At 40.5% G+C, this 72,089-nt stretch overlaps 2 protein-coding genes, 1 long non-coding RNA gene and 1 pseudogene across 11 annotated transcripts; 1 reads left to right on the forward strand and 3 right to left on the reverse strand.

Annotated features, from left to right (window-relative positions):
* Positions 1 to 1,634: 1,634 nt before the first annotated feature.
* On the forward strand, positions 1,635 to 6,712 carry LOC131223582 (trihelix transcription factor GT-3b). Of its 5 annotated transcripts, none has more exons than XR_009160566.1 (4): positions 1,635 to 2,129; positions 2,311 to 2,979; positions 5,118 to 5,208; positions 6,353 to 6,712. XR_009160566.1 is itself a non-coding variant. In XM_058219018.1 (2 exons), exons 1-2 carry the CDS (start codon positions 1,878 to 1,880, stop codon positions 2,857 to 2,859), a joined length of 801 nt encoding a protein of 266 aa, XP_058075001.1. In that variant the 5' UTR covers positions 1,635 to 1,877; the 3' UTR covers positions 2,860 to 3,294. The 5 variants fall into 5 exon arrangements, 1 of the variants encoding a protein (XP_058075001.1); XR_009160567.1 differs by having other exon boundaries at positions 6,408 to 6,712; XR_009160565.1 differs by lacking the exon at positions 5,118 to 5,208.
* Positions 6,713 to 25,095: 18,383 nt separating this feature from the next.
* Positions 25,096 to 26,761, reverse strand: LOC131224098 (uncharacterized). Of its 2 annotated transcripts, XR_009160827.1 has the most exons (4): positions 26,680 to 26,761; positions 26,489 to 26,564; positions 25,784 to 25,981; positions 25,096 to 25,586 (listed from the first exon to the last, which is right to left on the reverse strand). It is a non-coding gene; the product is annotated as an uncharacterized LOC131224098 (long non-coding RNA). The 2 variants fall into 2 exon arrangements; XR_009160828.1 differs by lacking the exons at positions 26,489 to 26,564; positions 26,680 to 26,761 and adding an exon at positions 26,133 to 26,200 and having other exon boundaries at positions 25,784 to 25,855.
* A 1,039-nt stretch (positions 26,762 to 27,800) lies between these two features.
* LOC131223585 (pre-mRNA-splicing factor SLU7-A-like) lies at positions 27,801 to 31,061 on the reverse strand. Of its 4 annotated transcripts, none has more exons than XM_058219020.1 (4): positions 29,681 to 30,491; positions 29,342 to 29,375; positions 28,752 to 28,853; positions 27,801 to 28,113 (listed from the first exon to the last, which is right to left on the reverse strand). In XM_058219020.1, the coding sequence occupies exons 1-4, from the start codon at positions 29,740 to 29,742 to the stop codon at positions 28,015 to 28,017; spliced, it is 297 nt and encodes a 98-aa protein (XP_058075003.1). In that variant the 5' UTR covers positions 29,743 to 30,491; the 3' UTR covers positions 27,801 to 28,014. The 4 variants fall into 4 exon arrangements, 2 of the variants coding, with proteins under 2 accessions (XP_058075003.1, XP_058075002.1); XR_009160570.1 differs by lacking the exon at positions 29,342 to 29,375 and adding an exon at positions 30,766 to 31,061 and having other exon boundaries at positions 27,817 to 28,113; positions 29,593 to 29,813; XR_009160569.1 differs by lacking the exon at positions 29,342 to 29,375 and having other exon boundaries at positions 29,593 to 30,472.
* Positions 31,062 to 36,731: 5,670 nt separating this feature from the next.
* On the reverse strand, positions 36,732 to 37,734 carry LOC131223584 (17.4 kDa class I heat shock protein-like; annotated as a pseudogene).
* Between the last annotated feature and the right edge of the window lie 34,355 nt (positions 37,735 to 72,089).

Below are 72,089 nucleotides of genomic sequence, written 5' to 3' on the forward strand. Positions count from 1 at the left end.
GGCGAGGATGGACAAGATTCTCCAACAGTGGGATTATTGTATAGTGGGCCACCGTTCAAAGGGCCCACCAGATGGACGGTCCGGATTCAGTGACGGTACATCCACGTGCACTTCGACGTGACCGACACCGATCCTCCAATGTGAAACCTATTAACATTCCACAAAGAACCATCCCTTGGCAACCAAGTTTCAAGAACGGTAGCGGATTACGTTCAACCCCGGCCTCACCCTACACAGTGCGGCCCTGATCATGGGGCTAACCTTGATATATATATTGTATATCCACACCGTCCATCCGTTTTTAGATCATTTTAGGGTATAAAATAAAAAATGAAGAAATAAAAATCTCATGTGCATCACTATAGGTCACATTGGTGACTGAACGTCTTCCATTAAAAACATACTAGATAAAATATTAATGTATAATGTAATTTTTATTTTAGATCCAACCTGTTTAAAAGTTCAGGAAGAAATGGATGAAGCGAAGAAAACAAATTTCATCTTGATCCAAAACTTTGTAGGCCATAATAATTTTTAAAATTCATCCATCACTTTACAAGTGGTATGATCCACCTGAGATTTATATCTAATTCATTTTTTTTATTATGATATAAAATGATCTGAAAAAACGGATGGACGGTTTAGATATACAATAAATACAAAAATGTGGGCCTCACGATCAGGGCTGCACTGTGCTCAGTGCGGTAGGTGCCGCAACTAATCCGCTCCCAGAAAGAACGTCGTAAGCATGACTTCACTGAAACGCAATGGTCATTTACTAGAAAAGAAAATATTATTAAAAAAAAAAGAAGAAGAAAAAAGCAAACACTAGATTATGGTGGTAGTCCACTATTTTGAAGTTGTGGTGACTCACCCACTAGACACATGGAATAAAATCATTTAGGTAAATCTAGTCCATCTAAATCATGTTTCCCACTTTTGATTAATTACATTAAAAAAATAAGATTGATTGAGAAATCTTAACCGTCTATTTTCTACTTTTGATTATGGACCAGTGACAATTCAAATTTTAACCGTCCACTTAAAGATCCTTCAATCGGATGTTAGGATCATTCAACCAATGCGATTTTTGTTTATTATTATTCATTATCAGTGAGGCCCACCAGTTAGGAAGTCTGGATTGACGTGCATGCATGCTACATGCAGGAAAGATGATCAGAAGCAACTTAAAATGGTGGTGAATTATCATCTAAGACTTGTCTTGAAAGGAAATGTTTCCGCGTTGACAGATAGATAACACGGCTGAGACCCAAAGGCCGATTCTGGATTCCCAGCAACGGTTTCATTGACACACGCTATCACCTGTTTGACCTATTGCCCTAGCTTTCCCACCGTTCTTTTCACACCCACTCGCCTACCACCGTGTGGTGACTGTTTCACACCTTTTCTTATGTTGTGGTGTTTCATCCACCTTACATTTGGTATTTTGTTATTCGATCTAAGCCGTCCTTGTCATTGTCCCACCTTGGATTAAGATAGAGAACAAAAATCTCACCGACTAATATTCCTAAATATCCAATCGAAGGCTATGAAAATGGGTGGTTTTAAGAAAATGTAGTATAAATTCAATGGGAGGAATCAGATGCTAAGGATTGTGAGTTTTAGATTATGGCCGCCCACAGTGGGACACGCCATTTGGACGGTCTTGATTGTTGTAAATGCATGCGCGTGCATGGTGGATGAGATACCACAGATTGAAAAAGGTGGTGAGCGTGCCTCCTCTATCTCTCTCTCTCTCTGTCCTGAAGCCCTTATCGTCTTCTCCTCCTCCTCCTCCTCATTCTTCTTCTCTCTCTGTCTTTCTTCATTTAAGCCCTTTTCTTCTTCTTCCTTTCTCCCTCTAGCTAACCTGCACCATGGAGGTGCACCACTTCAACATGAGTAACCCAGCAAGCAACCCAGATGGCGGCGATCGCTTCCCACAGTGGAGCTTGAATGAAACCAGAGAATTCCTTGCCATCCGATCGGAGCTTGATCGCACCTTCATGGAGACGAAGCGAAACAAGCTCCTTTGGGATGTAATCTCTTCCAAGATGAAGGAGAAGGGCTACAACCGCAGCGCTGATCAGTGCAAGTGCAAGTGGAAGAACCTCGTTACTCGCTATAAGGTCATCTTACACCCCCACACGTGTAGATATAGATCTTTTCTCCATATATCTGATGAGAAAACACGTTTTTAAAAACACCTACTACGATTTTAACCCTAGATATTGTAGCTGTGCAGTTTTATTATTTATCGATGTCGTTCTTTTGTGTTTAATATCTACTATAATTTCTAATCTTGTTTAGGGAAGCGAAACGATGGAGGCAGAGAACATGCGTCAATTTCCATTCTACGATGAGCTGCGGGCCATCTTTACGGCAAGGATGCAACGGTTGTTGTGGCTTGAAGCCGAGGGGGGAGGGAGCAGCAGTGCGAAGAAGAAAGGGTTGCGATCATCGTCGGAGGATGAAGAAGAATCCAACGATGATAGCGATAAGGCCAAGGGGAGTAAGAAGAAGAAAAGGTTGAAATCGAAGGTCGGGACAGAAAAGAGCCGCGGAAATAATAGTAATAGTAGAAGTAATGTTATCGAGGCGTTGGAGGAATTCATGAGGCAACAAATGCAAATGGAAGTGCAATGGAGGGAGGCAATGGAGGCGAGGGAAGAGGAAAGAAGCATGAAGGAGATGGAGTGGCGACGGAAAATGGAGGCGATTGAGAGAGAGAGAATTGCTATGGATAACCGGTGGAGGGAAAGAGAGGAGCAGCGGCGGATGCGGGAGGAGGCGAGGGCTGAGAAAAGAGATGTGCTTCTTACAACTCTGTTAACCAAGCTCATAAATGATGACATGTAGCCATCCTGTGGAGCGGCGGAGGTTCAGATATCGTCTGGTTTGGATTAGGGTTTTGAAGATAAATGCTAGGTTTTCTTGTTCTCTTCATTGCGGATCCACACACATTTTTGTTGAATTTAGGTGACTCTAGTCTTACCTTGATCTCCTTAATCATTTGTTCTAAAATTAACTAATAGAAAGGAGACGATCCGAGGTTGCAGCTTAGATGGTGAGAAAAACAATTTGCAAATTTTGGGAATTCTATTCTTAATAGAATTTCCAAATTTATGAAACAATATTCATGATGGAAAAAGAGTTCTTTCTCATTTGCAAATTTTGAAAATTCTACTAAGAACAGATATTTAAACATTGTAAGTTATTTTTCTCCGCTCTTGACATGGTCATGATCTAGATGCGCCTAATAAAAAAGCCGAAGGATAAATCCATCTTAACTCACAGGAACTGGCATGGTGATTGTTGCTAAGTAGCATCATCTTTATTAACTTCCTCTAGAGTTCTTGCTTGTCCCTTGGGAGCTGTTCTATTAAATTGGGATTGTTGATAAGTTTGATAAGTAGCATTTATCTCTATTAAGTTCATGTAGAGTTGTGCTTGTCGCCGAGCAGCTTTTCTGTCTAAACCTCCCTTGAAAATCTAATTAATGTCATTCTTTTCTTGAGTGTTTGTTTGTTTCAATAATTATAACTTACTGTGATTATGTAAAGGAAATGTGCAATGATTATAAATTATTTTACTTCTCTCCTAGTCAAATCTGATTTTGATTATCGATTCTCATGTTTGGTTGATTTAATGTAAAATCATCACCAAAATGTATTGATATCAATTTTCACAATACTGTAATGAAAAAGTGTAATGATTACAAATTCATTTGTTTGCATTCTTTCACATCTGTATTTGACCAACGATTCTCATATTCGACATGGCAATGAAAATATCATAATAATGATACTTTTCCTTCGCATTATCCAAGTAATTGCCTAAACAAATATGCCCTAATTATATTAACCGATTCTCCCCGTAGTTCCTCATCCACCAATATTTAGTGCACATGTTCCTGGGATGAAGGATTGGAATTTGGGTTATTCGTGCCAGTTCAATCCAAATCCAATGATAGTGATTAACCTTAATCAATCTCAATTTTTAAATGACTTTCTTTGCCCTAAACATTCCTACTCAAATTTATATGGACCGCATGCATATTAACATTGTAGTGGGAAAGGGAGAAATGCAACTTAAATTGAAGTAGGGTCCTAAGATTTTGTACTCGAATATCTTTGCTTTGGATTGGAAACTTCAAAAGCCCAAACAAACCTTTAGAAGAACCGGTTGTACGGCACAGCTCTTAAAATTTTTTTTTTTTTAAATAAAAATAAAAAACTTACTATTTTTTTTTACCCATTTTGCCTTGGAAAATATTGGATATTTTGACCCGTTATTTGTAAAATTGGGTTGTAGTTTAAGTTAGCTATGACCCATTGTACCTATTTAGTTCTCCGAAGATATAGGGAAAAATACATTTGAATATTGCTCAATGTTCCTTGCTTGATTTATTAGACATTGGAGTCTTTGGTCATGCATTCCTAATTTATTCCAACACAAGATACTTAAGGGTGCGTTTGGTCACACCTAATGTCATGAAATTTCAAGATATTTCGGGATTAACCATTCTAGTTCGGTGCAAAATATCATGATATTAGGTCCAACCAAATGCACCCTAACATATTTGATTTATCTATTTAAAATCAAATGCTTCAGCAGTGCTTGTTACACTATGATTATATATGTGTTTATCAGTAATTTCTCTGCCCATCTCTCTCAACATTTCCAAAACTTGGTTTCCACTCCTATTCCGAGTTGTATCTTAATTGTCACTATACAACATTGGCTTCTTTGGTGCAATGATTTCACTTCAGATTTCTCCGTTGTTTGTAACTCCTTGTGCTCTCTAAAGGATGCTAGGAAACCAAACATGACTGAAAAATGTTAGGTTTGCACCACATGGCTCAATCTCAATCATTCAATTATGGACCTGGCCCCTTTTGGCTAGAACATTTTGTATATGAGTTGTAGCACTTCCTCAAATCTGCTCATTAATCATGAAACGATCTCCGCATTACTTGTATATCATCAAGATAAAGTAGAGAAATGATCAAATTACTTGCAAGACATGCACACAAAAGGTGTATTTGATATTTTTTAGACATGTTCTAACATAGAGGGAGATAATGCTCTTGAATTTTGCATTTGATCTTTGTCAGATGTATATAGGATATTTTTCCCCTTGGAATCACAACATAAGAATGGACCTTGACATCTAGCTGTTTTAAATTCATACTGGTCATACATCAGGTATATCTTGACTAACTTGGAGAATATATCATAATGTCTATTATTTTGCTCAAGGCCCTTTTGACTAGTATTATTTTTCATGATTGTGGGTCCTTAGAGCTCACAAAAAGAACTCATTCCGGATTTTCTTTTCTTATCTTTTCTTTTTAGTAATTTAGAGTTCCTGCTCATAAGAAAAAGGTATTGTCTGGTGGCCCCACAATTCTCTCCATTTGGGGACATGTACAGATCGTTTATATGATGGATTTCCCTGTTGGAAAATCTCCCACATTGGAACTTTTCAATTTTTAATCATTGAAAGATTTTCTTTGGATATGAGACTGCCTCCTCAACTGTCTTTTTGTGGGCTTTCAATTGGATGGCTAGGATTTTCTAATCTTGAAGGCCCTCAGAATCTGTATATCTCCTCAGAGATTAACTGTTGGTGGCCCACATCTATGGAATCATATGCATCAGCAACCAAAATCTACTTTTTCTGAGTAGGACAACATAAATCCTCTTCATTATATTCCGTTCATGACTTTATGACTATGATTTTGAAGTTGAAATCTTCTAACTTTTTCTTATTTACGAGATTCTTTATTTGGTCATGTGATGTTGTGGGCCTTCAATCAATTTCTTTCTGCATTTTAGAATTACCAAAGATTGAAAGAACCTGCTTCCCATTTGTTTATATCCTTAAATTGCGGCCATCTAAGGATCTATGGATCGAAAATATAAAAATCCTTCTTACTCATTATTTAGAAATATAAAGAAAATCTCATAAAAGAAGAAAGTAGATTTGTTGTTGGGAGAACATGCAGAGATAGAAATTGCACTCTTCCATTGACATTTTGTTAGCATATCTTTAGTACGGTCGCCCATGCACATGCGCACACTTACACGTGGGCACATACCACTGTTTTGATCTTGAAGGTTTTTTTTTTTTTTTTTTTAAATTTTTTTTTTAATTATTATTATTATTTTTAAAAAAAATTAAATGTGGGGTCTAAGTTTCAACTCAATCATAAATGAAAGTTACGCATTAAACCATTCTAACATGTTCAAGGAATGAGAATCTATATAGGACTTGGTTTTTATAATGGTATAAGAGAGATTATCCTCTCCATCCAAGCTAAAGTATACGGCACCGTCCATCTCTAAGCATGTACTTGTGGGTGAATTGGGGAGAAGATGAGCCAGATGCGTCTATTGTGCAGGAAGACATGAAGCAACAATCAGAGTCGTTCATCATCAAGTCCGACCGCATAAAGGAGTGCCTCGTATCATTTATTTGGCATGGCTTAAGGTACGAGGTCAATAGCATCATTAGTTTGTGATTTTCTAATTGATATTACTGAGTATATATGCATTTCAGGTCCTAGTTATGGAATTATGACTATCCATTTAATTCCATGAAAAATAACATATGATATTAAAACTTAGGTGATTCGAAGCCTTATACACACAAATTTGTGATTAATGAAAATAAAAAAACGACTTCTATGAAGTTTTAACCGTTCAATACAAGATGAAATCACATCGCTGGAAAGCCTAAATACCATTTTGGTTTGTTCATGTAACGGGACAAGTATGAAATTGATTGATGGCATGTTGGGTGCCGATTGGGTGGGAAGCGGATTGGCTGGTGTCCCACACACCCGCTATATAACTGGTGTATTGATGTCAGCAAGTTCTATAGGTCTCATCATGAGGTATCTATTATATCCAGATGGTTCATCCATTTGGTGAGCCCGTCATAAGGCTAGAATCGAAAAATGAGACAGATCTAAAGATAAAGTGGACCACACTGCAAAAAGCAGTGGGGGATTGAACGTCTACAATCGAAACCCTTTTGGGGGTCACAGAAGTTTCGGATCAATATGAAATTTGTTTTCCCTCTTAATTCAGGTATTTGTGACCTTATGAATAGAGTAGATGGAAAATAAATGTTATGTTAGGCCCTATGAATTTTTTAACGGTGAAAATCATCATCCCGCTGCTATTTTTTGTGTGGTCCATTTGAATTTTGGATATGATTTATTTTTTGAGTAATACTCTAAAATGATCTCAAAAATTTGATGCACGGTGTGGATATAATAAATACATCATTGTGGGGGCCATGTAACTTTGATCTCCTTTGAACTGTTCGTACAACATAGAGCTCGACTAGTGTCAGCGCTCGTCCTCGTACGACACGTATCTACACCAGCTGTATAGCTAGTGGGTGGTACGCCGGCCAATCTGCTTCCGATTGGTTGCAGTTTATCTATTTTGAAAGACCATTTTAGAGCATGACCCTGAAAGAAGGCATATTGAAGGCTTAAGTGGAACACACCACATGAAGCAGTACGGATTAAACTCTTGCTATCCAAAACTTCTCGGAGGCACAAAAGTTTTGGATCAAACTAAAATTTATGTTTATCCTTCATTTGAGTTTTCACGACCTTAAAAACAGGTTAGATGGAAAATAAACATCTCAGTGGCCCACGGAAAGTTTTCAATGGTAGAAGTTCAATCCTCACTACTTCCTATGGTGTAGTCCAATTAAGCCTTTAACCAGACTCCTTTTTGGGATCATGCCCTAAAATGATCTGTCAAAATAGATGGACGGCATAGATAAATTATATACATAACTATGGGCCCACAGTTATGTAATCATGGCCCAGCCAATCAATCCTCAACTGTATCCCTGTGTTAAAAAGTTCCATGTTATGCCATGACTGTCGTCTGATGTCTCAAAACCATCGTCAATGAGATGTTGCTTACATTATTCGGCCTAAGGTGCTCAAAGACATTCATCTTTCCGTACTGTCCAGCTATTATGATCCTAAAACCGTTCATTCATTGGGTCCATAATAGCATGCAGATGATCAACGAGTCTTTTGCACTGTGGGGTATAAGTACGGTCAGATTGGAATCTTCCATCTAACAATGGACTAATGGACGTTTTTGAGCTGTCCATATGATGGGCATTCCAACAAACAAATCTGATTCATTGATTCTATGTATTAAGGTGGTAAACATGATCTGAACGGTTCAGGACCGTATTGTCATATCTTGACCGTCCACTTTATGGATAATATTTGTCAAATCTGTGTCATCAGATCTGGACCATCGACCTGTGGACTTTAACCATATAAGTCAAAGACTGTTCCTTATGGACAATAGACATGTTGGATCTGAACGGTCCATCATGGACATCCATTTATGGGGTCCATAAGTAGGCCTTGAACAAACCAGATCTGGACCGTCCATCATGGATGATGATCAGACAGATCTGGATCATTCATATCAGCCTCTTGGACATATTTGGACCATCCATTTTGGCCACTAGCTGGATAGATTGGGCCACCCATCTATGGTTGCTGATTGCCAGATTTGGGCTGTCCATCTATGGACAATGGGCATTTACATGGGTCGTGGATCTATAAACACGAACCGGATGGTTTGGATCATATGACTTTATAAGTTGATAATTATAGCCTATTTGTGGAAATGATCCACATCGAATCTAAACCGACAACACTGTGAAATGTCAGTGGTCGTGAAGTATAAGTTATGCACACCCACGGTATGTCGGTATATGTGACATTTCATGTCCTATTATTGGGTTCTATTATTGAGATGAGCTAAATGGATGTACCCTAAAAATCTATTTTGAAGGGAAAATTACATAAATGCCTTTATTTATTTTGATATTTAAAGTGCTGATAGAAAACTATGGCCCTCAAGTGTTATTTGTTTCACATCCTAGCCGTTCAGGTGGTGCACCGTGGTTTGATTATCCGAAGGACAAAATATTTGACTGATCCAAGTATTGCTCATATGATGAATGGATCGATTTCGATTAAATGTGTGTGAATATGTTTAGTGTCGGGTGTGCCAGAGTTTTATTGGACTTGAATCAAATTAAACGTCTTGTGATCCCAAGCGTTGAGATAGCCAGATTAGGAAAGGATTTGTGAAGATCAGCTTGAGTACTTAGCCACCAATTGGTAAGGTGAAGGAGAGGGTTAGTCCTTCCGATGATTTATTTATTTATTATTATTATTATTATTACTTTGGAAACAATGATTTTTCTTACAATGATAATGGTTTAGTCACGTTTTTTGACAAAAGCAATAAAGATAAACTAAAAAAATGCTTGATGTCAATTTTATTAATCTAGAAGTAAACAAAGTATAATCGGAAAAAGAAAAATAAACTGAAGTGATTATTGACGGCGGCTAGACTAGCAAAATGGTCATGGTTTAATGATCTTCCAACTTGTATGGTCAGCAGGTCATGACTAGGAAATTACTAAGTAAGAATTCAACAATTTGGGGATCCAACGACGGGGTGGTGGATATAATTTATACTATACTAACCGGCTTAATGTAGCGGTACATTGGACAAAAGTAGAAAATAAACTAAAAAACTTTGCTAAAGGCTCCAAGCTTGCTACAGCATGGTGTGCTCAACAGAAGTGGATGAATTGAAATTAAAATTAATTGGAATACGTGTTAATAAGGGACAAAATATAAGATAGGCAGCATAGAGTTGAAAAGGTTTTGTGATTATATTGGCACAAGACTTTGAACTCTTCTTTTTATTATGCTTTTATATTTTTGGAGAGGCTGTGGCCATGCGTAAGACTCCTTAACTTCTGCAAATAGTCTTTTGATTAGGTAGTGACCTTATCTTGACGTGATCTAATTGGATTTGGAGTCTTTTAGGTATTATGCTACTGTGAGCAATAATATCTCTGTCTTCGGGCTTCTAACTCTTTGAGTCCGATTTTATAGTTCTTAGGAAGGTTTCATATGCACTTCGGTCATAATTCTCTTTAAGAATAGGTCTTGGAACAATGATCCTCTAGCAAAGGTTTTGTAGACGGTAACTAATTAAGCAAGAGTCTAAGAATGACAATTCTTCAACAAGGCTTCCTCTACATTTTGTTAATTAATCGAGTATGCCTTGAACCTACTGGTCATGTGTAAGGTAGACCATTGCTATTAATGTTTTGGATGTGTGTCATCGGTAGATAGGTATCTGGGTGTTTGACCTTCCTACCAGGATATGTGTCATCAGTAGATAGGTATCTGCAGTTTTCTCCAATTGCAAGTATGATTGTTCATTTGCTTTCATACAAGTGTGGCGACCTGTGGTGGCATCTTGTTTATTGGTTTGGCTATATTAGACTAGATATAAACACCAAGAATAAGCTAAGCCGAATCATAAAATTAATATATTCCACTAATTAAAACAATCCAAATCCATGTGTAACCCATTTCGGATCAACCCGAATTCTACTTTCGAATGATCTCCTTGGTGGGTTTATATTTAGGCAAGTTGGATGTTAAACACAAGCCATGGGCCCACAATTCTCGGCTTTCTTACTTTTTAAAGAAAATAATAAAAGAGGGCATCTTGATAAATCTCTTGGACTTTTAAACGAGGCATTATTTGGTAAAATGCTATTTCTAAAGGATTTTTAAGTAAAATCCCTGGTAGTTTAAGGGTTTTTTTTTTTAATTTTAATTTTAATTTTTATGTAAAAAAATTTTTTTTAAGGAGTTTTGCTGCAAAATCATGCAAAAATGATAATTTCATCAAATAATGCCTCCAAACGAATTGCCAACCAGGTACCTTTTCAGGGATAAAATTAGCGAATACCCTTGTTTTTTTTTTACCCAAGTAATTGCCGAAGGCAAACACCAACATGGTTAGTTTTTTCCTCAAAAAGGAATGCAGTTGAGAATTGTTGGGACCACGTGGCCTATGCATGTTATCTAATCCGTCCAACATATGCACCCGAACAGGTTAATCACCTGTACGAAAACTTGGCCCTAACAAATCATTGGATTTGGTTACATGTGAATTTGAATGATTTTGGGTGGTATAAGTTATTTTTGCAGTGTGGACCAACCAATGATTGGATCCACTATATTTTTTGTTGGCCTCATTATCATGGTGGGGGGTGCAAAGATGCCTTGGATGTTATGCACATGCCAATTAGGCACCTCAAGCTTGGGCTTAGACACTTTCTAAAGGAAAATTAATGAGGCATTTGGGTAATTTAACACTCCAAAAATGTTGTAATTGCCTATGGTGGAAGCATTAATTATTTGGTAAAATCCAAATTGACAAGGATTTTTTCTTAGAATTTCTATTTTTGCATAATTAAAAAAGAAGCTACCTAATTAATATGGAATTTACATTCTCATACCTTATTCGTTAATTGATATAATTATCATTCCACCATTTTCTCCATTATAATTAGTTGCAAGTAAATGGGTCGTAGCTCGAGTAGGCCTCACCTTAATGTTTATATAAAATTCAACCCAACCAGCAGGTCCGACTCAATTCAGCTGGATCACATGATTGGAAACAACTTACAGGGCAATGTTCGCCTTCCAAAGAGTTCGCATTGGTGTGGCTCACATGAATCACGGATGTGTATGAGTATTGGGTTACGGGCATAATTTTTTGTGTGGAATCTAATGGTTGGAGTGAATTTTCTATAATTATCATGATGGGCCTCGTAAAAATTAAGGGCGGATGTCTCTCTTCCAACTGTTTCCTTTGGTGTCACGTGACCCAATGATCTTTTATATATTTCTTCAGTAGTCATTCTACGTATTATGCAATAGTATCTTAGGCCTAGCGATTCTTGAACCGTAAATGATTGGTGAACTAGTGGATCCTTTTGTAACTCTTTTGGAAACATTACTCGTATGGTACTTCTTTCCCATATTTCAAATCCTCTGTATGGTACCCAATAAGTTTTTGAGTATTCTTTTAATGGTTTTAGTACCAACTAGATTATTAACAATACATTTTTTAAGAGAACGTTAATAAATTCCAAATTCCATTTCGTTGTCCAATAACAGTCTTTTTAATTGGTATTGTTATAGCTTTTTGGTTAGATATTGGAACAAAATTACTTATCAATAAATCTCTAACTTTAGGTCCTTTTTTAAAAATTGATTTGACCATGAAATACCATGATCATGTGTCCAGGGAATAGTTGCTTCAAAGTTGACGTAGAGCGGGCAACTTCATGGTCAAGATGGATCAGAAAAGGCCCGGTCGACGATAGAAGTGATCCGGACCATCAGACCTTATATTGGACGTATCTTGCAATCTGGAATGAGTTACTAGACGTAAAATATATGATTTTGTGGTAGAACGAGCTACTTTAGCCACCCAACTGGCTATGCCAAGTTGCGCAAGCCGGATTTGTGAAATACCCTCGAATCGATGGTCGTTTCCCCGTTTTAATTCCGTTTTTACTATAAATAATAAATTTCAGTTTCATTATAACTCTTCATCCATTGGGTTTTAGGAGTTGCGCCCAACGTGAAAAGAGCTTAGAATAATTAGGAGAACAGTTTGGTGAGGTCAAATAGGATACTTACTATTTTTGGCCAAAAACCTTGCACACTAGTAGACATCACGACCGTCTATAAATAGTAAGTTCATTATTTATAGTAAGTTGTGAATTCTAGGAGTTTTTGTTGTAGTTTGCTTCTTATTTCTCTTCCATTACTTGGTATTCCTATTTAAAGGGCCGTGAACTCGTTTATTTCGATCATCAATCAATTTTGAATTTTATAGAATTTATTTTATATTTTTCTTGCTTTCTTTCTCTAGGATTCGAGAAGTCTCTGTGAGGAGTCCAGAGAAGTTCCATAGATTCGAAACAGTTATTCCCTTGAGGAAGACGGTGCTCGACCTCACGTCCTTCCTTGCGTCAATTGGTATCAGAGCGAGGTTTTTTCCTCGGATCTATGGCTTCTAACGATGGGTTGGGCAACAATCTCATGGACGATGCTCCATGGAATCAACTTTTAACGGATTTTAAAGTAGCGCAACGAGAGAATCGGCAAGCCATGAAAGGGTTGTAGGCTTCCATCGATCGCATGACAGATCGCTTGGTAGATCGCATAGTGAAGGCCCTAGGGCAACTCCGTGTTCCTGATGGTAATCCTCCACCACCAATTGTTGAGACTTGTAATCACCTTGATCGTAGGATAGTACCGTCAGTGCATCCAAGGGTCATTCCTGAAGAAGAGGGATCCAGTGAGGAGGAGATCGATGACATAATCTTCCAACACCCCAGACAAGGCGGTAATCGAGTAAATCAAGCAGATCGGGAATTCAAGATGCAGGTTTATATTCATATCTTTAATGACCAACTACACATTGAGGATTTTCTCGATTAACTTTCTGAAGTTGAGCGATTCTTCAAGTATATAGATATCCCTGAAGCAAAAAAAGGTCAAGATTGTGGCTTACAAGTTGAAAGGCGAAGCTTCAGCTTGGTGGGAACAATTGCAACTTGCACGGACTAAGTAGACGAAAGCACCAATCCGTGCATGGCAGCTGATGAAGCAACTACTATATGGGAACAACAGATCAATTTCCTCGATTGACTTTCTGAAGTTAAGCGATTCTTCGACTATATAGACATCCCTAAAGCAAAGGTCAAGCTTGTGGCCTACAAGTTGAAGAGCGGAGCTTTAGCTGGTTGGAAACAACTACAACTCACACGGACTAGGCATATGAAAGCATCAATCCGCACATGGCAGCAGATGAAGCAACTTGTAACAACCCATTTTTTCGTAAGAACCAACCCCACCGTCCGCTTGCATGTGGCCCACCTGAGTTTTGGATCAGCCTCATTTTTTGCCTTATATCCTCTCATGGCCAGGCCAAGATGATGGATGAAGTAGATTTATATCGTCGTTAGTGGGACCCACCATATTTTTTTTAAAAAAATAAAATTTCTTCCACACGTCACTGCCGACTATTCCACTCTCTCCCTCCTTCCTTCTTTTTCGTATGGTAATGGGCACTGAACCCCCCTCCAAATCAAAATTGTCCATAATCCTCACTCTTTCATTCAGTTACTCACCTCCTTTATAAAAAAAAAAAGAAACAAAGAAACAATCGAATAAAAAAAGAGAGAGATGGATAGAGAAAACTCTATAGATCAAGAGAGAGAGGTTGGAGCAGGGCTGGATAATCAGATTTTTTTAAAGTAGGTGATCTTAACTTGAATTTTAACATTTTCAGTTAATTATTATATTATTTTTTTTTCAAAATTTTAATAGTTATATTACTTAAATTAATTATTATGTGATTGATCTTTTTATATAAAATTTATTTAATTATTTAGTTTAATTGTTAAAATTTTGAAATATACCTTGAAACAATTGTTGAATTAAATCAATTTGTTTCATAGTTAAATTTTAATTTAATATTCAATATATATATATATATATAATTTTAATTCTAAACTTTTAAAAAGTAATAATTTAAATAAATTTTGTTATTAAAACAATCAAATTCATCAGCTTTGGAATTTATTTAATTAGATTGATTGATTTAAATCTTAAGTTAAATTTAAATATAAACTAATTCTTAAATTGTAAAAATATTTTATTTATATAAATTTATTAAAATTTAATCTAATATTAGAATAATATAAGAAAAAAATATTTGTTAAGTTTATGTGATAATTAAAGTAAAATTTAAAATTTAAAATTTAGTGAATAAAAATAATAAATAAATATAAATCAATTCTTAAATTGTAAAAATACTTTATTTGTATAATTTATTAAATTTTAATTTAATATCATAACAATATAAAAAAAAATTGTTAACTTTATGTGATAATTAAAATAAAATTTAAAATTTAGAATTTAGTGAATAAAAATAATAAATAAATACAAATAAATTCTTAAATTGTAAAAAATACTTTATTAAATTTTAATTTAATATCAGAACAATAAAAAAAAATTGTTAAGTTTATGTGATAATTAAAATAAAATTTAAATTTTACAATTTAGTGAATAAAAATAATAAATAAATATAAATAAATCCTTAAATTATAAAAATACTTTATTTATATAAATTTATTAAATTTTAATTTAATATCAGAACAAAGTAAAAAATATACATATATTTGTTATGTTTATGTGATAATTAAAATAAAATTTAAATTTTAGAATTTAGTGAATAACAATAATAATTATTTTTATGCTAATATTTAATATTATTTAAGCAAAAATTTTGATTTAATTAAAGTTAAAATTTAAAATAAAATTTCTTATACATTATTAAATCAGTAATTTCTAAATTTAATAATACTAAAAATAATATTTTATTTAAAATTTTTAATTATTAAAGTTTCAACAAAATTATATTTATAATTATTAATTAGAAATAAAAAATTATATTGTTGATATTTTCGATTGCGAAACAATGATTTATCTTACATGCATGTCTAGCATTCATTGAGTATCGATTTTAATATGTTGGATGTAACGTAAGTAAATAGGGTGATCGTGTCCCTTGGGTGTAAGACCCTAAAGCTAACAAGTAGGGCGATTGTGTCCCTTGGGTGAATGACCTTATAACCCACTAGATCCTTTGGAGTATCATTTATGTACGACGTATGAGTACAATTATGTGTGTAGATATACGTCAGAGGTACAACTACAACAGTAGTCTGACCAGCTAATGTATAAATGGATCCATCACCATAAGGTACCGATGCATGGATGTTATTACAATGTGGCCATCCACTTGGGTACGGTGTTATATGAAATGATATATATTGTTTATGAAAATTCATGGAAAGTATCACATGAATCATAATTTTACAATTCTATTGCTTAAATTCATGTTCTTTTATTATATGTATTCAATTTTCCTCCATTATTTTTAAAATTTTGATATAATCTGAATATGTTAAATTTTCGATAAGAAATGACCCTACTAGGTTGTTATGCTCATCCTACTATAAAAAGGCACAGGTGCAAAGCTGGAATACTACGAGCAGACGGGTCTTTACTATTAGTTTTATTTTTCTAAAAAATTAGGTTTAATTTAAATGTCAATTCAGTTTTTGTTATTTAGGTTTAATTTAAATTCCAAATTTCAATGTAGAAAAAAAAACTATCAAGAGAGTTAAATTTAATAAACCTTTCCGCAGTATTTTCTTTTTAGATGACTTTGAATATTTATTAAATTTGATTGAATTATGTGGATTGTAATAAATATCAATATATTAAAACTCGTGAACTTAAGATTCGGGTATCCGAATGTCGGGGCGTGACACAACTACTACATGCCTGATTCCTCCCTAGCGACTACGATCAAGTATTATTCTAACAATATCAAATTTTTCGATAGGGTAGTCAGTCGGTGAGAGAATACGTAGAAGAATTTTATCGTTTGGTGGCGCGTAACGATTTGGTCGAGAATAAATTGCAACAAGTTGCCCGATTCAATGGTGGATTGCGTATGACGATCCAGGATCAGGCCCAGACGTAGTCCGTCTGGATGATGAACGATGCAATCAAGTTGGCTACCCGGGCAAAAGCACAACTTGAACGTCCTAACACACAGATCTATCCTACTGCAATGGTCGTCGCGGCAGGTCTGCCCAGGGAGCTCCATACCCTAAGGGGAATGAGCCCGTAGGAGCAGGCACTCAACCTCCTACACCCGTGAACCGGGATCAAGGAAGGAGGCAAAGTAGGCCTCAAAGGGGTGTATCGACTGCTGCTGACCCAACCAGGATCCCGAACCCTTATGCTCGGCTAAGGGGAGACCATTACTTTCATTGTGGCCAGCCAGGTCACATGTCAAGTACTTATCCCTAGCGACAAGTGGCGAACCTCACTATTAATGATTGTAGTGTTGAAAACGCCGACAAGGATCTAGGTATTGAGGAACCAGAGCACGACATAGAAGACGATGCGGATGAGTCAGGTTGAGTTCAGTAGGAGCATGGTGAATTAGTCATTGTGAGGCGACAATTATACACACTAAGGAAAGAAGTACACCCATAATGGCATAACATCTTCTGAACTAAGTGTACTGTGAATCGAAAAGTCTGTGATGTGATCATCGACAGCGAGAGCAACGAGAATATCGTCTCCAAGGTAATGGTAGAAAAATTGTAATTGAAAATGGGGCATCATCCCTCCCCATATACGATCAGTTGAATCAAGAAGGTCAGCGAAACAAAGGTTGTTGAACAATGCACCATATCCTTTTCAATTGGCAAACATTATAAGGATGAAGTAGTATGCGATATGGTTGAGATGGAAGCATGTCACAAACTACTCGGTCGACCCTGACAATCTGACCATGGCACCACTTATAAAGGGCAAGATAACATATATATCTTCGTCAAGGACGGACAGAAGACCATATTGGCCCCCTATGGATCCAGAGAGACCACCTGAAATTTCTAAAGTGGAGGGTCGTTTTCTCTTAACCATACGGGACTTCGTAAAGGAATCCAAAAAAACAAGACAGGCCTATGCACTAATCATGAAAGGGAGAGAACTCATTCTCACCAATATCCCCGATGAACTAAAACCCTTATTACATGAGTTTAAAGAAATTTGGCCTAATGACTTTCCCGATGGATTACCTCCCATGTGAGATATCCAACACCATATTAACCTTATCCCTGAGTCTAGATTATCAAATCGTCCTCACTATCGGATAAGTCCGAAGGAGTGTGAAATTTTGTAAGGGCAAGTAGAGGAATTGATTCGTAAGGGTCTCATCTGAGAAAGCATGACCCCATGTGCCGTACTTGCTCTATTAACTCCTAAGAAAGATGGGAGTTAGCGCATGTGTGTGGACAGCCGAGCCATCAACAAAATCACCATCAAATACAAGTTTCCCATACCACGGCTATAAGATATGTTGGACATGCTTGAGGGCGCAAAATTATTCTTGAAATTAGATCTGAGGAGAGGATACCATCAGATTCGAATACGGCTGGGTGATGAGTGGAAGATGGCCTTGAAAACCAAGGAAGGATTGTACGAATGGATGGTCATACCCTTCGGTCTTTTGAATGCGCCTAGCACATTCATGAGGTTGATGACCAAGTTCCAAAACCCTTCATTGGGTGGTTCGTTGTAGTATATTTTGATAATATTTTGATATACAGTCAAGACGAAACCATTCATATGGAATACCTCAAGAAGGCCCTTCAAGTGCTCACTGAAAATAAACTGTATCTCAATTTTAAAAAGTGCAGCTTTATGACCGATAGTCTGTTATTTCTGGGCTTTGTTATAACATCCATGGGCATTCGGGTGGATGAGAAAAATGTGAAGGCAATCAAAGAATAGTCGGTTCCCACAAATATTCACGAAGTGCAAAGCTTTTATGGTCTGACAACATTCTATCGTCGGTTTGTGAAAAATTCCAGTACCATTGTATCACTAATCATAAATTGTATGAAGAATGGGTAGTTTCAGTAGACTGACAAACTCGATAGGAGCTTTGCTGAAATTAAGTGCAGGTTGTCCACGACCCCAGTTCTTGTACTTCCCAACTTCGACAAACTATTTGAAGTCGAATGTGATGCCTCATATGTCTGAATCGGGAGAGTTTTGTCTCAAGAAGGTGTACTGATAACCTTCTACAGTGAGAAACATAGCGATGCACGTAAGAGGTGGTCTACATATGAAATTAAATTATACGCAGTGGTCTAAGCACTGCGACACTGGTGACAGTATTTGATTCAAATGGAATTTATACTATACACAGACCATCAAGCTCTCAAATTCATTTATATCCAAGTCTGGGCAACAGAACAAGGTAGCTGATGCATGCTACGTGGATTTCGTTTTTGCAAGAATTCATGTTCGTGCTGAACATAAGTCTGGGCAACAGAACAAGGTAGTCGATGCACTGAGTCATCGTGCAACTTTGTTAGTCACTATGAGTAATGAGGTTGTCGGGTTCAAGCGCCTCAAGGACATATATGCCGACGACGACGACTTCAAGGACGCATGAGATTGATGCCAAGAAGGTCATCCCAGTGACCTACATATGCAAGACGGGTTCCTTTTCAATTGGAATCGATTGTGCATCACCAAAAGTTCGTTAAGGGAACAGATCAAGCCTTAGTGGACACCTTGGGCGAGACAAGATATGAGCTCTTTTAGAATAGCGGTATTACTGGCCGCAATTGGTACATAATGTGGGAAAAACAGTTCAATGTTGCTATGTTTGTTAGACTTTCAATAGGCAATCTCAACATACGGGCCTCTATACCTCGTTACTTGTGCCGACGACCCTTGGGAGGACTTATTTATGGACTTCGTGCTTGGCCCCCTACAGACACAGCGTGGCATGGATTTGGTGTTCGTGGTGGTAGATTGTTTCTCCAAGATGACACACTTTATCTCATGTAAGAAGACTCTTGATGCAACACATGTGGCAAATCTATTCTTCAGAGAGATTGTGCAGTTACATGGGGTTCCTAAGTCTATTACTTATGACCATGACACAAAGTTTATTAGCCGCTTTTGGCGGACTTTATGGACTCGATTCGATACATGACTTCAATTCAGTAGCGCCTACTACCTACAGACTGACGGACAAACAGAGGTTGTGAATCACACGTTGGAAAACCTTCTTCAATGTATTTCAAGAAAAAAACCAAAACATGGTGAACCGCTCGACAAGGAAATTTTCATTCCAGATTATTTACGGATGAGTGCCTCTCCACATACTTGACTTGATCTCTTTGCCCAAACTCCCAAGCATAAGCATTGTAGTAGAACACATGGCATACAAAATCATGGGCATTCATGTAGACGTGCAAGCCAAGCTACATACCTCAAACGAGAAGTATAAGGAGCAAGTGGACAAGCATTGACGAAAAAAAGTGTTCGAGGTGGGCGACCTTGTTATAGTTTATCTGCCTAAAGAAAGATTTCCAACCAGGACGTACAACAAGTTGAAGAATAAGAAGATTGGACTAGTACCAATCATCCGAAAATCAATGACAATGCTTACGTTGTTGATCTTCCAGATGACATGGCTATCTCATAGACTTTCAATGTCGCGGACCTAATTGAGTATCATGAACCAGAGCAGGACGAGTTCTTTTAAAGTGGAGGGGACTGACGTAGATTGGGTCACAGACAACTTCATGGCCAAGATGGATCAGAAAAGGCCCTGTCGACGACAGAAGTGATCTGCACTGTCCGACCTTAGATCGGGCGTATCTTGCAATCTGGAATGAGTTACCGGAAATAAAATATATGATTTTGGGGTAGAACGAGCTACTTTAGCCACCCAACATGATTCGCGAAATACTCCCGGATTGAGGGTCGTTTCCCCATTTTAATTCCGTTTTTACTATAAATAGTAAGTTTTAGTTTCATTATAACTCTTCATCCGTTGGGCTTTAGGAGTTGCGCCCAACGTAAAAGGAGCTTAGAATAATTAGGAGAACAGCTTGGTGAGGCCAAATAGGTTACTTACTATTTTTGGCCAAAAACTTTGCGCACTAGTAGACATCACGACGGTCTATAAATAATAAGTTTACTATTTATAGTAAGTTGCGAATTCTAGGAGTTTTAGTTGTAGTTTGCTTCTGATTTCTCTTCCATTCCTTGGTATACCTATTTAAAGGGTTGTGAATTCGTTTATTTCAATCATCAATCAATTTCAAATTTTATAGAATTTATTTTCTATTTTGCTTGCTTTCTTTCTCGAGGATTCGAGAAGTCTCTGTGAGGTGTCCAGAGAAGCTTTGTGGATTTGAAATAGTTATCCCTTGAGGAAGATGGTGCTCGACCTTACGTCCTTCCCTGCGTCAAAAGAGAATCCTCCCTAGATACATCTTTTCATTATGGATCCATTCCGAATATATGGATCATGCTAAAGATTCACATTTCTTCTTTTCTTTCTTTTTATATTTTATAAAAAGATAAAATAAATACAATGGATTTAAAATTTATTCCTAGGTAAATCGATTGTGAAATGCTTCCATAAAATGTCCAATATTTGTTTTACGTCTTCTATGCGAAATTGTTCAATTCTCATTAGATCTTCTTGACTATTACTCAAAAGGCCCAATAATGTAAAATGTGTTAAGCATGTCAGGTAGGTTCTTAGGTGTTACTCACATGTTCGCCATTGGAAACACCACTCCCCGTCTGAATTGCATCGGCATTCATCTTGAGCTAGGATTGAACTCTTCATGAGATTCACAGTTGCATTGCTTATAACTTCCTTGTTCATAAACAAAGAGGATTGTGAATTGTCTTTCATTCCAAGGCATAACTTGTATCCATGCGCTTCATATTAGCCCAATGTTCGCTCTCAGCAATATACCATCCATACCTTCTCACATCAATCCCCCGAGCCTCTTATCCATTCATATTCTATCATGACGGGGGAGCAAATCAAAATAGAAAAACTTACATTGGGTTTAGGGATAATGAAGCTCAAATTGATGACTTTCACCACATCAATGTGATACTCTACTGTCGAGTTATATCCCTTCCCTGCCCCTATCGAGAAATAAAATAGTCTAATCCTATAGCAAAGGGTCGAGAAACTCAACACCACTATTCCTGAACAACTTGGAGCCGACCCTTCTTTTCGCACTATTATGGATACAAAAATAATAGAAAAATTAGATTCAATTGTCAACTGCTCCTATCGAAAATAGAATTGACTATGGATTCGAGCTATAGTACATGTTTCATAAAATCTGTATGATTTTCTCGATCTAAATCGAGCATACAGGAAGAAGATTTTGTTCAGCATGTTCTATTCGATACTGGTAAGAGAATAACCTGACTCAATATCATTCAAAAAAAAAAGAAAAAGAGAGGAAGCAGAACCAAGTCAAGATGATATGGATCAACCCCTTCTTCTTACACTAAAGATCTTACCATTTCCGAAGGAACTGGAGCTACATCTCTTTTCAATTTCCATTCAATAGTTCTCATGTGTTTTCACATCCTTTTGAGACCTCGAAAAATGAAAAAAAAAATCATTTTCTTAGGAACACATACAAGATTTGTCACTACAAAAAGGATAATGGTAACGTCCACCATTAACTACATTTATTAATTTAATAGTATAGAAATACGTTTCCTACCGAGACAAAATTTGTAACCAGCTATCATCTTGCCTAGCAGGCAAAGATTTACTTCCGTGGAAAGATTGATTCATTTGTAGCCCACCAAAATTACAAGTTAGCTTGAGTTTTTATCTAAGGGATTCATACAAGATTAGATATCTAATAGTCCGAGTGGATCTTACATAACCACGATGGTGGGTCCATCAAAATAAGAGTTGTCTCTGGTACAGTTCCCTCTTCTTTTTTTTCCCTAAAATAAGCTCTTTGTGCACTTGTAGAGGGACGCTCAGACTTGATTTTTAGTGGGGCCTAGTGGGATTTGTATATGAAATCCAATCGAACCATTAGATATGTAATCCTAGTTTAGGCCTAAATCTAAAAAATCAGGTTGACTTGTAATTCAGGTGATCCACACCAAAGAAAACAGTTAGGAGAGAAACGTGAACCATTGGTTTTTATAGTGCTTAGATGCCACACCAAAATTTAGGCTTGGAGCATAAAAATTAGGCCCATCCAAGTTCAGGTGGGCCATACTAAGGGAAACTATTTGGAGGGCGAACATTGTCCTATACACTGTTTCCAGATATGTGGTCCACCTGAATCACAGATGTGAGTGATTTTTGGTCCTTTGTCCTAACCTGAAGTGATGCACCTAGTGATCGGACGTATTTTCTCGTAAGGACACCCAACCAGCAATTTAAAAAATGTAACATAAAATAGTGGAATTGTAATTTATTGATTAAAGAGCCAACTCTTTTAAAACCTTTTTTTAAAAAGTACTGGAATGTAAAATCTATATATATATATATATACATATATATTGGTGGGCCCCCGTTAGGTCATGGGATATCCCAAAAATCATTCGTACGTATTGGGAACTCAAGTGGGCTACACTATCTGAAATTGTATGAAATAATGTCCAAAACATTTAAAAGAACTTGTTGGGGTCACTTGAGTTTTGGATAGGTCTCAAACTCGATGTGAGCCCTCATTCAAATGGAAACACACAATGGATGGGCTGGATTTCTAAACCATATCTCTGTAGGCCCTATAAATGATCATGAATGTTTCAATGGTTGGATATTCATTCTCAACTGTTGTCTATGGTGTGACCCACTTAAGTTATAGATTGGCCTGACTTTAGGCTTGTGGCCCACCATGGAAGGGTGCATCTGATTTATGGGAGTGGATGTCCATCCCACATCATTGTGGGGCCCACAAAGCTTGACCTCGTGGGGAAGCTTCTCATAAGGTTCGACCTCATGGTATCTTTTCCACATAGAGAGAGAGAGAGAGAGAGAGAGAGAGAGAGAGAGAGCACGCTCAAAACCGCAAGGATATCTGGAGAAATTCTCGAGCCAAAAAATTCCCAACAATGAGATATGTCACCATGGTGTATACATGTATGTCACATATCCTTTGTGTGCACTCACATGGATAGCTGCAAGCACATATCACGTCACATGTATATCCTTCGTTTGCACTTGCATGTATAGCCATATGGTGTAAGTGTATCATATCAAACGTGCTAATTTGAAATAAGTGTGGATCATTTAATTAATGTATCAAGTGAGCACACTACAAGAAAATTTGGCTTTACCGGTGGCCAGAAGTGCCCCTAAAAGGTCAAAAAACCACTGGTAAAATAATTACCGGCGGTCGTAGTCGAGCTGCTAAAGGGAGCGTCGCTAAATCTTTACCGGCGGTTTGATCTCTTTAGCGGCGTTTTGTGGCCGCCGCTAAAGTATAGATTTTACCGGCGAATGTTATCCTTTAGCGGCACTTCTGTCGACTGTCTGTAAAAGCGCCGCTAGTGGCTATACCAACGCCGCTAAAGCACAAACGCCAGCAATAACAAACGCCAGTGAAAGCTGAAAAGCGTCAACAAATGAATAAAAGAGCGCCGAAAAGGTTGCCACAGCACCACGAAAAGATACGAAGAAACGCCGGTAAAGGCCTGAGGAAAAGTCGGTTAGACACATCAAAGCAGTAGTAAACACTACAAGAAAAGAGGGATTAAAGGTTAAAAACTAAGGTTAAAGCCTCAGTTTTGCCTTAGTTATCCAAACCAAGGTTGTAACACCAATGGCTAAAGGCTTTAGCCTCAATTTTAGCAACCGAGGCTAAAATGACTTTTATAGCCTCAGTTCTTCAAGTGATGCTAAAAGAACCTTTTTAGCTTTGGTTTTCTCGAAATGAGGCTAAATCAAAATTTTAGCCTCCATTGTTTCCAACTAAGACTAAATCCAAATTTTAGCCTCAGTTGCCTCCAATTGAAGCTAAATCTATTTTTAACCACGGTTCTCACTAACCGATGTTAAAGCCTTTAGCCATGGGAGTTGTAGTCTCAGTTTAGGTAACCAAGGCAAAACTGAGACTAAAGATGGATTTAGCCTTTGTTGGCATCAACTAAGACTAAATTCACTTTTAACCTCATTTCTCTATCAACAAATGATTGAACCTGTACATATTTCACCCGTTTAACATTCATCAAGACAAAAATCAGCACAATATCAACAAAACAATTAATTTACTAAAAGAAACTACAAATGTCTTCGTTTCCTAGCCATCCACCCACAACATCTTTACACAATAAGATGTAGTAATTTACACAACAAATAATGAAAGAATACCACTACCAGCACCAACATCAACCACCACACGACCATGGAAATCTGTACGGTTCTCAACAACTGCAGCATAATAGGTTCCTGAAACAAGATTGGGTTTAGCATGTCAATGGAAGATGTGGTATATTGACTGTCAATGCTGACCATAAATCAAAAGCATGCATGCACATGCACCCATGGGAAAAATATATGCACGCATGTAACGTAATTATATGTTGGATGAAGAAATCAGGGTATACCTTATAAAGGTCAACTGGCCTCTGCACGCTTGCATTTTTAGGCTCAATCTCAGTTTCCTTGCCTGTTTCTTGTTCTCAATAAATTTCTGTTCACCTGACTGAGATACTGGCAATGGTTGCCTTTGTGGTTTTGACAAGGTCTGGTATAAAAATAAGTGAATCCATCTTGCTCCTCGGTCTTGGTGGGGCCTCACCTGGCATGCCTTGCACACTCCTCGTAATTCTTAGGTAACATCTTGCCTGCCTGTTCATTCAGGGCCGATTCTGGGAACGACTCTATCAGTAAACACCTGACCACCTGCCGTCATCAGCAAAATCACTGACAAAATCAAGAACATAGAACCAAATATCAAGGCTACTAAGTAGGTGGGGTTCATATATAGTGAGGGATAGCTGGGCCATCAGCAGTTAATCACTGTGAACAATGCCTGGCTAAAAAATCAAGGTCCATCATCAGGTATTTCACAAGAGTGCATTGAATATAACCATTGTTTCATCTAATTTCTTACCATTATCCTCAAACACATGCTTCCCTGCTAGATGAATGGACCAGCCTGGCTTGACAACAGTTTGTTTTAATGTACCACTTCCATGGTGTCATACCTAAGGAGATTGCTGGATTGACAATAATATATGGAAACAAGGGAAGCCTACAACGGTCAATGAAACAAAGTCCAAAAGAGCTTGATTCAAATATTGGCAATCACATCACTCTGAGCAACTGATGGGAAGTACTGCTCTAAAGAGCTTGTAGCGAATAATTCATGATAATATCTCTACGTAGAAGAACAGAACAAAAGGATAGCCCTCACCTGCTCTGCGAGAAAGTGTGCAGAAACAGAATTCAAAGAATATGAACTCAGCTTATAGTCTCATTGCATAACCTGCAAGCAAAGAGGGATATAGTCAAACAAGCTAGTAATGGTTTAACTAGATGCAAGTACCTTTTTTCTCTTTGAAGGATCTTTAGTTCTTGTTGGTTGTATCTCCACTTGTTTTTCTAATAAATCCTTGTTATTCATTAAATTATAAAAATAAAATAAATAAAAATAAATAAATAAAATAAAAAGAAGAAGAAGAAGAAGAAGAAGATAAGAACCGCATACAAGGCATAAATAAGAAAAAGCAACATGGCATGGGTACTAATAATAATGGAAGTACATTTTAGCTGAAGCGGACTCTATTTTATTATCAAACTTGCTTTTAACTGAAACAGATCCATTTTCCAAAGAATATGAACTCAGCTTATAGTCTCATTGCATAACCTGCAAGCAAAGAGGGATAGTCAAACAAGCTAGTAATGGTTTAACTAGATGCAAGTACCTTTTTTCTCTTTGAAGGATCTTTAGTTCTTGTTGGTTGTATCTCCACTTGCTTTTCTAATAAATCCTTGTCATTCATTAAATTATAAAAATAAAAAATAAAAAATAAAAATAAAAAGAAGAAGATAAGAACCACATACAAGGCATAAATAAGAAAAAGCAACATGGCATGGGTACTAATAATAATGGAAGTACATTTTAGCTGAAGCGCCCTCTATTTTATCATCAAACTAGCTTTTAACTGAAACAGATCCATTTTCCAATCGAGATCCTGAAAAAGAAATAACATGACAAGACAATCATAATCATTTATCTAATATTCAATGGATAGGACCTTTGGTTTTAGATGAATCTGAAACATGGCAAGCGATATGCCAGTACTTCACCATCTCACAGGCAAGCCTCCGTTTCACTGCTAGTGTAGCCTTTTGTACTATCAATTGCCATCCCAAGTTGAATATCAACACCCTATCTCAGCCAGCAAGAAAAAATAAATGGTGAAAGAGTGCCATGAGTGACTTGTCTATTTACACAACAAAATGTAGTAATTTATTCTGTTTACAAAACCTTACACATATGCACATATGCACCCCCTAAGGTCAAAAGCTGGCTACAAAAATGATGTAGATCCGTCAATTAGAAAAACTTGCATCCATTGGCAAGAAGTCATGGTCGTCATTGTATTTCTATAATTTAAATGTGGCCCACATTGGCAATTGATGAAAACCTAGGAAAACCACAATGAATAAATAAATAAATAAACCTCACAAAAATCATCATGAAGAGATCAATAAGATAGTAGCAGAAATCATCAGCAAAGAAACAGTATTATGGAAATTAAATGCACCCAAATTTGACTTTCGACAAAGACAAGCAGATATCTTGTCCTTGGCTGAAAAATATAGTCAATCTTACCACATGCATCAATCCAACATGCAACTAACCATATTTCTTCTCATCAAAGCTATAGATGAATTATTGAAAATGGCCCGCATGATCATCACAGTTTATTTTCCTCAAAAGATCAAATTGAAGCAAAGGATAATGTTGATTGTCGAGACTCTATAATGAAAAAAATGTACAGCTAGCTGTGCTGGGGCCCACCTTGGTGTATGTCAGTCATCCAATCCAATCCACGTGTTTTCAATCTTTTCCTCCCCACTTTTCAGAAACGGTAAGTGTCTAGGACATTGAGCAACACATGAAATGGCCACCCCTATGAAGATGACCATACACGAAAGAGGAAACCTTCAACAAGCATTAACAAGCAAGAGGAATTATAAACAAGAAAAAAAATAACTGTCTTTTTTATAAACCATTAACATGCCAGAGGAATTACATGACAGGCAGCCCAGGTCCTTCAACATTACATACAGGTTTTTCAATCCTGAGAAGCAGGGTCCATGGTACTTGCCAATTCTGTAACATCGTTTTGGCACCTATCAGTTAGCTCTAAACCAACATTTTGGGGTGTGTTTCCAAACAAGCCTTATTTGGGATCCCCCCTTTTTTTTCTGTGCATCCAAATGGAACCTAAAACTATTGGAATGAGTAGTCGGTATAGTAAACAATCGCATTCTTGGGAATTTCTTGGCTCGAAATTTCTTGGGAGATATTTCAAGTTTTTTGTTTTTTTTGTTTTCATAAAATATCATTAAAAATCAAAAAATAAATAGGTTCCAGAACATTTGCAGACGTACTATTTCCTGACGCTTCCAATTTCATACATGTTGATCATGATTGGTGAACCAGACCATTGATCTCAAGGGACCGACTGTGGATGGGCATGCCCCATAAGCCTCCATGTCCTCCGCAATCACCTGTACACACAACATGATATAAAAACCACATGGCACAAAAATAGAAAGTATTTCGCAATTGCATTGATCGATCAAATAAAGGCAATATACCTCATGATTGCACTTCACATTGTATTTTCTCTTTCTTTCATCTCTCTCTTCCCTCTTTCTTTAATCCTCTGGTCCAACCATAATTAAACACAAGGTAAGGTGCTGAAAATCTCTCAAGAGGTTACATAACTCGAAACTTGGTTTGGTCAAGTACTAGATTGAGAGTTTCGGATCCAAAGGTTTATGATCTAATCTGATATTTGGATTATCACTGCTTGACCAGGGTTTTTTTTTTTTTCATGTACTTGGTTGACACTTTCAAGTGCTCAATTGAATTTTAAGAAACGAAATTACAACTTCAACACTTGACCAGGGATTTTATTTTTTTTTGTTCCATGTACTTGGTTGACACTTTCAAGTGCTCAATTGAATTTAAGAAACAAAATTACAACTTCAACCACAGTTTCCATAGAGCCAAGACAAGTTTACTTTCTTTATTAAAAAAAAAAAAAAACTGATAGAGCCAAGCTGACCCTGATATGTTCTTGACTGCAAATCCACATTTTGTACATTGCATCATCACATGTCAGGCAGATAGCAAAAATTACCTTCTTGAGGGCTTCAACAAGTAGCTTCTGGTCGAGAACCAAATCCTCAGGAACATCAGTTCCCCATGTAGCAAGCCTTTTCTCTTCCACTGTTGCTGGCTTCTTTATATGATGCAGACATGTTAGTGTATGAACAGGACAATCATATTATAAAAATTGCAGAAACTTCCGTTGTTGAGAAAGACAGCATGGAGTAGGTACAAAAGAAAACTTTTTTTGAGAGAGAGATGGAGGGGGTGTGTGTGTGTGTGTGTGTGTATGTGTGAGAGAGAGAGAGAGAGAGAGAGAGAGAGAGAGATTTGTTAATAAAAAATGGAAAACATTCAGTGGGAAAGAATTCCCAGTGCAAAGAGCCTCCCTCCCTCACCAAAGAGTCAGCAACGCATAGTTAGCCACTCTCCCCAAATGGAGAAATGAAATGTTTATCTTGGAGTCCATGTCCTGAACTTCACTGAACACAAAGGAGAGTCTCCCATGTCATAAGCACAAGAGGCCCAAGGGATGGCATTCTTGCAGTCCCTTTCATGATCAATGGGCCAGAGAATCTTGCCCACAAAAAAATTCTTAACGCCTTCTCTAAAAGTAATAACCTCCACAACACTGGCATCTCCAAGCCCGAGTACTCTAGAGAAAGACATGGAAATAATAGAAGATTTGCATAAGAAAGTTGATTAATGGTGATTGTATGCCAATCACAATACAACATAACTCAGGCATCAGTTAAATGGATGGCCAGAGACCAACAAGAAATATAACAATCAATTAGAATGAAATGATAAATGTAATTCAGATCCTGGATGATATTTTAGGAAAACCACATTCACTAGTCTCTTCTACTAACCTTCTGTAGCTTCTTTAATTACGAGCCATATTAGCCTTCATGAGATCAGCAGCAGCTTCAACAGCCTCAATTCCAGCAGAGCCTGTACAGTAGCTGTTCCGGATAATTTGCTTGTAGCATTTGTAGCCCCATTGATGATCCTTCCACCATGAACCCCAAACAGTTGTGTGGTTATTGATATAAACATCTTCTTCATACTTGCTCCTTGGAAGGGATGTCACCTACAAATACATCGTCATACTAAATAAGCTCCTCCACAAGAAGATTGAGAAAATTGAACGACAATCACCAACTGTAGAACTTTTGCAGCTACCAACAGTTCCTTAGAAGCGGTCAACCTATACCATCAATTTCCAAATAATTGAAAGAAATTTATCTTCTTTTTTCTTAGTGAAATGAGCAATGCAAAGGTTCTGTCTCAGTTCATTAAGACAGCCATAATTCACCTTTTCCTTTGCTTGCAGGGATTTTTATTATTCAGCTATATATACTTATGCTGATATTAATTTAAAACTTATATCACAAAGTGTTTGGGGTATAATCAGTCTAACTGAAGGTATGGCCCGTAGGGTGGCATGGCAGAACAGGATTCATCTAGCTGACCCCAATTAATTGGGATAAGGCTTAGATGATGATGATGATTATAGCACAAAGTTTGAGAAGTGGCCAAAGAACTTGGGAAGTGAGTGTACCTGACTTGTGATTTGGGATATTCTGTGTATGGTGCAATGTGTAATACAGTAACACTTTGATGATTTGGAACAAGATGCCCAACTTGGAATCGCTTTTTCTTCTTCACCAAATATCAGTAAAGCTCTTTTTTATAGTAAAGTTCTTTTCAAATTTTCTAACTGATCAACCAAAAGGAGCCCAACAGGCATATGTATAATCACTACATTTTGGCAACTGGTGTTGCTGATCCTCATGGCAGTTGGCATGACTGCAAGCTTGATATAAAGCAGTGTTTTTCCAGTCAACTTGAAACAATGAAAGGTCTACTCTATACACTTTAAGGAATTGCTATCTAACCGTAAATGCTTTCATACATGGGCAAATTTTCAACTAATTAAGACAATTTTTTTCCTGATTTTTTATGCAAAAATGAGATTTGGAATCGTAGCATTTGCAAAATGATGCAAAAATGAATCATGGTCTAAAGAACAAGAAATGAACCATGTTGTTCTCTTTCTTCATGGGAGGTAGACTTCTTTAGATGCAGTTTTATTGCTGATTGTCTTTTCCTTCCGACACCCTAATTAAATTCAAAACCACAATTTTTGACAACGTTATCTGCGGACAATGGATCTCCTCTCTGCGATGAAGTAGTCATACTCAAGTCTTCAGATAGAGCACACAATATTTTCCCCTACAATACTTACCCGGTACAAACAGTTGAGGTTAACTATAAAATAACACTCTTAAATATAGAGAAGCAAACCATGCATTTACCAAAAAAAAAAAGTAAGAGTGAAGCCTTCTTAGATGCTACAATTCACCTGCTGACATGGGTCTTGTACAGAGACATTCATCACTGGCACAAAACAAGTCTCTCTGTTTGATACATTTACACAAATGAAAATTGGTGTGAGCTTCAAAGATCAAAGATACATTTACACAATTCACCTGCTGACATGGGTCTTGTACAAAGACATTCATCACTGGCACAAAACAAGTCTCTCTGTTTGATACATTTACACAAATGAAAATTGGTGTGAGCTTCAAAGATCAAAGATACATTTCCTATCCAACCGAGCCTGCGAAGGCATAGCTCTATATCCATTTGATGTTTGCATAAAAATTTCACAGAATCTAAAGATTCTAACCATTCTATATGTCTCCAGCAAATAATCAGAAAAGAAATACAGCAATTGTCTACATTAAGCCAAAACAGGACCATGGACTCAACAGCTAGGAACTCGCAGTTCGCGAAACTTTTGATGCATAGACCATCCTCTGTGTTACCCATCATTAGCATTTTGGATCACTGAACCATGGGCACACATTTGTAGAAACTGAAGGCCCAAGTGTACCATACAGATACTTGATCTGAGAATTGTACAATACCACCTTAAGCTATATGGTATACAGTTCACCATACAAGTATTATTATACTTTTAAATGATAAGAAATCTGCTACGTGGAAGTCCTCTTCTGGCAGTCTCATTGTACCACCAAAACTATAATTGACACTAGGCAGGGCTTCAGATGTGTGCTCAGTACATTTGGTTTTTGAAAGCTGAAATGGAGCCCCCATTAACTGGGATGTTTTCTCATTTTTCTGGTCCAAAATCACCGTAAGAAATGGGGAAGCCCCATTGTTATCTCAAACATGATTCAATGGCAGTGCATCTGATCCACCTAAGGAACTTGGAATGCTCATAACATCTAACAACTGGTGCATGATTCTTTATTGCCACTTAAACTCATGTAGTGGGTTATATCTGTAGCTAAATGAAATCTTTGGCAATGGTTTTTAGGGGCCATGGATGAAGCACTCAGTGACTGATTGCTTGTGTTCTTTTTATCAACAACATAGTTCTATTCAAAACCAAATCGAATAGATAAAACTAATATCCATCAAGACATTTTTTTCCTTACATTCTTTTTTGTTGGACTATGTATGAATTGGACAATCATCATTAGGATTTGGCACCTGGCTAGCTGCTGAAGCATTTAGTAGTAACTTCTATATGTAGAAGGTGCACATTCCATTAAAAAATTTCCTATGGGCAACAGGTGCAGAATCTATTATACGTAAATGTGCACATTCCACTGTTGCTTTAATTAAGAGAAACATTTGAGGGATTGAGAAATGCAAAATATTAATTATGTAAACATTAAAAGGCATTATTAGATTTAGAATGTAATATGGCCAAGATAACTGGATTACAAAAGTACCCACTTGATGATATATTTTCAAAACTAAAACAAAACATATCTATATGAGTATTCGTTGATATCACTTGATGCATGAACAGAGAACTATTTACAACATTTTAAAAGAAGCTCATGATTTTGATGAATGATGGGGAAAACAAAGCATGAAGCTCATGCTAGGAAGGGACACGAGTTGCATGAACTCACTTAGTGGGCAGTCATTGCCTGGGAATTTGCAATCGGGACAACAACCATCAAAGGCCATCCTACAAGCTTTGCCAAACCAAAGTCAGGTATCTTAGGATTGAGATACTTATCCAACAGTACATTGGTAGCTTCGATGTCTCTGTGAACAATTTTCATTCTTGATTCTTCATGGAGATATGCCAAACCTCTAGCTTTCCTGACACATATCTTGTGCCTCGTCAACCAACCTGATTTCAGCTGACATTCTTCTGGGCCTATAGATATCCAAAAACAAAAATCAGACATGCATTTTATTCACACATCATACACATCACGGCACCAATTAGAAATGTTGGTGAAGCAAATCATACCAAACAGTGCACAAGGAAGTTATTTGATACTCCAGCAGCACATGATGACTAATGTGCCTAATCTACTTTCATTTAAGGCAGAGAGAACTAATAGCCCATCTGCTGTTAGCATAATGGTTAAGAGTAATTGATTTTCAAGAAAGTTGTGGTTTTGAGCTTCGACAGATGTAGTTACTTATATTTATTTATTTAAAACATTATCAAATAGCATACAAGGTTTTAAGGTGAACCAGACCATTTTAGTTTCAGGTTGTCGTCCAAATGGTCTGACGGACTCTGACAACAGTCCAATCTGGGTTTTAAAACATCTACAATATTAAATCTTACCAAGTCTTCATATTGGGGGAGAAAAAAAAAAAACAGCCCATATACAGGTCAATACACGTGCGGCGTGCCAACAATGTATTGATGGCGGTAAGTATGCAAACCTGCTGAAATGTATCTGATCATATGTATTTTTCAGCTTCCTCTCAAACCTGTAAAATATTCAAGCACAAGATAACTTGAAGTAAATTGCATTATAATACTAATTTAACACATTGATTATTAGAGAAATTAGGAAGAAAAAGAAAGCAGCTGCTGTTGAGTTTCAATCAATTAAGCCATAATAAGATGATTGAATATCAATGGGAAGTAAAACTTGGAGATGATGAATGTACAATAAGAAGTGAAAACATCGAGATAAACATGAAAGAATCTGTAGCTAACCATATGTTAAAACTATCCGCGACCCGATCTACATCAGAAGAATCCAAAACCATACCTGGGATAGCAATTACATTGCAAATCCTTCGATTAGACTCTTGATATTGAGTCCAAAATGCTTCACAGTTCCATCATAGTTCAGCTCAATTTTTTTATTTGTGAATTTCGGTCTTCAGCACTTAATGATTGGGTATGATCAACGATTGGCATGCATAGCCTCTCAAGAGGGTTACTATTTAAGAAGGCCAGCATGCATAGCCTCTCAAGAGGGCTAACAAAGTCCTTCAAAGTTCCATGTCTTGCTTCAATATGTTAAAACTCCAAGGGACTACTCCCAGCAGAAGCTAATGCTGAAGCCACTGCAACTTCAGCCACTAGCAGGAGCTATATCAAATAGCTTGGCCTCCAAAGAGCACTCTTCAAATAATCCACTAGCCAAGCACCAACTACATACAATTACTAACACAGCCACCAGCCAAGCTCCAATCACGCCTTCAACCATATGATAACCACAAACACAAAAGGAAGAGTTAAGATGGAGAAAAGAAGCAGAAGGAGGAGGAGGAAATTTTGTATAATTGCTGTAAAAAAAAATACGAGTGTGGATGCAACATAAAAAGGGAGAGGAGGAGGAGAAATTTTGTATAATTGCTGTAAAAAAAATACAAGTGTGGATGCAACATAAAAAGGGAAATTTTGTATAATTGCTGTAAAAAAAAAATACAAGTGTGGATGCAACATAAAAAGGGAAATTTTGTATAATTGCTGTAAAAAAAAAATACAAGTGTGGATGCAACATAAAATCAGTGCGTGATGTTCTTGAACATAGTAAAATTCATGCCCAAAACCTCTAAAATCACATAGCAGGGGGGGAATCTGATGAATGGCTTGTATGGTACATGCACAACAAGGTGGGCTCCAAAAACAGTCTGAAAGGTTTTATTGGTTGAATTGTCCCCTATGGTGTGGCCCACCTGAGTCCCGGATTGGGTATTTTTGAACCAATGGCATAACTTCAGGGGGCACATCTGGTGGACGGGTTGGATCTTTTTTTTCTTTTTTTTCAGAGGGCACATCATGGACAGGTTGGATCTCATGTACACATCATGGTGGGCCCTACAGAGGTCGAAAAATCAATCTTCGACGAGAAATTTTGTATAATTGCTGTAAAAAAAAATACAAGTGTGGATGCAACATAAGGGCCTGTTTGGATGCCTGTAACTTTTCTAAAATGTAAGTAAGTTACAGGTGACTTTGTTACAGTTGGCGTTTGGGGGAGGAAAGTCACATGTGACTTTCTCTCAACCTGTAACTTAGTTACAGGAGAAAGAGCCGAAAATCTTACAGGCGCTGGAGTCGTTTTTCAAGTTACCTGTAACTAAGTTACAGGTAACGGTTGAAATTTTTGAAATGAAAATCGTTGGGAAGAATCTCACTTGCATTGAAGAAGCGTACCTACCTTCTCAGACGGAGTGAAGGCCTCCGTTTCCCTCTCTCAATCTCATTCTCCCTCTCCCAGTCTCCTTCTCCCTCTCCGATCCAACTTCAGCAGGGTTAAAAAACCCCTTTCTTTCTTTCTTTCTTTTTTTTGGTTTTCCTTTCCTTCCTTTTTTTTTTTTTTTTGTTTTTTTTTTTCATCGGGGTTGACGGAGGCAGTTTGGCTAGAGGCGTGAGTAACGTCCGATGGTCTGTGAGGTCCACCATCCTGTATTTGTTCTATCCATGCCGTCCATTCATTATTTTGGATTGTTTTAGGGCTTGATTCCAAAACTGAGGCATATCTAAATCTCTAATGGACCACACCACACAAAGTAGTAATGATCAAAAGTCCACCATTAAAACTCCTTGGGCCATTGTAATGTTTGTTTCACATCCAACCTGTTGATTAGGTCAGAAAGACCTGGATGAAGGAACAAAACAAATATCAGTTTGATCCAAAACATCAGTGGCCTACCAAAAGTATTCAATGGTGGGCATTCAATCAACATTGTTTCTAGTGATTTGGTCCACCTGGGATTTTGATGTACATTATTTTTGGGTTGATTTCTTAAGATGATCTAGAATAATGGATAGATGGAGTGGATAAAACAAATACATCATAGTGGGGCTTGTTGGTCAGTGCAACTTGTCCCCTTGTAGGTCCCAAATCTGTTTTAACATATGGCTTTTTAAACACTCCCAATTTCTATTTGCATTGAGATTCCTCACATCCTCAGGTGTTTTGAAATTGAGTGCCCACTGCATTGTTAACATATCCATTTTCAAACAGTCCCAAGTTCCATTTGCATCTGGATTCTTGTCTGTTGTCAAATGGTGAGAAATCGAGGGTACATCGACGTGTTAAGATATCTAGTTTTAAACAGTCCCTTGATATTGGTCCATTTTAATAATGTCCCACTTTGAGATTTTAACTGCTAATGCAGAATTTGGTGGAAGCAGCTTCCTATGCTTGTGATTTCTCTTTAACTGATCCTTGCCAACAAGAGTCACTCCTATCGGAAATTTTTGCTTGGATATCTTACCTCAAGTTTTTTTTTCCCCTATATTACAAGCATTTTGAAAACATGAGCCCACTTTTATGGCCCACCTATTGATTTGTTTAGCCTAAGAATCAGCCAAACTATTCATTTACATGGGCTTGATAAAATAGAATAATTTTATCCAATCTTTTTTACGTGTAAATCTAATTTTTCAATGATTTCCTATTTCAAGCTCTACTTAGTGTGAATATGCAACTTATAACCTGTAATAAAGTTACAAGTTATCCAAACACAAAAAGTAAGTTACCTGTAAGTAAGTTACAACTTATATCCAAACAGGATTACCTGTAACTTACTAACACCAGTAAGTAAGATACATGTAACTTTCTTACAACTTAAAAAAGTTACAGGCATCCAAACAGGCCCTAAAATCAGTGCGTGATGTTCTCGAAGAAAAGTTACGCACCTGCGCATGTTAGAGAGATGGAGAGAAGAATGCGAGTGCGGCTGCTGCTTTGCTTTTGAGTTCTTCGGCACAAAACTCGAGGGAGATTAACCTTAGTTTGGGATTTTATATTCAGAGGACCCGCAACTTGGGAGATATAGAGTGAGGGAGTGAGAGAGAAAGACGTTGTCATTCACAAACGAGGTTTTTTTTTTTTTTTTTTTTTGGAGGAAGGTTAAAACCAGTTACAACGAAAACTCAGTGCAGTAGAAATCAGAACCTAACGACATCCATTTACAATACCCACAGCCAGCCATTCCCACTACAGTCACCCATAACGAAACAGAAAAGTATCCACATCCGCTCCATCGAAAACACGCCCTTCATCACAAAAACCCCTAAAATCCCCAAAATAACCCTCAACCAGTAATTTCAACGGATTTCATATCAGGCTTCTTTACCTCTTCTTTCAGAACCGTTATAGTCAGCACTCCGTTCTCCATTGTTGCCTTCACTCCCTCCACCTTCATATTCTCCAACAACTTGAATCGCCTCAAGAACTTGCCACTTGACCTCTCGACGCAGTGCCACGTTTCCATCTTCTCCTCCTGCTTGCGGCTCCTCTCGCCGCTGATCTACAGCACTCGCCCATCCTCGACCTCAACCTTCACCTCTTCCTTCTTCAGGCCCAGCAGATTGGCCTTGAACACGTGTGCGGATGGGGTTTCTTTTCAGTCGATCTGTGCCCCTACGAAGGACGAGATCTCCGTGCGCGGGCGAGAGGAGGATGGCAAACATGGGACGTTGGAGGAGAAGGGGAAGCCATCGAATGGCTCCCACACGTCGAGCGAGAACGGATCGAAAACGTTGGTCCAGCGACCGAAGACGTTGGGGATGATCGACATTTTCTCAAAATGGTAGGGGTAGAGATGGGACGTTCCCAAACGAGGTTTTTGGTGTAGTGAGCATCTTCAACTAGTAATGGAAATGGAAGCCGGTCGGTTATTGAAGGGAGGAGAGAAGAGGGGAGAAGGGTTTTGGGAGAGGAGGCTTGCGGGAGAGAAATGCGCAGTCGATTTGGGGAGCGCGCGCGATCTTTAGGTTTTTTTCCATTTAAAACCAGCGGCGGTGGCTTTCCTGTACACTGGCGGCCACTTAAAAACGCCACTTATTTCCGTCTACATTGGCGGTTTGTTGTGGCCGCATGAGATAAAAAGGCCCCTAAAACAGGTATTTTTTTTTGTAGTGGCACCAATGTGTGTAACTAATTAGGTGGTCAAAACTTGGATTAAATAATGGACAGGCATTTTGACTCATGATAGACATTAATGTATGGGTTAGTCGAATGGTAAAAGGGCTTGATTTTAAAAAAGGTACTTAGTGAAGCAATCTAATCACACCAAGCAAGCACAATGCAAACACTCCGAATTTAACGTGGAAAAACTCTTGTAAGAAAAAACCACGACAAAAAGTGACATATATCACTATGAAAGTAATAAATTAAAAGAGTAGAGAGATTACCCGATCCAAACAACCTCGAATGAACCCAAGATACATCCTTAAAACCCTAGAATGAATTAAAAAGATTTGAATACCTCCCAATCCTAATTACACCACAATATATAGCTTTTGGAAGAATTACAATCGAATTAGGAAACAAATCCTATAAAATCACAACTCCGTGAAAAACTGAATGGATCCGTTCGATAACATCAAACACACTTCAATGTTATCGAACCATCTTTGATGACATCGAAAAAGTACCCAGTTAGTCCAGCAATCAATTCGAGAAAATCTAGAAAATTTTGATGGGATCTAGCACTATTCAATGGCATCGAACGGTCTATCGATGCAAACCCTGTTTCTAAATGACTTAAGACTTTAAAAAACAACAATCTCCACTATATCTTCAATCATCAAATATAGATTCTTGTCCTCATTTCTTATCTCTGCCTTGCATCATAACTCATCCATTGCTTCTCATGCACACTTCATCCTCCTTTTACGCCTTTGCCAAGCCTAGAGAAGTTGTACGAAACTTGAACTTCTTTGCATGAAACACCTTGGTGAGCATGTCCACCGGATTAACACTGATGTGAATCTTCTTCAGAGTCACGCCTACTTCCCCAAGCACATATCGGATAAAATAGTGACGAACATCAATGTGTTTTGTACGAAAATGATAAATATAGTTTTTAGCCAAATTGATAGTGGTTTCTCTATCACAATTAACCGGCATGGCTTTCTTTTGAAAAACTAACTAATTTAAACATGTCTCTCGTTGAGGGTTGAATATTACATATTAGACCCTAGTTATTACCTACTTTTACGAACATGATACTGTTTAATGCTATATTTTAATCGTGTTTGTGCTGCAAGGTGAATTTAGGAGCCTGGATTGAAAAAGGATATTAAAAGCATGGAATTAACACTCCGAAGTCACCAAGGCAAGGGACGGACTCCAAGAGACCGAGATCGAGGAACTTACACACTAGAGATTTAAGAAAATCAAGCCACTCACGTTAAACGGGCCTGAAAATCGTCCAGAATGCAAGATCACAGGGTTCCCGTCATCTGTTCGGTTCGAAACTTTATATATAGCTTGAGACCATAAATTAACCGTACACGTCAAATTTCAGCCATTGAATCCTTTAGGAAGTGGCCCAACGGACAGATCAACCCCTAAAATCCTGATTTGGGGCCCACCTGATTTCTAGATATGTATCAATTTTGGTCTTAACCCCTTAAACAGGGTGATGAAACGGATGGTCGGAGAGGATTCCGCGACACACCACAGTGGACCCCACATGAATACTGTGCGAGAAGACCCAAGGTTGGTCAGCGGGCACTGACCGACTAAAATTCCAAAATTTCCAAAGACCTACTGTCCGTCCGTTTTTCAGTAGTGGGGCCCACCCATCATCCAAACAGATGCTCCGGGCCATCCATATGCTCCAGAGGGGGGGCGTGACCCTCACTTAGGTGTCCTTTTGACCCCTTGCAAACGTATACATGTGATCGTCAGAAAATGTAAGATGAATGGTGAGTTGGTTTAATACAGTGGACCGCACCAAAACCCGATAAAAACCACTCCTTCCTGACTGGTTTTTCACCAGGAATCCAATGAATGGGTCGGATTTCTCAGAAAACAGCATTGTGGGGCCCACAGAACACCTCAGTGCAGCCCCTGCGTTGGCTTTACGCACGTCCGACGCTGTCGGCCTTTTTGGCCCATTGCGCGATCATGGCACTAATCGGATCAGTGATCCAGACCGTCCATAAGCCATAGAAGGGGGCGTTGACCTTGTCCAAGAAGTCAGAATGCTTGAGTAGAGCAATCTTGCTTTCAAAAATTGATTCAAATGCAGGTTGTGTTGTTCTTGTGCAAAACAGAGGCATCCGGTTTGTTTCTGGAATTAACATGCGTAAAGAAGGTCGGTCATCCTTTGGCTGTTATAAAGGAGGAGAAAAACGGAAGGGAGGAGGGATCTTTTTGGGCAGTCATGGAGGCGAGATCCTTGTATACGTGGAGAGGAGAATGAAAGAGAGGAGGGCAGTGCTTCAAGAGTTTTTTTTTTTCTATCCTTTTCTCAATTGATGTTAGCTTATGTTTTTTTTTAAAGAGTTTTTAGTTTGGCCATGATTATGTCAAGTTAAATGTTCACTCTCCAAGTAGAGAGTTGTGATGTAGTAATAAACTCGGTGAGACCGAAGTCAAATCCCAAGGGACTAAAACCTGTACGTAATCTGAAACTAAGTAGAACTAGAACTAGACTAAGATGAAATCTAAATCAAATGAATTTGAGGGAATAATGGTGAAATATTAATCTAAAACTTAAAGAATTCAGAGGTAGGAAACTAGAGATTCAGAGGATCCACTTGTAGAGATCAGGGAGATATTATGCTTGATTCAAGAACTCAACCGGACTTAAGAGTCCCATCTTCATCCAGTTGAAGGGTGCAACCATGAAAATTAAAATTGAACTTCCTTTGATCTAGTTTTCAAAAGATGAAAAGTATAGGAATTAGAATGGATTCCATCACCAAACCATGCCCAGAAGACAAAGCAAACAATAGAATTAAACTAATTGGCAACCAATCATCGATGTATGCAGGTTAGGAATGGTTCTGCTATCCAACCATGCCCAGGAGATGATGGTGAACAACAGGGCTTCCTGACGTCATAATCAAAATAAGGAAAGGAACATGCTCAAAGATATCGCAGACCCATTGAAATTTCAGTCACAATAGACCATTAAAAATTGAAAACATTCCCCATGATTAAACTAAATTCAAGATGAGTTCAGTCTAAACAAAAGGATCAAACAAGAAGTCTCCCCATCACGCTACAAGCTTCACCTCTTAGCCCTAGCTAGGAGGTTTAGCCCAACATGATTAGACTGGATCTCATAAAAGTAATAAATAAAAACAAAACAACAACAAAACATAGAAAATACTCTCTGTCTTTCCCTGACGTCCCCAGCATTGGATTGAATCTCCCAGCCGTTGATTGAGCTGGAGAGGTTGGTTGCAAGGAGAATTTACTCCACGTTTGCAAGCTTTATGCAGAAGAATCTTTTGGATTTTCTCTTACGCAAATCGTTCTTGCGTTGAGCTTGGTTTTCGCACACAAATGCATTTTTGTGAAGGGCAGGCGTCCTTACCGACGGTTTTTGGCTGCCGTTCAAATGAACGGTTCGGATATTCAAGAAGAGTCATCCGTGATGGCCCACCTAGAACGTCAGTTCCAGTTGCAAAATAGGGCACTCGCAGCAGAGCCTGCGCTGATTGATTAGTTGGACCCATTATTGAAATTAGTGGAGAAATCCACTCTATTCATTGGATGCGTGGCGAAAAACCAATCGGGAAAGGCCATTTTTGGACGTCCTTTAATGTGGCCCATTGACTTTTCGCTTCCACCATTCATCATGTGTTTGTGATAGGAATTCGCCTCCTCAGACGCCTTATGTTTGCAAACGAATAGCGAACAAGAATGAAATGTGGTCCACTTCGAGGGGAACCGACCCTCCAATCTTCTAAGAATAGAAGAGACTGATTGAAAAGTTGTTGTTCTTATTTACATTTAGGCAGAGCCTTAAATAAAAAAGAAAATAACAAAATACAAAAGAAAATAACAACCCCTTAGGACATGTGGAGTCTACCCTTAGACACGTGGACTCTACCCCAAAGCAAACCCCTTAAAACTAGCAAATGGTTATTGATTGAAACAACCCAAACAACCCAACGTACTGATTTGACTGAGTCATAGCTGGTACGTAACAACCCTCCCCCCTTTAAGAACCAACCTTGTCCTCAAGGTTGAAGCATGGAAACCGTTCTTTGATAGACACGGAGCTTTCCCATGTGGCGTCCCCAGGTGGAGAGTCATGCCACTGGATCAACAGCTCAGTCACCGCCTTGTTGTTTTTCTTTACCATTCGTCGATCTAGGATCCATTCTGGCACTTTAGGGAAGGAGTCCTCCAGCAACAAAATAGGCGGGGTCGTTTGTAACTGGACAGCTAGCCCTACCCTTTACTTGAGTTAAGAAACATGGAAAATGGGATGAATGTTTGCACCTTGAGGTAGATCGAGCTTGTAAGCAACCAGACCGATGCGTTGTAGAATTTTATAAGGACCATAATAATGTGATGATAACTTCATAGAACGACATTGAGCTACAGAACTTTGACGGTAGGGCTGTAACTTAAGATACACCCAATCCCCTTCATTAAACTCACAATCTGTTCGATGAGTATCAGCATATTTCTTCATACGATCTTGTGCCCTGATGAGATTGTCTTTAAGAATTCGTAGAACAACATCTCTTTGTTGCAATTCAACTTCTACAGCTTGTACCTTGGTCGTCCCTGGAACGTAGTTCAAGAGAGTGGGAGGAGATACTTCATAGACGACTTCAAATGGGGTCATTCGAGTGGCTGAATGGGTGGATGTGTTATAAGACTATTCAACCCATGGAAGCCAACGAGTCCACTCCTTAGGCTTATGACTGCAGAAACAATGCAAATACCCTTCAAGGCATCTGTTTAGCACTTCTGATTGGCCATTAGTTTGAGGGTGATACGCTGAACTCATTCGTAGTCGGCTTCCTTGCAAATGGAATACCTCTTGCCAAAAGGCACTAGTAAAGATTGGGTCACAATCACTGACAATTGACTGTGGCATTCCATGAAGTTTGAATATGTGGTTCATAAAGGCTTGCGTGACTGATTTAGCTGAGTAGGGGTGGCCAAGTGCTATAAAGTGAGCATATTTAGACAATCGATCAACAATCACAAGAATCATAGATTGGCCTTGTGAAAGAGGAAGGCCTTCAATAAAGTCCATGGCAATGTCAGTCCAAATCTGCTTGGGTATCGGCAAGAGCTGCAGGAGACCCATCGGTGATGTATTTTCATATTTGTTTCATTGGCAGGTGTCGCATTCCTTGATAAAAATTTTCACTGAATTTCTCATTCCCGGCCAATAGAACAGTCGCTTGATTCGCTGCAAGTTTTGTGATATCCCATATGACCAGCAGTGGGAGAAGCGTGTAATTCAGTCATTAGCTTGGTTCTAGATTGAGCCGAGCCAATAAAGAGACGTTCCTTGTAAAAAAGAAGTCCATCCTGCAGTGCATATCACTTAGAATCTAGCTGGACTAGGTTCCAAAGCTGAATGAGCTCGTGAGTAGCTGGATCACTATGGCAATCTTTCTTGATCTCATCCCACCAATCAGAAACTGGTGTGGACAAGGCTTGGAGCTCCCCCTCTTCATGCCTTCTAAATAAAGCATCAGCTATAACATTTTTGATTTCCTTTTTATATTCTATTTTATAATCATACCCCATAAGTTTGATGAGCCATTTCTGTTGTGCTGGAGTGGTGACCCGTTGTTCCAAGAGATATTTTAAGCTTTTATGGTCGGTACGAATAATGAAACGTTGGCCAAGTAAATATGGTCACCATTTCTGAACTGCATGGACCACAGCTAATATCTCCTTTTCATACGTGGACAATGCCAGATTCCGTCCCTACAACGTTCGACTAGTGAAAGTGATTGGTCGTTCGTCTTGCATTAAGACTCCGCCAATCCCACCACCAGACGCATCGCATTCAATAGTAAAAGGCCTTGAGAAGTCAGGTAAGGCGAGTACTGGCGGGTTTGTCATGACTTCCTTAAGATTTATAAAAGCCTGATCAACTTGCTTATTCCAATGAAAGGAATCCTTCTTAAGGAGGGCTGTCAGTGGGCTAGCAATTTTGCCATAGTCTTTGATGAACTTACGGTAGTAGCCTGTCAAGCCCAGGAAGCCTCACAAGGCTTTAGGTAAGTTGGGCTTAGGCCAACCCATCATAGCTTGAATCTTTTCTGGTTCTACTGCTACTCCAGCACCGGATATTATGTGCCCCAAATATTCAACCTCCCTTTAGCCAAACCTACATTTGCACATTTTCGCATATAGTTGGTGGTCCCGTAGAAGGTCCAATACAATGGCCAGATGCTCTAGGTGTTCCTGCCACGATTTGTTATATACAAGTATATCATCGAAGAATACCAATACAAATTTGCGCAGATAAGGACGAAAAATATCATTCATGAGACTTTGGAATGTTGATGGCGCTTTGTTGAGGCCAAAGGGCATCACCCTGAATTTGTAATGCCCTTCATGTGTTCGAAAAGCCATTTTTAGGATGTCTGCTTTTGCCACACAAATCTGATGGTACCCCGATCTCAGATCCAACTTGAAGAAATAATAAGATTCATGAAGTTCATCAATTAGCTCATCCACAACTGGAATAGGGTATTTGTCTTTAACGGTCACCTGATTAAGGGCACAATAATCGACGCATAACCACCAACTACAATCCGCCTTACATACCAAGAGGACCGGCGAAGAGTATGGGCTTGTACTAGGTCGGATTAAACCAGTTACTAGCATTTCACATATCATCCGCTCAATTTCATTTTTTTGATAATGTGGGTAGCGGTAAGGTCTGACACTTATCGGTCGAGCCCCATCAACCAACAAAATTTGATGGTCATGGGACCTAGGAGGTGGCAACCCCTGTGGTTCTTTAAAGACATCTTGATAAGTGTCAAGTAGAGACTTTAGTTCAGGTGATGAAAAGGTTGGATGAGACAACCCTTCCATGTTGCAGAGACGTAACACCATTCCCCATCCCAACTTCTTGGCCTTTTTACTAAAGGTAATTCCATCCACCATTTGAAGTGCAGTTAGCTTCGAACCCTTAATAATATATTCTGGCCCATTAACGGTGAACCGCATCCACATGTGGGTGAAATCCCACAAAACGGGGCCAAGAGTTTGTAGCCAGTGTGCACCTAGAACCACATCACATCCTCCAAGGGGAAGTATATAGAAATCAGTGGAGGCGATGAAGTCCTGCAAACGCAATGATAATCCTGTGCACTTCCCTTGGCTTTTTAATTGGTCACCATTAGCAACCATTACTTCAAATGAATCTTTAGCTGAGGTCGGTTCCCCTAAAAGTGGACCACATTTCATTCTTGTTCGTTGTTCGTTTACAAACATAGGGCATCTGAGGAGGCGGATTCCTATCAATTTGGTATCAGAGCCAGACTCCATGGCTGATTCAAGAAATTTCCAAGCTGACAATGCTAACTTACAACAAACACTCTGAGATCATGCAACGACTATCTATTCTCGACAGCCATTACGAAGAGATTTCCAATACTCTAAAGAAAGGGAAAGATCCGACAATTGGCAGACCTGGTGACACCAGTGGATCCTCGCTCTCAGGACCCACAGGTTCCATTCAATCCAGAACTGTGAAGCTTAATTTTCCTACCTTCGACGGAGGTGACCCATCCGGATGGATTTATAGAGCAGAACAGTTCTTCGCCTATCACCACACACCGGTGGACGAGCGATTAACCATTGCCTCATTCCATTTGCAAGGGGATGCCTTGCAATGGTACTAATGGTATGAAAAATCGCAAGTCTACATGTCATGGCGAGAGTTCTTTTTAACCTTGAACGAGCGTTTCGGACCAACCAGGTATGAAGATCAAGCTAGAGCTCTTGCCAAGCTTCGCCAAACTTCTTCATTGCGAGAATACCAAAAAGAATTCGAAAAGTTGGCCAATCGGACCGATGGGCTGACTGAATCATTTCTCATAAGTTGTTTTGTATGCGGCTTATGAGATGACATCCGCTTGGATGTCCAAATGTTTCGACCAGTTACCTTGACACAAGCCATAGCCTTGGCCTGACTCCAGGAAGAAAAGGTGGTTACGAGACGTTGTTTGGGCCATCCTGATTCTAGTAAGCCCTCAGTTTCCATAATTGCCAAGGTACCATTGTTACCCATCAAACAGCTTACTCCTGCTGAGGCAAAAGAACGGTGAGATCGGGGGCTATGTTACAATTGCGATGAAAAATTCCACCCCGGGCATCGCTACAAAACCCAAAAACTCTTTTTGATTAATGGGTCGTGTGAGCCAACACTTGATACTGATATCAAGGTTGACGAAGAAATCGAAATCAGCCATGATACCGGCGATCCACCTGAAATTTCTCTCCAAGCCATTGTCGGCTCTCCGACTCCTCAGACCATGCGTGTTTGTGGCTTCTTATATTAAAATCCGGTCACGGTGCTTATTGATTCTGGTAGAACCATAATTTTGTGGACCCTAAAGCCATTAAAAAGGTCAGGGTCGCGGCCTCAGCTAAAGATTCATTTGAAGTAATGGTTGCTAATGGTGGCCGATTAAAAAGCCAAGGGAAGTGCACAGGATTGTCGTTGCGTTTGCAGGACTTCATCGCCTCCACTGATTTCTATATACTTCCCCTTTGAGGATGTGATGTGGTTCTAGGTGCGCACTAGCTACAAACTCTTGGCCCCGTTTTGTGGGATTTCACCCACATGTGGATGCGGTTCACCGTTAATGGGCAAGAATATATTATTAAGGGTTCGAAGCTAACTGCACTTCAAATGGTGGATGGAATTACCTTCAGTAAAAAGGCCAAGAAGTTGGGATGGGGAATTGTGTTACGTCTCTGCAGCATGGAAGGGTTATCTCACCTAACCTTTTCATCACCTGAACTAAAGTCTCTACTTGACACTTATCAAGATGTCTTTAAAGAACCACAGGGGTTGCCACCTCCTAGGTCCCATGACCATCAAATTTTGTTGGTTGATGGGGCTCGACCGATAAGTGTTAGACCTTACCGCTACCCACATTATCAAAAAAATGAAATTGAGCGGATGATACGTGAAATGCTAGTAACTGGTTTAATCCGACCCAGTACAAGCCCATACTCTTCGCCGGTCCTCTTAGTACGTAAGGCGAATTGTAGTTGGCGGCTATGCGTCGATTATCATGCCCTTAATCAGGTGACCATCAGAGACAAATACCCCATTCCAATTGTGGACGAGCTAATTGATGAACTTCATGAATTTTATTATTTCTCCAAGTTAGATCTGAGATCGAGGTACAATCAGATTCATGTGGTAGAAGCAGACATTTCAAAAACAGCTTTTCGAACACATGAAGGGCATTACGAATTCAGGGTGATGCCCTTTGGCCTCACCAATGCGCCATCAACATTCCAAAGTCTCATGAACGATATTTTTCATCCTTATCTACGCAAATTTGTATTGGTATTCTTCGATGATATACTTGTATACAGCAAATCGTGTCAGGAACACCTAGAGTGTAAGACCCGTATCCTAGCCCGTACTATTCCATCGACTCCCGCGATCCTTCCCAACAAATTTCGGTAATCCGCGACCTGTAATCGACGTTTGCCCATGACCCTAAGTCATATCTCGTAGATTTGAGTCGGCTTAATCCGAGACTTATACCATTGCGACCGCACCATCGCTGCGGTTCTGAGCAGCATCTCGCGCACTGATCCGATACCCTGGCTAAGAGATGTGAGCCGGCATTTATTTTGAAGAAAACGCCGCGCGTTTGTAATCCCAAGAGAATCTCTACAACATGTCCCATTAATCAATCAATCCATCCATCAATCAATCATCTCATGTCAAGTACAAAGCACCCATGCTTTCTTTCTCTATAAGTAAGCAACCACCAAGTCAGCTCTCTCTCACCCTCTCTCTTACACACCCATACATGTCAAGTACACCATCACCTCACCTATCACTCCATCAACCATCACCTCTCCTTACAACCCTCTCTCTCTCTCTCTCTCTCTCTCTCTCTCTCTCTCTTTCTCTTCACATTTTCCAAGCAACACTAAGAGAGAAAAATGTGGACATCCAAGCTTTTCTAAGGTGAGAAAGTGAGTGTGTGTGGCCCACTTTCCATTCCAAAACCCATCATCCTAGCCATTCAAACCTCATCTTCCACCATCAAAGTGAGACACAAGGAGGTCGGCTTTCCAACGGATCGAGAAGATCGAACGGTGGCTGCTTCTATAGGTTAGATTGTCATGTTCTTATGATGGGCCAAGTGAGGCTTACTGATCGATGGTATGGATCTTTCTTTGGACCCTAAGATGTGGCCGATGGCCCACCTTGATTATCGATATCATTCCATGATGGGGCCATTCTCCATGGACCCCATCATGATGTTTACTTTCTAGCTTGAATAGAGGTCATCTAGACCATTCATTTTAGTGGAGAAGGAATCTCCACCGTTGAATTTTGATTTAATGGGCCCACATGTATTGGGACCCACTTGATGTATGATTGATTTCAAAGGAGGGCCCATAGTGTCGAGGTCCCTCCCTGCATGTGTTTGTCTCTCTCTCTCTCTCTCTCTCTCTTCCCTTTTGTGATGATATAGTTGAGTGGCCCACTCGGTTGGACCCCACCTTGGTGTATATTTTATCCACGCCATCTGTGCATATGGTGGCCCACCTGAGCAAGGCCCACCTTAAATGCATGGGTTATGGCCAAACCGTCCAGCGTCCAGAGACGCTGGACGTGAAATGAAAACTACAAATATTAGCTTTGGTTGAAAGCTTTTGGGGAGGGCTATTTATGTAGGCCCCACTCTGATGTATGGGACTAATCCACATCGTCCATTCCATTTTCCAAATCATTTTAGGCGTTAAGCCAAAAAATGAAGCTGATCCAAATTTCTGGTGGGCCATAACATAGCAAATGGTGGTTTTCATCGTTAAAAATCTACCTAACTTTTCTATACCCCAAAACATATTGAATATTGGGCTTGTTTGGCTTGTCTTGAGCTATGGGAAGCAATGGCGGGGTTGGATTCTTCCTATCCGGGCCTACACTCGAAAAACCTCAGAAAATAGATTTTCAAAAAATATATATATATATATGGCAGCAGATGCTGCTGCTGCCAGAGGCGTAGGCAGCACCTGCCGTATGGAGGGTGGGCGGGCGTGTAGGCAGGGACCCACGGCTCCATCTGTGGGCCCCACCATGATGTATATTTGTCATCTAACTCGTTCATTGGGTGGGCCCTGCTTGAAGTGGGCCCCCTCTAAAAATTAGCCACATCCAACGCTCAAGTGGCCCACATAAGAGGAAACAGTGGGATTGAACGTCTGCCCTTGAAACCCTTTTATGGGCCACATAAGTTTTGGATCAAGATGAAATTGTCTTTCCTTTTCATCCAGGTCCGTGTGACCTTACCAACGGGTTGGATTGCAAATAAGCATTATGGTGGGCCCCACGTGGGACCCACAGTGATGTATGTGTTTCATTCACACCGTCCACTGACCGTGGACGGTGGAACCCCCCTGATTTATGTGCTCTATCCACATCGTCCACACTGGATGGTGGGACCCACCCCCACGTGTGGGATGGGGTGTGTGTGTGTGTGTGTGTATATAATATTATATTATATATAATATTGTATACATATACTATATATAGATTATATATTATATTATATATAATATACATGATCATGGGCCTTCATGTGGAACCCCCACCATGATGCATGTGTTGCATCCAATCCGTCCAACCATTTTGAAAGACAATTTTTTTGGCATGGGACTAAGAATGAGTCAGATCCATAGTCCAAGTGGACCCCACCATCAAAGGTAGTGGACAAGGATGACCATCGTTCAAAATTTCTAAGGGCCAAGTTTCCTATTAAGCTGTTATTTATTTCCACTTCATATATCACTATGTTAATTTATGAATAGGTTGGATGGGAAACATATGTTATGGTGGGCTTTAGGAACTTTAAATGGTGGAGATCATTATCACCACTCTTATTTGGGTTGTGGCCCATTTGATGTACATATGGGGCCCAATTGGTGTGACCCACCTGATATACATAAGGTCCATGTGAATAGGCCCTTTTAATGCAGTAAAGCTGCACTGCAGCAGCTACTTTAATATATATATATATATATATATATATATATATATATATATATATATATATATATATATATTATATGAGGCTCATGTTACGAGGCCCATTGTGATGTATTTCAAGTCCCACGGGTTATGGCCCATTGCAATGTACATAAGGCCCATTGATGTGACCCACTTGATTTATATAAGGCCCATATGATGCGGCCCATTTGATGTATCCAAAGCCCATGGGTCGAGGCCTAACGGGATGTCCTTAGGGTCCATTGCAATGTGTGATTCCCTCATGGTTTGTGTAATGATGTTTTATGGCGGGCCATGCCTTGGGAGCAATGTCGGTTTGATGTCCACATTGTAATAATATTGGTTAAATGTCCACATTATGACTCTCCCTTGGGCCCATTGGTAGGCCCATACTGGTTATGTGTAGGCCATCTAAGCCCATCTTCGGTGTAAGGATAGTTCATTACTTTATAACATGCTTAGTACACTTTCATGATTCATGTGCATACACATCATATGTATGCTTGATATGAGGAATGTTTGATCATAGCATAAGTCGTTGGGCTGAGACATTTACGGGACTCCTTATGAGACGGAGTGCTCCACATGAGCGCGTGGTATGCACGAGATTACTGCATGACTGATGGTGTGACTCATGCATTTCGCATTGTGTGTCGTGATTCACTGCACGTCCTAGCGACATCGGGGTTGTGGCCTCCACAGGCACATCCTGGATGATCGTATGGGATACCAAAAATATTAGCTCTAGCATTGTGGGCACTTAGGATGTCCTTGGGTGAAAATCTCAAAACCTTTTTGGTACCAGGAGTTACTCCAACGTCTAGACCGAGTGGATATACGAGCGCCCGAATGCCGAATACAGTAGGCTACGTCTCCCACTGTGTCGTGGTCGGTTGGAAGAGGGTGTGGCCTTATCCGCCCGAGTGAGGGGGCTATAAGCTAGGCTGAGTTTGACCAGCTCGCAAATGAGTTCGTTATCCACGAGCCAGGTAGGTATTGGTAAACTACTGGTCAGGCGGATAATGTGGTCTCTTCCACTTGCTTGGCTGTGCAGCTAGGGAGGAGGTAGTCAGTGTGAGTGTACTAGACCCCGGTGATATCTAGAGAGGAACTATACTGATGTGTACTTGATGAGTACTGGCACGCTTGCTTTACGTCTCCCATATGACATTTGGCTACATAGGCCTCACATCGCATGGCCTTGGTATGGTCGATAACATTTATGTCTTGCATCACATAGCTTTGGTATAACGGATAGCATTCATGGACTTACCGCATATTTCCGTATTACTCTGATATTGTACACTTGACACTCGCCTTACACACACTTTCACCACCCTCTAAGCTTTCTATAAGCTTATGCACGATGGATGCATGCAGGTGGCGTTAGGTTGCAGCAGCATTGAGCTTGGAGCGTGCAGCCGAGCTTTTGGAGTTTTTCTTACTTTTATTATATTGTATTTCCCTTTCATACGCATTGTACTTAAAGTTTTTGATATAGTGGATATGTGATAATGTTGTTTTGTGAGTTGGTTATGCTTCATTATAAAAAAAAATTCATACTGAAAATCCTCCTTGTAAGATCTTAGGATCGGAATCTGGCATGTAAGTGCCAGAATCCGAGAATGGGGTACTACGAATGCTGTCGGCGTCGGATTCAGCGATCGAAAATTTTGTGAGCCCATTTTCTAAGTTTGGGGCATGACAAAAATTGGTATCAGAGCATAACTTAGGAATACCTAAGATCACATCACATATCTACTATGAACTTAGAGTGGATAGGTTCCGAGTCCGAATAACTTAGCAATTTTCCGACATAGACCCTTAACGTTTATGCCTTCAAGAATTCTCAAGGCTGATAGGCCCTTGTTCTTCCTGAATGACGTAATGGCTAAAAGAGTGACCCGAGCGGATCCCACTCCACCACCTGCGAATCCCGCTCCACCACCTGCGACTCCCGCTCCACCACTGGATATTCCTGCTTTCCAGCCCGAGGATACCACTCCTTTACCTGAGACCGGTGCGGATCCGACCGTACCTGTGAGTGTCACCCAGGTGCAACAGATGCTTCAGGCAATGACCGCTATTCTTCAGGGGCAGAGTAGGCGTCCCACTGTTACACCAGTCGAGGCTGAGCAGGAGCATGAGAATGCCCTTCTCAAGGACTTCCGACAGCACGATCCTCTGCGTTTTCGAGGTGAGCCAGACCCTACTACAACAGAGATATGGTGCTCCGAAGTGGAGAAGATATTTGACACCATGAGATGTACGACCCAACAGCAAGTTACATTAGCTGTATTTTTTCTACAGGGTGAGGGTCAGCATTGGTGGGCATCTGTAACCCGATCGGTAGTGGCCGATTTCGAGTGGACCTAGGAGGACTTTATAGTCTGGTTTGACCGGAAGTTCTTTCCCGAGCATGTGCGACAGCAGCGCACACTAGAGTTTGAGACTCTAGTCCAGGGAGACATGACGGTGTCCCAGTATGAGGCACATTTCATCGCACTGTTGAGATTCACGACATACCTTGTTGATGATGAGGGGCGGAAGGCCGCCATTTTAAGAACGGTTTGCGTCCTGCCCTCAAGAGTCGTGTGATCGGACACATGCTTCCGACATTTGAGCAGATCGTGGAGAGGGCCCAGATCTATGAGTCAGATTGGGCCAGTTTGTAGAGAGCTCATGACCTGAGGGAAGATCAGAAGAGGAAGGAGCCCTCCAGTAGCTCCCAGCCGCAGCAGCATCGTTCACAGCAGCGACGCTCGACCCGTCCAGCATTCCGAGCACCAGCAGTACCCCCAGCATCACCTTCAGGACCGTTCGTAGGTACCTGCTTTGGATGCGGTAGGACAGGACATCGCGTGCACGAGTGTCCCCATCCACAGCATCAGCAGCCGAGGGCACCGCATCCACCTCCGCTGCAGCCACCATAGCCGCAGCAGCGACTGTAGTACTAGCTTTCGAGACCTCCCCCGCAGCAGTAGAGACCCCAGAGGGGACCTGCACCTCCCCAACAGGCCCAGGGCAGATTTTATGCAGCCTAACAGGACCCTCAGTCATCAGGAGTAATCGTCGACGATTCGTGTGACTTGGCCCCTACACTGTCTTGATAGATTGCTCATGAATGATGCATCTTAGGAGTTAGAGCTTGAGATTCGTGGGTGTTATCCTCATCCCTTAGGTGTTTGATTATGATGATATGTTATGTTTTGACTATATATGATGTTATGTTTTCCATTCCCTTATGAGTTATGCTTAGTGCGATGGTGGTATAAATTTCAAGGATAAAATTTTTATTAGGTGGGGAGAGCTGTAAGACTCGTATCCTAGCTCGTACTATTTTGTCGACTCCCGCGATCCTTCCCAGTGAATTCCAGCAATCTGTGACCTGTAATCGACGTTTGCGCACGACCCTAAGTCGTATCCCGTAGATTTGAGTCGACTTAATCCGAGACTTGTACCAGTGTGACCGCACCGTCGCCGCGGTTCCGATGCTGTGTCTCGCGCACTGAACCGATACCCTAGCTAAGAGATGTGAGCCAACTTTTATTTTGAAGAAAACGCCGCACGTTTACATTCCTAAGAGAATCTCTACAACATGTCCCATCAATCAATCAATTAATCCATTAATCAATCATCTCATGTCAAGTACAAAGCACCCATGCTTTCTTTCTCCACAAGTCAAGCAACCACCAAGTCAACTCTCTCTCACCCTCTCTCTTACACACCCATACATGTCAAGTACACCATCACCTCACCCATTACTCCATCAACCATCACCTCTCCTTACGACCCTCTCTCTCTCTCTCTCTCTCTCTCTTTCTCTTCACATTTTCCAAGCAACACTAAGAGAGAAAAATGTGGACGTCCAAGCTTTTCTAAGGTGAGAAAGTGAGTGTGTGTGGCCCACTTCCCATTCCAAAACCCATCATCCTAGCCAGTCAAACCTCATCTTCCACCATCAAAGTGAAACACAAGGAGGATGACTTTTCAACGGACCGAGAAGATCGAACGGTGGGTGCTTCTATAGGCTAGATTGTCATGTTCTTATGATGGGCCAAGTGAGGCCCACCGATTGATGGTATGGATCTCTCTTTGGACCCTAAGATGTGGCCGATGGCCCACCTTGATTATCGATATCATTCCATGATGAGGTCATTCTCCATGGACCCCATCATGATGTTTACTTTCTAGCTTGAATAGAGGTCATCTAGACCGTTCATTTTAGTGGAGAAGGAATCTCCACTGTTGAATTTTGATTTAATGGGCCCACATGTATTGGGACCCATTTGATGTATGATTGATTTCAAAGGAGGGCCCATAGTGTCGAGGTCCCTCCATGCACGTGTCTCTCTCTCTCTCTCTCTCTCTCTCTCTCTCTCTCTCTTCCCCTTTGTGATGATATAGTTGAGTGGCCCACTCGGATGGACCCCACCTTGGTGTATATTTTATCCACACCATCCGTGCATATGGTGGCCCACCTGAGCAAGGCCCACCTTAAATGCATGGGTTATGGCCAAACCGTCCAGCGTCCAGAGACGCTGGACGTGAAATGAAGACCACAAATATTAACTTTGGTTGAAAGCTTTTGGGGAGGGCTATTTATGTAGGCCCCACTCTGATGTATAGGACTAATCCACATCGTCCATTCCATTTCCCAAATCATTTTAGGCGTTGAGCTGAAAAATGAAGCTGATCCGAATTTCTGGTGGGCCATAACATAGCAAACGGTGGTTTTCACCGTTAAAAATACACCTGACTTTTCTATACCCCCAAAACATATTGAATATTGGGCTTGTTTGGCTTGTCTTGAGTTATGGGAAGCAATGGCGGGGTTGGATTCTTCCAATGTGGGCCCCATACTCGAAAACCTCAGAAAATAGGTTTTCAAAAAAAAAAAAAATATATATATATATATAGCACCAAACGCTGCTGCTGCCAGAGGCGCAGGCAGCGCTTACCGCGTGGACGGCGGGCGACCGTGTAGGCAGGGACCCACGGCTCCATATGTGGGCCCCACCATGATGTATATTTGTCATCCAACCCGTTCATTGGGTGGGCCCCTGCTTGAAGTGGGCCCCCTCCGAAAATTAGCCACATCCAACGCTCAGGTGCCCCACATCAGAGGAAACAGTGGGATTGAACGTCTGCCCTTGAAACCCTTTTATGGGCCACAAAAGTTTTGGATCAAGATGAAATTTGTCTTTCCTTTTCATCCAGGTCCGTGTGACCTTACCAACGGGTTGGATTGCAAATAAGCATTATGGTGGGACCCAAGTGGGACCCACAGTGATGTATGTGTTTCATTCACACCGTCCACTGACCATGGACGGTGGAAGCCCCCTGATTTATGTGTTCTATCCACACCGTCCACACTAGACGGTGGGACCCACCCCCACGTGTGGGACGGGGTGTGTGTGTGTGTGTGTGTGTGTGTGTGTGTGTGTGTAATATTATATTATATATAATATTTTATACATAGACTATATATAGATTATATTATATATAATATACATGATCATGGGCCTTCATGTGGAACCCCCACCATGATGCATGTGTTGCATCCAATCCGTCCAACCATTTTGAAAGACAATTTTTTTGGCATGGGACTAAGAATGAGTCAAATCCATAGTCCAAGTCGACCCCACCATCTAAGGTAGTGGACAAGGATGACCACCGTTCAAAATTTCTAAGGGCCAAGTTTCCTATTAAGCTGTTATTTATTTCCACTTCATATATCACTATGTTAATTTATGAATAGGTTGGATGGGAAACATATGTTATGGTGGGCTTTAAGAACTTTAAATGGTGGAGATCATTATCACCACTCTTATTTGGGTTGTGGCCCATTTGATGTACATATGGGGCCCAATTGATGTGACCCACATGATATACATAAGGCATATGTGAATAGGTCCATTCGATGTATTTGTGGCCCATTCCTGAGGCCCACTTTGATATATATATATATATATGAGGCCCATGTTACGAGGCCCATTGTGATGTATTTCAAGGCCCAAGGGTTATGGCCCATTGCAATGTACATAAGGCCCATTGATGTGGCCCACTTGATTTATATAAGGCCCATATGATGCGGCCCATTTGATGTATCCAAGGCCCATGGGTCGAGGCCCAACGGGATGTCCTTAGGATCCATTGCAATATGTGATTCCCCCATGGTTTGTGTAATGATGTTTTATGGCGGGCCATGCCTTGGAAGCAATGTCAGTTTGACGTCCACATTGTAATAATGTTGGTTAAATGTCCACATTATGACTCTCCCTTGGGCCCATTGGTAGGCCCATACTGGTTATGTGTAGGCCATCTAGGCCCATCTTCGGTGTAAGGATAGTTCATTACTTTATAACATGCTTAGTACACGTCCATGATTCATGCGCATACGCATCATATGTATGCTTGATATGAGGAATGTTTGATCATAGCATAAGCCGTTAGGCTGAGACATTTACGGGACTCCTTATGAGGAGTGCCTTACATGAGCGTGTGGTACGCGTGAGATTGCTGCATGATTGACGGTGTGACTCATGCATTTCGCATTGTGTGTCGTGATTCACTGCACGCCCTAGCGACATCGGGGTTGTGGCCTCCACAGGCACATCGTGGATGGTTGTATGGGATACCAAAAATATTAGTTCTAGCATTGTGGGCACTTAGGATGTCCTTGGGTGAAAATCTCAGAACCTTTTCGGTACCAGGAGTTACTCCAATGTCTAGACCGAGTGGATACATGAGCGCTCGAGTGCCGAATACCAGTAGGCCGCGTCTCCCACTATGTCGTGGTCGGTTGGAAGGGGGTGTGGTCTTATCCGCCCGAGTGAGGGGGTTATAAGCTAGGTTGAGTTTGACCAGCTCGCACATGAGTCCGCTATCAATGAGCCGGGTAGGTATTGGCAGACTACTAGTCAGGCGGATAGTGTAGTCTCTTCCACTTGCTTGGCTGTGCAGCTAGGGAGGAGGCAGTCAGTGTGAGTGTACTAGACCCCGATGATATTCAAAGAGAAACTGTAATGATATGTGTACTTGATGAGTACTGGCACGCTTGCTTTGCATCTCGCATATGACATTTGGCTACATAGCCTCGCATCGTATGGCCTTGGTATGGCCGATAGCATTCATGCCTTGCATCACATAGCTTTGGTATAACGGATAGCATTCATGGACTTACCGCGTATTCCCGCATTACTTTGATATTGTACACTTGGCACTCTCCTTACACACACTTTCACCACCCTCTAAGCTTTCTATAAGCTTATGCACGATGGATGTGTGCAGGTTGCAGAAGCGTTGAGCTTGGAGCGTGCAGCCGAGCTTCTGGAGTTTCTGTTACTTTCATTATATTATATTTTCCTTTCATACGCATTGTACTTAAAGTTTTTGATATAGTGGATATGTGGTGATATTGTTTTGTGAGTTGATTATGCTTGTGGTTATGCTCCATTACAAAAAAAAATTCATACTGAAAATCCTCCATGTAGGATCCCAGGATCGGAATTTGGCATGTAAGTACTAGAATCCGAGAATGAGGTACTACGGAGGCTGTCGGCACCGGATTCGGCGATCGAGAATTCTGTGAGCCCGTTTTTCGAGTTTGAGGCATGACATAGAGCATCTGGCCACAGTATTGGACCTTCTGCGGGACCACCAATTGTATGCAAAAATGTCCAAATGCAAGTTTGGCCAAAGGGAGGTTGAATATTTGGGGCACATAATATCTGGTGTTGGATAGCAGTGGAACCAGAAAAGATTCAAGCTATGATGGGTTGGCCTAAGCCCAACTCACCTAAAGCCTTGCAAGGCTTCCTGGGCTTGATAGGCTACTACCGTAAGTTCATCAAAGACTATGACAAAATCACTAGCCCACTGATAGCCCTCCTTAAGAAGGACTCCTTTCATTGGAATGAGCAAGCTAATCAAGCTTTTATAAATCTTAAGGAAGCCATGACAAACCCGCTAGTACTCACCTTACCTGACTTCTCAAGGCCTTTTACTATTGAATGCGATGCGTCTGGTGGTGGGATTGGCGGAGTCTTAATGCAAGACGAACGACCAGTCGCTTTCACTAGTCGAGCATTGCAGCGATGGAATTTGGCATTGTCCACATATGAAAAGGAGATGTTGGCTTTGGTCCATGCAGTTCAGAAATGGTGACCATATTTACTTGGCCATCATTTCATTATTCGTACCGACCACAAAAGCTTAAAATATCTCTTGGAACAATGGGTCACCACTCCAGCACAACAGAAATGGCTCATCAAACTTATGGGATATGATTATAAAATAGAATATAAAAAGGGAATTGAAAATGTTGTAGCTGATGCTTTATCTAGAAGGCATGAAGAGGGGGAACTCCAAGCCTTGTCCACGCCAGTTTCTGATTGGTGGAATGAGATTAAGAAAGATTGCAAAAGTGATCCAGCTACTCGCGAGCTCATTCAACTTTGGAACCTAGGCCAGCTAGATTCTAAGAGATATGTACTGCAGGATGGACTTCTGTTTTACAAGGAACGTCTCTTTATTGGCTCGGCTCAATCTAGAACCAAGATAATGACTGAATTACATACTTCTCCCACTGTTGGTCATATGGGATATCACAAAACTTGGCAGCGAATCAAGCGACTGTTCTATTGGCTGGGAATGAGAAATTCAGTGAAAATTTTTATCAAGGAATGCGACACCTGCCAAAGAAACAAATATGAAAATACATCACTGGTGGGTCTCCTGCAGCCTTTGTCGATACCCAAGCAGATTTGGACCAACATTGCCATGGACTTTATTAAAGGCCTTCCTCTTTCACAAGGTCAATCTGTGATTCTTGTGATTGTTGATCGATTGTCCAAATATGCTCACTTTATAGCACTTGGCCACCCCTACTCAGCTAAATCAGTCACGCAAGCCTTTGTGAACCACATTTTCAAACTTCATGGAATGCCACAGTCAATAGTCAGTGATCGTGACCCAATCTTTACTAGTGCCTATTGGCAAGAGTTATTCCGTTTGTAAGGAAGCCAACTATGAATGAGTTCAGCGTATCACCCTCAAACTGATGGCCAATCATAAGTACTAAACAGATGCCTTGAAGGGTATTTGTGTTGTTTCTGCAGTCATAAGCCTAAGGAGTGGACTCGTTGGCTTCCATGGGCTGAATGGTCTTATAACACATCCAACCATTCAGCCACTCGGATGACCCCATTTGAGGTCGTCTATGGAGTATCTCCTCCCACTCTCTTGAGCTACATTCTAGGGACGACCAAGGTACAAGCTGTAGAAGTTGAATTGCAACAAAGAGATGTTGTTCTACGAATTCTTAAAAACAATCCCATCAGGGCACAAGATCGTATGAAGAAATATGCTAATACTCATCGAACAGATCATGAGTTTAATGAAGGGGATTGGGTGTATCTTAAGTTACAACCCTATCATCAAAGTTCTATAGCTCAACGTCGTTCTATGAAGCTGTCATCACGATATTATGGTCGTTATAAAATTCTACAGCGCATCGGTCCAGTTGCTTATAAGCTCGATCTACCTCAAGGTGCAAAGATTCATCCCATTTTCCATGTTTCTCAACTCTAGCAAAGGGTAGGGCCAGTTGTCCAGTTACAAACAACCCCACCTATTTTGTTGCTGGAGAACTCCTTCCCTAAAGTGCCAGAATGGATCCTCAATCGATGAATGATAAAGAAAAACAACAAGGTGGTGACTGAGCTGTTGATCCAGTGGCATGACTCTCCACCTGAGGACGCCACATGAGAAAGCTCCGTGTCTATCAAAGAATAGTTTCCAAGCTTCAACCTTGAGGACAAGGTTGGTTCTTAAGGGGGAGGGGGGTTACGTGCCAGGTATGACTCAGTCAAATCAGTACATTGGGTTGTTTGGGTTGTTTTAGTCAATAACCATTTGCTAGTTTTAAGGGGTTTGCTTTGGGGTAGAGTCCACGTGTCCAAAGTGGTTGTTATTTTCTTTTTTATTTAAGGCTATGCCTAGATGTGAATAAGAATAACAACTTTTCAATCAGTATCTTCTATTCTCAGAAGATTAGAAGGCTGGTTCCCCTTGAAGTGGACCACATTTCATTCATGTTCATTATTCGTTTGCAAACATAGGGCGTCTGAGGAGGCGGATTCCTATCAATTTGGTATCAAAGCCAGACTCCATGGTTGATTCAAGAAAGTCCCAGGCTGACAGTGCTAACTTACAACAAACACTCTCTGAGATCATGCAACGACTATCTATTCTCGACAGCCGTTACGAAGAGATTTCCAATACTCTAAAGAAAGGGAAAGATCCGGCAACTAGCGGACCTAGTGACACCAGCGGATCCTCGCTCTCAAGACCCACAGGTTCCATTCAATCCAGAACTGTGAAGCTTAATTTTCCTACCTTCGACGGAGGTGACCCATCCGAATGGGTCTACAGAGCAGAACAGTTCTTCACCTATCACCACACATCGGCGGACGAGCGATTAACCATTGCCTCATTCCATTTGCAGGGGGATGCCTTGCAATGGTACCAATGGTATGAAAAATCGCAAGTCTATATGTCATGGCGAGAGTTCTTGTTAGCCTTGAACGAGCGTTTCGGACCAACTAGGTATGAAGATCATGCTGGAGCTCTTGCCAAGCTTCGCCAAACTTCTTCATTACGAGAATACCAAAAAGAATTCGAAAAGTTAGCCAATCAGACCGATGGGCTAACTGAATCATTTCTCATAAGTTGTTTTGTATGCGACCTACGAGATGACATCCGCTTGGATGTCCAAATGTTTCGACCAGTTACCTTGACACAAGCCATAGCCTTGGCCCGACTACAGGAAAAAGGTGGCTACGAGACGTCATTTGGGCCGCCCTGATTCTAGTAAGCCCTCAGTTTCCACAATTTCCAAGGTACCATTGTTACCCATCAAACGGCTTACTCCTACTGAGGCAAATGAACGGCGAGATCGGGGGCTATGTTACAATTGCGATGAAAAATTCCACCCCAGGCATTACTGCAAAACCCAAAAACTCTTTTTGATTGATGGGTCGTGTGAGCCAACACTTGATACTGATATCAAGGTTGACGAAGAAATCGAAATCAGCCATGATACCGATGATCCACCTGAAATTTCTCTCCAAGCCATAGCCGGCTCTTCGACTCCTCAGACCATGCGTGTTCGTGGCTTCCTATATCAAAATCCGGTCACGGTGCTTATTGATTCTGGTAGCACCCATAATTTTGTGGACACTGAAGCCATTAAAAAGGTCGGGGTCGTGGCCTCAGCTAAAGATTCATTTGAAGTAATAGTTGCTAATGGTGACTGATTAAAAAGCCAAGGGAAGTGCACAGGATTATCGTTGCGTTTGCAGGATTTCATCACCTCCACTGATTTCTATATACTTCCCCTTAGAGGATGTGATGTGGTTCTAGGTGCGCACTGGCTACAAACTCTTAGCCCCGTTTTGTGGGATTTCACCCACATGTGGATGCGGTTCACCGTTAATGGGCAAGAATATATTATGAAGGGTTCAAAGCTAACTGCACTTCAAATGGTGGATGGAATTACCTTTAGTAAAAAGGCTAAGAAGTTGGGATGGGGAATGGTGTTACGTCTCTGCAGCATGAAAGGGTTGTCTCACCCAATCTTTTCATCACCTGAACTAAAGTCTCTACTTGATACTTATCAAGATGTCTTTAAAGAACCACAGGGTTTGCCACCTCCTAGGTCCCATGACCATCAAATTTTGTTGGTTGATGGGGCTCGACCGACAAGTGTCAGACCTTACCGCTACCCACATTATCAAAAAAATGAAATTGAGCAGATGATACGTGAAACGCTAGTAACTGGTTTAATCCGACCCAGTATAAGCCCATACTCTTTGCCGGTCCTCTTGGTACGTAAGGCGGATTGTAGTTGGCAGTTATGCGTCGATTATCGTGCCCTTAATCAGGTGATCATCGAAGATAAATACCCATTCCAGTTGTGGACGAGCTAATTGATGAACTTCATGAATCTTATTATTTCTCCAAGTTAGATCTGAGATCGGAGTACCATCAGATTCGTGTGGCAGAAGCAGACATTCAAAAAACGGCTTTTTAAACACATGAAGGGCATTACGAATTCAAGGTGATGCCGTTTGGCCTCACCAATGCGCCATCAACATTCAAAAGTCTCATAAACGATATTTTTCATCCTTATCTGTGCAAATTTGTATTGGTATTCTTCAATGATATACTTGTATACAGCAAATCATGGTAAGAATACCTAGAGCATCTGGCCACTGTATTGGACCTTCTGCAGGACCACCAACTGCATGCGAAAATGTCCAAATGCAGGTTTGGCCAGAGGGAGTTTGAATATTTGGGGCACATAATATCCGGTGCTGGAGTAGCAGTGGAACCAGAAACGATTCAAGCTATGATGGGTTGGCCTAAGCCCAACTCACCCAAAGCCTTACAAGGCTTCTTGGGCTTGACAGGCTACTACCGTAAGTTCATCAAAGACTATGGCAAAATCGCTAGCCCACTGATAGTGTCACGCCCTGAACTCGGAAACCTGGCTCACAAAATTCCTGATCGCCGAATCCGGCGCGTACAACCTCCGTAGAACCCCATTCTAGGTTCCCGAGACCCATTTACCAGGTTCCGATCCTGAGATCCTACAAGGAAGATTTCTAATCCTTAGTCTGATTCGTAGTGAATATAACCACAAGCATAACTCACTAACAATAACCACAAGAACACCATCACAAAATCCACTATGATAAAAAAAATTTGAGTACAATGCGTGTAAAAGGAAAATACAAGGTGATGATAATAACAGGAACTCCAAAAGCTCGACTGCACGCTCCAACTCTGACAAGGCTATGGCTACGTCCTGGCATCACCTACAAGCATCGATCGTGCATAAGCTTATAGAAAGCTTAAAGGGTGGTGTAAGTGTGTGCGCAATATAAGCGTGCTTAGAATAAAAGGTCAGAGTAATGCGGAATCATGGTGATGAATACATGAATGCAATCAGCCGTACCAAGGCTATGTGGTGCAAGATATGAATGCTATCGGCCATAACACGGCTATGCGATGCGAGATGTAACTCAAGCATGCCAATCCTCATCATAAATCAGTACAGTTCTCATTCTAGATAATCACCGGGGTTTAGTACACTCCAAATGGCACTGTCGCTCTCCCAGCCGCACAGTCCAAGTGAGCGTAAGAAACCTCACTATCCACCTAGCTAATAGTCTGTCAATACCTATCTGGCAAGTTGATAGTGGACCCATTCACGAGCTGGTCAAACTCAGCCTAGTATTGCCCCCTACCCTCGGGCGAGTAAGGCCACACCCCTTTCCAACCGACCACGACACAGTGGGAGACGCGGCTTCCTGGTATTCGGCCCTCGTGCGCTCATATATCCACTCGGTCTCGACGTTGGAGTCATCCTCTGGTACTATTGGGTTTAGAGATTTTCACCCATGAACATCTATGACGCCCCGATGCTTAGTAACAATATTTTCGGTATCCAATCCAGCCACCCACGATGTGTCTGTGGAGGCTATGGCCCTGATGTCGCTAGGATATACAATAATCACAATCACACAAATATAAGTGCATGTATCATACTTTCAGACATGCAACAATCCTACACGTACCGAGCGCTCATGTAGGGCAACTCCGCTTATCAGGAAGTCCATAAACAATCTACCCGAAGGCATGTGCAATGATCAGTCAATCCTCACATCAGGCATACATATGATGCGTATGATCATGAATCATGGATCTATACTAAGCATGTTATGTGGTGATGGGCTCTGATCAAAACGAAGATGGGCCTAGACGGCCTACACATTACAGGCATGGGCTTATCAAAGGGCCCTAGGGAGAGTGACAATGCGGACATTTAACCAACATCATCTTTGCAATGTGGACATTAAACCATCATTGCTCCCAAAGTATAGCCCGCTATAAGTGTTGACACATACACCATGGTGGAATCACACTACAATGGGCCTTATGTACGTCCTATTGGGCCTTGACCCATGAGCCCCCAGTACATCAAATAGGCCTCATACATGGGTCTCGTATATATATCAAGGTGGGCCTCAATGACGGGCCACAAATGCATCAAGATGGGCCTAGTCACATGGGCCTTGCATACATCATAATGGGCCTCATACAAGTCAAGGTAGGCCTCAACAATGGGCCTTAAACAAATCAAGGTAGACCTCATATAAGATGGACAACGTGGATATAAAACATATGGATGGCATTGATGAAATACATGTACATGGTGGAGTTACTCATATATCATGGTGAGCCATCGTTCCATCTGGATGGTGGAATAGGAACACATACATCAGCGGTGGGTCACATGCACGTGGCCCACCCTTCGTATATATATTATACTGTAATATACTATAATATAATATATTATAATATACCATATTATAATATAATACATATATAAATCACTAAGGACCACTGTAATTTTTATTCGCCATCTAACTGTTGATATGTCACAGGGATCCAGGGGCCCACCGTAATATTTATTTTCCATCCAACCCTTTGATAAGGTCACACGTGACCTGGGCCCACCATGATATTTATCTGACATCCAACCTATTTAAAAGGTCACGTGGACCTGGGAAAAAGCTAGGGCCCACTGGAATGTTTATTTGCCACCCAAATTGTTCATAGGGTCACGGTCAAGGGCCCACCGTAATGTGGTTCGCAAATCCAGCCCACTCATTATGTGTGTCCCACTTGGCTGAGGGTTCAGACCAAGTTTCAACCGCATCCAAATTTCAGGTAGGACCCACCAAGTGATTTTATATGTTTTAGGCATGTCTTCACATGATTTTAGATGGTGTGGCCCACCTGAGTTTTGTATACGGCTGATTTTTTTGGGATATCCCATAATTTAAAGGGGACGCCTTAAATGCACGGTGTTGATGCTCAAAACGCATCACGGTGGGGCCCACAGCTAGGGCTGTGAGGGCCAGCCCGTCCGTTCGCCCGCCCACTGATAGCGGCAGCAGTAGGTGCTGCCTTGCTTCCTTTTTTTTTTTAAAAACGGTAGGTCTGGTGGTTTTTGGTAGGTGGGGCCCGCCTCAGACAAATCCAACCTAGCCATTGGATTTTATGGCTCAATACAAACGGATCGAGCCCAATATTGGATGGGTTTTGGCATACCGAAACATCAGGCGGTACTTCAATGGTGAAAATCCTATTACCCAAACTATGGCCTGCCAGGAAGACGGATCAGCCTCATTTTTCGGCTCAACGCCTAAAATGATCTGGGAGACGGGATAGACAGCTTGGATTAAGTACATACATCAAGGTGGGGCCTATATGGGCGGTCCACCCCAACTTAAAAAAAAGAACCCATTTTTTTTGTTAGTTGTTAGTACACGCCCGTGTCAGTGCACGCACTCCATGTTAGCCACTGTCTAGCATCCAGGACGCCGGACGGCATGAATACACAACATTGTAGTGGGTACCACCTGGACGTGGCCCACACATTAAGGTGGGTCCCACATGTACGTGGTCCACCTGTTTGGACCACCATGATATTGGTGTTTTCTTTCATCTTGGCCCGCTAATGGGCTGGGTGGCGTAGATCCAACACATTCATCCAATGGGTCCCACATGAACTATATGATTCATGGTGGGCCACACTTACCCCTTCATCATCATCACCATTCAAAGAAAGAGAGAGAGAGAGAGAGAGAGAGAGAGAGAGAGAGAGAGAGACGGGGATAGAGAGGAGGGAACCCGCCACTATGGGCCCTCTATTGATGCATCACATCATTAAGTGGGTCCTACAACAAGTGGGCCCTTAAAGTTGAGATAAATGATGGATCACCCACCTCTAAGCCTTCTTCTTACTCCCGTAGGCTTGTAAGCTCCTATGCTCGACTTTTAACGGCGGATGATGGAGTTTCTATGGTGGGGATGAGAGATGAGGGGGTGGGCCACACTTGGAGTTGAGAGAGAGTATTGGACATGTGGAATTTCTCATGGGATTTGGATATTTACTAGAGAATGAGAGAGGAAGATAGAAATAATGGGTGTAAGGATGGATGGAGTGATGTTGTAAGGATGGGAGATGGATGGGTATGGGTGAGTTTTAAAAATTTGTAAAGGAGTATGGTTATGTTTGAAAATTGTAAAAAGGAGGAATGGTGAGATGGAGAGAGAGTGGACTTATGAAAAGGTAGGGATGGGTTGTTGTACTTAGGGTATGGCTTGTACTTGACATTGATTGATGGGACATATCATAGAGATTCCCTCGATAATCGCAACTTGCGGCGTTTCTTCGGAATGAACGCAGGCCCACATCTCCTGGCCCGGGTATCGATTCGGTGCGTAAGTCGCGGCGTTAGAACCACGGCGACGATGCAGTCGCTATGATACAAGTTTTGGTTCGAGCCGACTTCGGTATGCGGGACCCGGCTTAGGATCGCGCGCAAACGTCGAATACAAGTCGAGGATTGTTGAAACTCGACCGAAAGGACTGCGGAAGCTAACGGAACGGTACGGACTAAGACACGACCCTTACAGACAGCCCTCCTTAGGAAGGATTCTTTTCATTAGAATGAGCAACTGATCAGGCTTTTATAAATCTTAAGGAAGCCATGACAAAACCGCCAATACTTACCTTACCTGGCTTCTCAAGGCCTTTTACTATTGAATGCGATGCGTCTGGTGGTGGGATTGGCGGAGTCTTAATGCAAGATGAACGACCAATCGCTTTCAATAGTCGAGCATTGCAGGGACAGAATCTAGCATTGTCCACGTATGAAGAGGAGATGTTAGCTTTGGTCCATGCAGTTCAGAAATGGTGACTATATTTACTTGGCCATCGTTTCATTATTCATACCGACCACAAAAGCTTAAAATATCTCTTGGAACAACTGGTCACCACTCCAGCACAACAGAAATGGCTCATCAAACTTATGGGTATGATTATAAAATAGAATATAAAAAGGGAATTGAAAATGTTGTAGTTGATGCTTTATCTAGAAGGCATGAAGAGGGGGAGCTCCAAGCCTTGTCCACACCACCAGTTTCTGATTGGTGGGATGAGATCAAGAAAGATTGCTATAGTGATCCAGCTACTCGCGAACTCATTCAGCTTTGTAACCTAGGCCAGCTAGATTCTAAAAGATATACACTGCATGATGGACTTCTTTTCTACAAGGAACGTCTCTTTATTGGTACGGCTCAATCTAGAACCAAGCTAATGACCGAATTACATGCTTCTCCATATGGGATATCACAAAACTTGGCAGCGAATCAAGCAACTGTTCTATTGGCCGGGAATGAGAAATTTAGTGAAAAATTTTATCAAGGAATGCGACACCTGCCAACGAAACAAATATGAAAATATATTACCGGTGGGTCTCCTGCAGCCCTTGCCGATACCCAAGCCGATTTGGACCAACATTGCCATGGACTTTATTGAAGGCCTTCCTCTTTCACAAGGCCAATCTATGATTCTTGTGATTGTTGATCGATTGTCCAAATATGCTCACTTATAGTACTTGGCCACCCTTACTCAGCTAAATCAATCGCGCAGGCCTTTGTGAACCACATATTCAAACTTCATGGAATGCCACAGTCAATAGTCAGTGATCGTGACCCAATCTTTACTAGGGCCTTTTGGCAAGAGTTATTCCGTTTGCAAGAAAGCCGACTATGAATGAGTTCAGCGTATCACCCTTAAACTGATGGCCAATTAGAAGTGCTAAACAGATGCCTTGAAGGGTATTTGCATTGTTTCTGCAATCATAAGCCTAAGAAGTGGACTCATTGGCTTCCATGGGCTAAATGGTCTTATAACACATCCACCCATTCAGCCACTCGGATGACCCCATCTGAGGTCGTCTATGTAGTATCTCCTCCCACTCTCTTGAGCTACATTCCAAGGACGACCAAGGTACAAGCTGTAGAAGTTGAATTGCAACAAAGAGATGTTGTTTTACGAATTCTTAAAGACAATCTCATCAGGGCACAAGATCATATGAAGAAATATGCTAATACTCATCGAACAGATCATGAGTTTAATGAAGGGGATTGGGTGTATCTTAAGTTACAGCCCTATTGTCAAAGTTCTATAGCTCAACGTCGTTCTATGAAGCTGTCATTACGATATTATGGTCGTTATAAAATTCTACAGCGCATCGGTCCAGTTGCTTACAAGCTCGATCTACCTCAAGGTGCAAAGATTCATTCCATTTTCCATGTTTCTCAACTCAAGAAAAGGGTAGGGCCAGCTTTCCAGTTACAAATGACCCCACCTATTTTGTTGCTAGAGGACTCCTTCCCTAAAGTGCCAGAATGGATCTTAGATCGACAAATGGTAAAGAAAAACAATAAGGCGGTGACTGAGCTGTTGATCCAGTGGCATGACTCTCCACCTGAGGACGCCACATGGGAAAGCTCCATGTCTATCAAAGAACGGTTTCCAAGCTTCAACCTTGAGGAAAAGGTTGGTTCTTAAGGGGGGAGGGTTGTTATATGCCAGGTATGACTCAGTCAAATCAGTACGTTGGGTTGTTTGGGTTGTTTCAGTCAATAACCATTTGCTACTTTTAAGGGGTTTGCTTTGGGGGTAGAGTCCACGTGTCCAAGGGTAGACTCCACATGTCCTAAGTGGTTGTTATTTTCTTTTGTATTTTGTTATTTTCTTTTTTATTTAAGGCTATGCCTAGATGTGAATAAGAACAACAACTTTTCAATCAGTCTCTTCTATCCTCAGAAGATTGGAGGGCCGGTTCCCCTCGAAGTGGACCACATTTTATTCTTGTTCGTTGTTCGTTTACAAACATAGGGCGCCTGAGGAGGCGGATTCCTATCAATGACCATTCAGCCCATGGAAGCCAACGAGTCCACTCCTTAGGCTTATGACTGCAGAAACAATGCAAATACCCTTCAAGGCATCTATTTAGTACTTTTGATTGGCCATTAGTTTGAGGGTGATACGCTGAACTCATTCGTAGTCGGCTTCCTTGCAAACGGAATAACTCTTGCCAAAAGGCACTAGTACAGATTGGGTCACGATCACTAACTATTGACTGTGGCATTCCATGAAGTTTGAATATGTGGTTCACAAAGGCCTGCGCGACTGATTTGACTGAGTCATACCTGGCACGTAACAGTTTGACGGTGATCTTACATGTTTACGTTTGCATGAGTCCAAAGAGAAAGCTTGGCGATGGTCATGCCCCTCCTCTAGATGCATTGGACGGTCCAGATTCTTCAAATGGATGATTGGTGGGGACCACTATCAAAATCGCAGTTCCTCTATTCAAGTTCGCAGCAGAGGAAGGGCTTCGGAAGGAAACGTCGGTCAGCATGCATTGACCGACTTTTGTGACATTCGGTGCACAGCACTCTATGTGCACACTCGCGCTAGTGTAGGTCCATTGTGATGTACGTGAGAGATCTACGTCATCCATCCATTTTTTCGCCTCATTTAAGGCTTTGAGTCTAAAATTGAAGCGTATCCAGAGATCAGGTGGGCCCCACTTAAGGATTTAAGGGGATGATTGTCCATTGGGCCACTTCTATAGGGATCTGATGGCTCAAATTTGACGTGTACAGTTCATTTATAGTCTTTAGGCCATGTATGAAGTTTCAAGCCGAAGAGATGATGGAAACCCTATAATCTTTCATTCTGGCCGACTTTCAGGCCACTTGAGCTTTAGTTTCTCGATTTTCTCGGATCTCTGGCATGTAAATTTTTCGATCTTGGTCCCTTGGAGTCCGTCCCTTGCCTTGGTGATATCAGAGCATTAAATCCATGCTTTTAACACCCTGTTTCAGTCCAAGCTCCTAAACACACCTTGCAGCACAAACACGGTTAAATTGGGCCATTAAATAGTATCATGTTCGTAAATCCAGGCAATAATTAGGGTCTAATATGTAATATTTGACCCTCAACACAACCCCCAACCAACATCTTAATAGTCCCAAGAAAAGTATGTGAAAAATAAGTTGAGACTTATATGGCAATTGCTATGAGCTCAAGCGATTTTCGAAAAACACTCCAGGTACTAGAATTCTAAGATTCATGAATGTTGGGCATTACTCTCTCATGGATTCAAGCGCGTGGTAAATTTTATAGTCAGGCTCAAAGTATTAACCCGTTAATTAGAAAAATTATAAACATTGAGTTCCATGGATGTATAGTGTAATCCCGGCTTATCATCATTAAGAGATTCAATCGTCAATTTTCATGATAACATTGATAATCAAAAGAGCATTCAGGACAATCAAAACCTAAACCAGAATTTGCCTTATAGCTTTTTTTTTTCATTCTTCTAGCTTTTGATTTTTCCATCGATGACTTTCACTCTATGTCACCCTTTTACAGGTAATTCCAAGGAGAGGAATTGAATCTTCACCCATAGGGAGCAAACCTATGGTGAAGACCAATCGCCCAATCTTTTCCGAATGTTAACCAAGAAGGGGAAACGAATCCTCACCTATAAGGAGCAAACCTATGATGAAGACCGTTCACCCAACCCTTTTCGACGATAACTGTTTTTTAGCTGGGTATATATTATTATTATTATTTTCTTCTTTTCATTCTTATTGAACATGATGGCCAAATTCTCGAAGTTGGTTCCTTCCATGCTTAATGATCACCAAGTTACAATTCAATATCAAACTGAAACCTTAATGTGTAAGCGAGATGTGTCCTGTGAAATCATGATTCAATCAATGGTTAAAACTTCTAATCATAGGTTAACAATTCAAACTTAACTGTGAAATCTAACCGATAACTGAATCCAAGAGTCATGGATTACCAACATCACGTATCTTGTAATTCTAAATCAAAGATGACCGTTAAAATCACTTCGAATTCACAAGAAATTCCAGAAAATTTTTTAAAAATTTTCACAAATTTTTTTGCTCAACCTTAATAAAATACTGATTAGGTAACCTAATTTCTCACCCCTAACCTAAAATCTACATTGTCCTCAATGTAAAAGATATGAGCATGCAATGCACATGGGACAATGAAGGTAAAGGAAAAGTGATGGGAAGATAGTACCTAGATAACGAATCGAGAGACTTTTCCATAAAGATCTCAGCTTGAGAGCGGGTCAGTACGAGAGTCAAACACGAAAGTCAACTATCCTAAAATAACGTATTAAGCAAACTAAGCTAACGACATAAAACCGTCTATCCTAGAACAACATAAAGTAAACTATCCTAGTCCTATGAAAGCGATAAATTTACCTATATCTCCATCAAACTAGGAGATCAATCCTGGTGAACAGATTTAGTCAGAGGCATGGACATGTCCTCTGAATCAAATTTCTCGACAAATGATTTTAATCCGTGTCCATTTACTTTAAACTCCTTTTCATTGTCGGGATCTCTTATCTCAACGGCCCCATGAGGATAAGCAGTGACAACAATGTAAGGGCCAGTCCAACAAGATCGAAGCTTACCCAGAAACAGATGTAGTTGAGAGTTATACAAAAGGACTTTTTGACCTAGTGTAAATGATTTCCGCAGAATATGTACATGAAACGCCTTCATCATGTCCTTGTAAATTCTCGAATTCTCGTATGCGTCATTCCGAATTTCTTTAAGTTCATTCAACTGAAGTTTGCATAGCGAGCCAGCATTGTCCAGATTGAAATTTAGATTTTTGATCGCCTTGTATGCTTTATGTTCCAACTCCACAGGCAAGTGACAAGCCTTCCCATAGACAAGTTTAAAAGGAGACATTCCAATAGGAATTTTAAAAGTAGTACGGTACGCCCATAAGACATCGATCAATCGGGTTGACTAATTCTTACGATCAGGGTTAACCGTTTTCTCCAGGATATGTTTGATCTCCCTATTAAAAATCTCAGCTTGTCCACTTGTTTGTGGATTGTATGGGGTGCTCACCTTATGAGAGATACCATATTTCTTCATTAAGCTCTCGAACGATCTATTACAAAAGTGTGAGCCCCCATCACTAATGATGGCTCGAGGCGTTCTGAACCGAGAAAGGATGTTCTCTTTTAAGAATTTAATGACTGTGCAATGGTCATTATTTCGGCACGGAATCGCTTCGACCCTTTTAGTGACATAGTCT

The sequence above is a fragment of the Magnolia sinica genome, chromosome 13 (assembly GCF_029962835.1).
Source record: "Magnolia sinica isolate HGM2019 chromosome 13, MsV1, whole genome shotgun sequence".
In the NCBI taxonomy this organism is placed as follows: Eukaryota; Viridiplantae; Streptophyta; class Magnoliopsida; order Magnoliales; family Magnoliaceae; genus Magnolia; species Magnolia sinica.

Excerpts from the sequence above, each read along its gene's own strand:
- LOC131223582 (XM_058219018.1), top strand. The coding sequence starts at position 1,878 with ATGGAGGTGCACCACTTCAACATGAGTAACCCAGCAAGCAACCCAGAT. Across the intron at positions 2,130-2,310 it reads ACCTCGTTACTCGCTATAAG|GGAAGCGAAACGATGGAGGC; the intron begins GTCATCTTACAC and ends AATCTTGTTTAG.
- LOC131223585 (XM_058219019.1), bottom strand. The coding sequence starts at position 29,742 with ATGGTGGAAGGATCATCAATGGGGCTACAAATGCTACAAGCAAATTAT. Across the intron at positions 29,376-29,680 it reads AATTATCCGGAACAGCTACT|AGTACTCGGGCTTGGAGATG; the intron begins GTACAGGCTCTG and ends GTCTTTCTCTAG. Across the intron at positions 28,854-29,341 it reads GAGATGCCAGTGTTGTGGAG|AAGCCAGCAACAGTGGAAGA; the intron begins GTTATTACTTTT and ends CATCATATAAAG.